Source organism: Gadus chalcogrammus, chromosome 14 (genome assembly GCF_026213295.1).
Source record: "Gadus chalcogrammus isolate NIFS_2021 chromosome 14, NIFS_Gcha_1.0, whole genome shotgun sequence".
Lineage (NCBI taxonomy): Eukaryota > Metazoa > Chordata > Actinopteri > Gadiformes > Gadidae > Gadus > Gadus chalcogrammus.
The window spans coordinates 25213621-25285709 of NC_079425.1; the positions used below are offsets into that span (position 1 = coordinate 25213621).

A 72089-nucleotide genomic window follows, 5' to 3' on the forward strand; every position below is an offset into this window, starting at 1 on the left:
AAGGCCGATTGCTCTCCCTCTCCTCTCTTGCCTTCTGGACACATCAGTTTCAGGTGAAGCCCGTTGATGGGCCACTTCTATCAACATTATCATCATCGTCAGGAGGAAGAGGAGGCAGCGGCCTGCCCTCACTCAATTTAAGCCCTCGACCTCTCGTCCCGCAGACGGACGGCGGGCCGCACGTGCCAAGCGGGTCCAGGAAGCACCCCCTCCAGGAACCTGTCTTAGAGGGGAAGACTCAGCAATTTCCCCAGCACCTCGGGCGTGGGGGATAACACAGCGCGCTCTGTGGCCATGTGTAACCAATAAGCCCCGGCTAACGAAGGCCAGGCCAGTCGGGGCAGCGCTGGGATCAGAGCGGGGGAGAAACAGGCCTCTCATGTCAGAAATTATCCAGGGGAAACCGGCCTGACACGCCGGTGCAAGCGCTCAGCGGTGGTGTTCAGCAGAGAAAACAACACTGGTTCTGTTTAGAGTTGAGCCAGGATGACAGAGCCTGCGCGCCTGCGAGCACTGGAGGGTGAAAAAAACGATGGAGCAGCAGGACATTTCCCCCTACTTAGTCTCCGGTTCTGTGGACTCTGTGGACGAGCCAGGAGGACGGAGGAGGAAGGAAGCGGAGCAGCTCCGTGTGGAGAGGCTTTCTCTAGCCGTCTCTTATCCTCCACTTCAAACCCCCCGCCGACAGAGGGTCTGTGTCGGCTGTGGTTTCCACCGGTGTGGTAGCCATCAGGCTGCTCCCACATCATGAAATGCAACCTTTGTTGTTCAGCATCCATTAGAAGGACAACTATTCACGGCACTAGATGTCAGTGTTATTCTCACTGCGTGGTTGGTTTGCTGTCGTTTTGCCCGCCACTCAAACATCTTTTTAGTGATTGAATTAATGTAAATTACAATCAAATCTGCAAATTTAAGTGTTTTGTTTATTTTATGGGAACGTAGCCTGCTGAATATAATCTATACTTTGTGTTGAGTACTCATCACTCCAACTTTACAGCATTAAAGCAAAGTATGCCCATAATCGATCATATACATACAAAGATATTAGGTATGTAACAAACATGTATGCATTATATAAAATGCTACCTGCAATTTACAGGATTAAATACAACACATATATCTTTATTATTGTATTTTTTATTTACACAATATTAATACGATATCTGCATATTTACATTTATACATATATTTGATATTAATATCGTCTCACCATCTCCTTTACCACGGTGGACAGACGGGCAGATTGCTTATTAGAATTCAAACAAAATGGCTCTTTGCAGCCAAGGCCTTTGAAATTAAAGGTGATCCCACGACCCATCATATAAATATAATTTAAAAACATCCAAAGCCATACGTCTTGAGATACATCATTATTGAGATAATGTGCTGGATGAATCACCCTGCAGAGCAGAGCTGCCTGCTGGGTGACCAGGGGAAATGGTAGAGAGCACACGGCTACTGGTGAGGAATTCATTTTCATTTCCCCCTGGCTGTCCTCATCTCCGCAGGTTTATTGTGAAGGAGGGCTCATCGATCCGGATGTTTTATTTTTCCTTTAGTTTTTTTAAAGAACACAGAGCCAATCCACGACCACTAGGGTCTGATGGGATCATGTAATGGCACTAATATGGTCACGTAGATTATCAGCCCAAGCCTGTCAGAAAGTAGGACATCAGAACACATGGTCAGCTGTAAAGAAAGGATTTTAGAGACCAATATCTACTTTTGCTTTAGTGCTATTATATAGGTGTCAAGATCAACATCCCATCAAACATTTTTTATGTGATCTGTGTGGATGAGATTAACAGGTTTTCTGCGTGGGACTTTGTGGCAAAACCATCTGTTCTGAATACGAACCGTGAGGCCCGATAATCTGCATTGATCCTCCAGCCACGGAATTTAATCAGATTTGAAGGAGAGATATCTACAATTTAATAACTAACTTATTACGTATCTAAAGAAAAATGGTTTTAACTGTGTTCAACAAACATGCTAACATAAAAACACAATTTAATAAAATATCCCATTACAATATACAGAAAATACCATGGCAAATCGACTTCAAATTGCAGATACTTATTTAAAAGGGGAGCCTTTCAAACGCCCGTTCTGCCTCCGCTCCAAAGACGGGGTGTTATGGATGCAGATGGAGACTTCAGATACGCTAAGTGATATGAATGCAGGACTGGAGAAGCTGCAGGAATCAATACAGCTTTCCATTTGCATCACTTTGATGGTGCGCGCTGTGAGAGGGAGATTAAGCAACACAGGCCCGGCCTGACAGCCCGATCATTAACACTAGTTTGCAATCTGTCTGTGCGTCCACAGGCTCTGTCTTTACACGCGGGGGCTCGCCTTGGGGAAGACAAGTGTTTCTACATAAGTGAATTTAGGAGGGCATGTGTTAGACCGCGGCTGGAGCAGGCCCAGCGGTGAGTTGAGCCCGGAGTGTGTGTGTGTACGGTGACAGTTAGCTCATCAGTTCAGGACTCTAATCACCGGTTGACCTTGACTTAAGCAATGAAACAAAGGCTGGGCTCAAACCGTTCAATTTCCGGGAAGAAAGAAATGAAAACCATCAGCGGGTCCCCGTGGCAAAAGATGGAGGAAAACTGGGTCAACAGCGGTCGTGTGGGAGGTTGACCTTTGCCCCCCTAGCTTCTCAATCCAAACAGGCCTTAATAACCAGTCAGCCACACCAGCGCTCTGTCCTCTTCTCGCCCGCCCTCCTCCCTCTCTCGTCCACGGGAGGATAGCTGTTCTTAAATGATTCAACATTCGGTCCAAGGTCACTCGATACAACTTCATAGCCCATCGGTGCTGACAGCACTCCCGCCGTGAACCCAGTGTGAGCAGGTTCTGGGGCCTCCACACACACACACACACACACACACACACACACACACACACACACACACACACACACACACACACACACACACACACACACACACACACACACACACACACACACACACACACACACACACACACACACACACACAATAAATAATGCAACCCAAAGCAGATGCCATTATCGGTGGATGGTCATTGTCCCTGATTCATTAAAAATAGAAAATAATATGATGTGGCGGATTAGGGCTTCATTTCAGCTCCAATTGACTCCTCTGTCAATGTTAAAACACCTGCCCTATCCTCAATGGGATCAGCAGATTAATCTTGGTCCAATGTAAGACACAGATGGTGGGACAGGGAAAATTGGAGAAACATGGAATATGAATACATTTGTCTTGCGTAATATGAAATACGATTCGTCTATTGCAAAGATTATAGCTCGATGCATTAGCTGAAGCTTATGGCTTAAAGAATGGGAATCAGTAAATAGGGAGAAGTTAATTTCTAAAGGCGTAAAAAACCCTGCCAGCAAATCACAGAATAATTAATTATCCTTCGGAAAATAGAATATAGATTTACCCCATGAATCAACTCATAATAAGGACGTTTTAGCTCGTCATAACAGCATTGTTGGAGCAACTTGTACCATGACCACATTTGTTGTCACATTCCTCCGCTGGAGATGATAGATCCACTTGGATCCGTTGTGTGCCAGTGTGTCTACACAGGGATACACCCCCACCGGACGACTCCACTTATTCCACCCGTCAACTCTCACAAAATGATTCCAGTAAACATTCATCCAAGGCTGTGGCGGTGTCAGCCCACATCAGACATCCTGCCAACAGGTCCTCGTGTTAACGAGGGAGGGGAAGGCGATACAATCATTCAGGGCAGCGCTGCTGCCGCCCCCAAACCGCCCGTGGGCCTCAATTCCTGGCAAAGGTCCTTTCCAATATCCTGCATACATCCCTGTTTGGAAGGTGGTGTCGGCGTGCGTGCTGTGCCGTGTGGATGTGGGCGACAGGGGGCCTGTGGGATACAGACGAACCCCCCCCGTGAGGGCCGGACGAAGATCACAGGTAGCGGCAAAGGGAGACGGCTTGGCTTCCATTTCCACAACAGTGCCTCATACATCAACACGCACACACCGGGCTGGTTTTCAGTTCCCGTGCATAACCCGTCCACACTCTGCCCCTTTGAGGTTATAAGCCGACCGCGCTGATTCCGGTAGTGTGCGATGGAGAAAAGGTGCCCCCTTAATAGGGAGAAACAAGGTAACCTACAGTACTTTCAAGGGGTTCCAGCTGATGTTTATTATTAGTAGGAGAAGGGGGGCCCGGTTTAGCTGTGAAAACAGCGTCATAATGGTGGGGTTGTGTCATTGGAGCGTGCCTGTGTATTGAGGGGTTATGTGTGCGGTAGATTTGTTCTAAAGGACGGCTCTGGGGGCTTGCTATAGGGCAACACAAACTGTAATTCTACTCTCAGGGACTAACAAGGTGACCAGAGGTCAAGGCAGGGAAAAAAGAGACAGCTTTATCGAATCATGCTACTTCACCTTCCGAGGTGACACCGAGGTTGTTACCGACAGGGAGAAGGAAATTCACTTTTGTCTGGAATTTGTGCAGGTCCGACCAAGCCATAATAATGCCCTATTGAGCTCTAAGGGTATTACTTCTTTCCAGGAAGCCGCTTCAATACGGTGAATGTCAGGATTCGTGTGAACCATTTCAGATGTGCCAAGGTTTGAATCAAAAAGAAAAAGAAAAAAGAAAAAACACCCAACTCATATTAAGCCCAGCTGTTGGAAATCGCTGTTTGATGTTAAGCACGGATCCAGAAGATACCGATCAAATCAAATTCAGGCCGTTTGTCTGTACACACGCCCGAGACAGATTAAGCGTGCTTACCTGGGCTGTATTAGGTTATTTCTGAATGAGGGTCAGCAGAGCTCGCGGGACAAGCTTCACAATCTCTCACACGTGGGGCTTACTGCACGGACCCTTAGCTATGTGAGGAGATCCCCGTAGCATGCAACAGTAAAAGAGCCATTTCATTTAATTTCTACGACTGGCAGGGAATCACAGAACTGACATTTTTGTAGAGGGAAAGGATTGGGATAAATCCCGAAAAGTCAGCACTCGTTTTCCAAGATGATTGGACCTAAACTAATCTGAATCTCATCGGTGGGTAGGATTCAGTATTTACACCAACAACGTTTGAAGTGTCTCGTCAAAACACTCCCATTAGGCTTAAGCAGCCATAAACGCTTCCTTCATCCATCCTGGAAAAAAATCAAGACGTAGAAACAGAAAGAGTGACATAGGTCTACACAAGGCCGACCTGCTCTGACTACGTAACGGCTCGTATGTGGCGGAGCTTCTTTCAGGGGTTGTCGCCTTGCGGCAGGTAGACATGGACCTCGAAAACAGCGTTTCACTCTCTTACATCATGCTCAGGGTGGAGGACAGTGTTGCCAGATTTGGCCAGGGTGCAGCTATACAGCACCACCAGATAGCTCCACCGTCAGTCCTGCCACCGCACCACCCATCATGTATTTGCCTCTCAAATGAATTCCGCGGCCATGCTGTATACCGCCACTGCAGCAAGGTAAATGAGGAAGACAGCCCTTTCAATATTTTAGCATTGCTAAGAGCAATCCAAGGTAGCTCTTCATGTTTCATCGACACGTCCTTCCTCACTTCCATCGCGTGTGCATCAACGTCCAACCCAACACAGCTTTTTAATGGCTTCATGTGTGTTAAACCGATTGATTTACTTTTGCTCTGTGATTTATGCATCCAAACAGGCGGTGGCAGACTTTGCTTTGGTAACGCGTTCTGGGAAGCGACGCTCTCTGGAAACAGAAGCACGAGGAGAGACTGGGGCTAGAAAACAAAGTGCCGGACTGACCCAGAAATGCACTAATCAACCGAGGAGAGAAAGTGAGGGAAACAGGTGAATCAAATCAGGGGGAAACAACACCACAACTGTGTTGCGAGTTGTGAACTGGTGGAGGCGTGATTATTTCCATTTGTTGTTGCCAGCCTCCGCCGTGGAGCGGAGCAGACTGTCTCGGAGTGAGGCAGGGGCCAGCCCAGCCCCGTGTCCTATAAACACACACAAATCATTTACATGCTGTACTCATCAAACGCAACTCTCCCTCGTCCCCGCCGAGATTCGCCGCTGATCTCAGCTTCCAATCGCATCTCGGTCTAACCTTTGCGACTGCCAAGAATGTGATTAATTTTTTAAATACAGCTGTTGACCTATTATTGAGACGGAGTGGGGCCACAGGAGACGCGGCTGCGCTCTGCTATAATGGAATGCATTATTGCATCAGTGTTTACACGGGCCCGCTTCGAAGAGGAGCCGCCACGCGAGTGAGAAGAATCGCTGTTGAATAAGAAGCCGCTCGCCTCGGCTGAAGTTGTGGGCCGCGTGTACTCAAATTGTCAATCAAAAACTCACAAACGTGCATCACAATTTTGTCCTGTTTTGTCTTGGCAATCGGATCGCGTGGGTACAAACGTGACACAATGCGCAACAATAATTACTGTTGGACATGTTGGCGTCATCCTTTGTCTCCCTTGTCACGCTCATAAATAAGAAATGGGCAAGATAATGGATTTATGTTCAATAATTCATCGTCGGAATGTTTGAAACAGAGCGATATAATATATTTGTCGCAGTGTTCTGTAACACACTGCTTAGCCAAATTAACTCTTCTTGAAACAGATTTATTGACGCCGTTGTTCGACGGATTTATTTTCCCGGCAAACGTCGCTTAATCATTCCATCGAAGTGCAGACGACAAACATTTCTGAGAGATTGATTCTAAACTACGTCGTGTCGAACTCAATTAGCGACATTCGCTAACTAGCTACTTGGGTATGCGCGTGTAGCCTACTCGACACCCATGTCTCCGGCACACACAGCATGTGCTGCCTCAAACACACACACCAGCAAGGAGATAGCGGAGACATGAGATGGGGACATTAGCCATTCCTGGCCCAGATAAAAGCCAGATACCTTTATTTGGTTTGATGACCCATCAGAGGGCCTCTCACTGGCCCCAGACCCTACGGCGAGCCAGAGGAGCCAGAGGACAGGGTATGAGCAGGAGGGGAGGCCGTCCAGAGCCGGGGTCTGTTCAGCTGGACTGCAGTCAACCGTGCAGGCCTGTAGATCCACTGCCAACTGGAATGACGCGCCACCACCGGCCTTTATGTTCAGAATGTCCAACTCCTTCCCAGAGGGGACGGCTGCATTGGCACGCCTAAAGATGTCACTGATGGTAATAATTCATGACATGAGTTGGTATGGCTGGCGACCAGAGCCACCATATTGCAGTGTTGCATTTAGTTGCATTAGTAGTACATATACCGTGGACTTGGAGTCATTAAAATTATATAGACAGTGGCTGTAATGATGGTAACATGCACAATTCATAATGCCTGGGTGTAAACACTGTGATACACTTTAGCTAAATGGATGTAAAACATTCCATGAAAATATGATTGTGTTTAAATAATCCATTTGCTCTCCCGAACAAACACAAAGGAAAGAGACACAGTTCGCAATCAGGGCAAGAGGAGCGACAACGTTATTGGATGACAACCATGCACTTTCTATCTCACACACACATACACACACACACACACACACACGTGCGTGTGGATACACACACACACACACACAAACAATTGTGGGTTTGGATACACACACAAACAATTGTGTGTGTGGATACACACACACACACACACACACACACAAACACAACAACTGTGCATGTGGATACACACAGGCACAAACAAACACAAAACACCCTAGTGAGTCCCACAATGAACACACTTTAATTCAAACGGAGCCCTGCCACTCAATGGAGGCAGAGCGAAGAAATCAATTTACATGCAAATCCAACTTTATCATTTCAATCTCATCGTGCCTGTTTGCTTTGCAGATTTGCATTTGTATGCATTAGAAGGGCATCAAGCACGGCCCAACTTCTGGCATCTCCACACCTTCTCTCTTCTCCTTTTTTTCTTTTATTATTTGGAGAGGCAGACCTATGTACATTTAATGGGTAGACTCAGTGACTGTGTGCATGTAGATGTGTATGACTGTGTGTGTGTGTGTGTGTGTGTGTGTGTGTGTGTGTGTGTGTGTGTGTGTGTGTGTGTGTGTGTGTGTGTGTTTGACTGTGTGTGTGTGTGTGTCTGTGTGTGTGTTTGTGTGTGTGTGTGTGTGTGTGTGTGTGTGTGTGTGTGTGTGTGTGTGTGTGTGTGTGTGTGTGTGTGTGTGTGTGACTGTGTGTATGTCTGTGTGTGTGTGTGCGTGCCTGTCAGTGTGTAGGGGTGCAGTGTGTGTGTCTGTGTGTAGGTGTGCGATGTGTGTGTCAGTGCCTTGCCTTGTGTGTGTTGGAGTGTGTGCAGTGTGTGTGTCAGTCACAAGATGGCAGCATGTACATCAGCACATAAAATAAATCCCTCTTCCTGCAGCTGACATGCTCTGGATATTGTTGGAAGTTGAGGCGTCTGCGTTCAATCTGCAACCAGCAGTCGCCCTGCAACTAATAAATTAACTTACTCAGGCTAAGAGAAGGAAATTGCTTTGCAAGATATACTACAAAATCATTTCTGTGAACTATCCATCTGTCAGATCTCCTTGCAAAAAAAATACTTTGTCTCTCTTTATTTAAAAGTCCTTTCTTAGGCGCTGCGGTAATCTATGATGGAAGTGGAAACAAAGAGATGCCAAAACGATTTAAAGTAAATCATGAGGCGTACCGTTGAACTCGGTACAAAAAAAGTAGCCTTAAAAGGCTCAAGGAAAAATACTTAGGCAATACTTAATTCAGACACCAGAGGGTAGCAATAGTAAAGGCATTCTTCTATGCCTTAACAACAGTGAATTTACATTGCAATTATTTAAACATAGAATACTGTCCGCTATATAAAATATGCATCCATGCAAATTAATTCCCCAAGAAAACATTGACATTCCTTGCGTGTAGCTCTAGCCTTCATGGTTTCTTAATAAATCTTTGAATTTGTTAAGAAATAATACTTAATAGGCTATTATCCATAATCCATCATTTTCAAAGTTACGGATAAATATTTTAGAATTGTAGTTAAATTTGTATGCTTTGTGCAAGTTAGTTAATTATTATTATTTGGATAGTAAATCATACAATAAAGGGTTATAATCATTTGGTTCTCTTCAGTGGGACAATGCTGGCAGGCGCGATGAAGACGAGTAGTAACACCTGTTTACCGCAAGATGGCAGCATTCACCTTAATATTGCTATACAAAGAGTTGCACTCATGGACGAAAGAAAGTCCACAGCCCGCTTAAACAGCTGCAATACCAGTCTTGGCCGCTGAGCACTGGTGGATTGCGCTGTTGCACTGTTCCTGGGGGCTTGGTTGCACTACTGACAGCAGCTGTTCAGGGGAATAACATAAACACGCACGTAAATACGCACAAGTCAAATGTATATTTCAATGAATACTAGACACCAGCTTCTATATATGTGACATTTAAATACATTGAGCTTATATATTAACTGAAATGCTTCAATCAAGATTAAGTGTTTTTGATAAAATTGAGATCTTGCCCTTTTTGCAGATGAAAGGTCCCCGCCCGTACGTTATCAGGAACTTAGTGGTGGGTGCTAAAGCAGTTGACGATGTAGGCTAAACTTGTAATGTAATGCTTCAACTTAATCATTCAACTACAGCAGGAATGAGACATCAATGTCTGTAATCTTTCAGCGTAATACGCCAGCAATGTCTTCTGCGTGAATCGTAAACCCGTTGTATTTGTGCAGCCAAAATGGGCTTTGCTTCAATAAATCCTAATAGCAAACCAACTTTCTTGTGCCTCGGAGCATCTGCATCGCTTGAGTGAAGCTAATGTTTGCATCGTGATGCTTGACCTAAAAACGGGGCGGAGGGGAAGACCTGCCACAAGACACTGACGGCTGCACGACTCCTACTCCCTGACCTGGAGTCTGCGCAGGATCCCGATTGCGAAATACTCCGAGGAAGTGCATGTGCAAGCAGAACTAGAAAAGTGCATGGATCTGAGGTGAAGGATGTCCCGATAGACTGGAAGAAAAATATATCTACACAAGGAGCCGGAGGCAGAAACCGCAGTGCGCATCGTTATTTAGTTTGTTTATCTACAGAAGTTCTCCTTAGTCTGCAGTCATGGCTATCCCGTCGGTATTTAGTAGGCCTACGCACTTAGTGTTATTGTTTCAATGCATTGCCCTTTACAACGTTTATGCTGCCCCGTCGCCCATTATCAGGTTTCCAGGAGACGACAGCACCCCCGTAACAGACAAAGAAGTTGCTCTGGTAAGTAGGCCTAATACATTTTTAATATATTGAATACTTTGAAGCGACGCGTGCACAACATAATGCTAAAGAGTTGCACTTGGTGGGGATTTCCATTTTGTTTTGTTTTTTGTGCAAAGAAATATATTTTTACATGCACATATTTTCTCCAGAAATACTTGAACAAGTATTACGGATGCCCTAAAGACAGATGCAACCTGATGGTGCTGAAAGACAAACTGAAGGAGATGCAGAAGTTCTACAAACTGCCCGAAACAGGAGAGATCGACTCCAACACGGTGGAGATCATGAAGAAGCCCCGCTGCGGTGTTCCAGATGTGGCCAATTATAACTTCTTCCACAGGAAGCCCCAGTGGCAGAAGAACGCCATCACGTACAGGTCAGCACTTTACTCACACTTTTCACACAATCCTGGGATAGGATTCGTTGATATGCTTGAGTTCAGAAAATAATTTTAATCAAATAATTATTTTTAACTTGAAGATTTCGCATGTAATTGCTGATGAGGGGAGATTAATGGTGTTGACCATTTTATGGCATATTCGTTTGCCAATATATACCTTTTTTTTTTAACCCAACTTCTATATATTCTTTTATCTATAACTTCTTACGTTATTGTAGTTGACTCGTCCTGCATAACAAACTCCTCCCACTTTCCCAAAGCCTTCCCAGTCTGCTGCTTGCCTTGTGAGATGGGCGCAACATCTCCTCCTCTTGCTTTCTAAAGCCATTGCATCGTGGTTCTTGCTTACACAAGGGTGCGGTGCGAGGTGTGTTTTGGCCATGCCTCTGTGATTCTAGAACGATAACGACTCAGGAATTCAGGGAGTATGTTCAGGAATGTACAGAGCAGACAGGCGTACGAAAGGGTCTGATGGCCGACCGCGGCTTCCACAGGCTGCTCTCCCCCGAGTCTGGAAGCCTGTTATTAGACCGTGCTGGCTGGGTCTGTCTGCATAAACACATGACATGACCAGAGGCGTATTAATGTCTGGGTTTGTTTAGTGTTCTTCATGACACGATCCCATAGTCAGACCTCCTGTAAACCATCTAAAATCTTCTTAAACATGTACGTAAATTCATAAGGTTTGCAACTGCATCCAATATATATAAAGAACATGCATAGATGACTTCATAAAGTCCCTCGTTTTAGAATTTTATTAGAAGGAAACATTTCGAGACTTTGAGACTATAACAGTTGATATACAAGCTATGATCAAATTATTTGAGTATTCAATAATGTTATTATTAGATCACGTTTAGCACTAAACCAACCTTATGGTTCTGTAATGAATCTGCTAAAGTCTGTTTCCCCTGGTGACGGTGCATGTCAGCCTGTGTGGTTAAGCCCTTCACCAGGTCTTTCTCCCTGCTCCCTCAGGATCCTAGGCCACAGCCCCGACCTGGACGAGGAGACCATCAACGACGCCTTCTACAGGGCCTTCAAGGTGTGGAGCGACGTGACCCCGCTGACTTTCACACGCCTAATGGACGGAGAGGCAGACATCATGATCAACTTCGGCCGCAACGGTACGCACCGCCTGCTGCTCTGCGGAGCTGAGGCTCATTCGTAACACACACTACAGATTAGCTAACGAGTCTTATTGTCCAGTAGGGTTTGTCTGGGATCCAACAGGAGATGTCTCAGAGCCTGGGTTGGAAGCCAAAAAAGGCATGCCCTGTCCTAAACTAGTTTCACAAGTGTATTTATTGAATACGGGTATTTCTATAGTAGCTAGTCTACTGGCAGAGTTTTTGTTTGGCATTTACGTGTTTATTGGCCTCCAGCAACATGATTGAAAGTTAAAGAGAAAGAAAGCGAAGCGTCCAGATTTCAGCTGGTCTGCCTTCAGAACGTAAGGCTATAACGGGCAGAAAATAATCCGATACATAAACAAACTATGCCTCAGCGGTTTTGACGCATCAATTAGCCTGTAGCCTTTATTGACCATGCGTAAACATAGTTGTTGAAATGAAAGATGGTTGTTATTATAGGGAAGCTTATGGGATTTCTTTAGACCTCCTAACCTCAAACTCCAGGGACATGTGGTCATCGATGTTGATCTAAGGGCAGGCGGTTTTTAGAAGATCACCCCCCATGTCTTGAAAATTCCTTGCTGTACCATAACTGAGAACAGCGCATTCTAGACTTACTTCAATGAGGTAACTGAAAAAAAGACAGATGACCTAGAGATGACTATGCATATGCAGGTATGCATAGTAACGTGCTGTTTCGGCATTTGGTGTCTTCCTGCATTACATCTGTAGAGCCCTGTAGTAGTGCCCCATTCAAACTAAAGGAAGCAATCTACATTGAAGTCAAAGTCCTAGCAATAACATACAAACAAACTGTAAATATATGTGTGTTTGTTGCAGCCTTTGCCTTTTGAAAGCTTTGTACTGTATGCTTATTTTGTGAATCCACAACGTTTTTCCTGACTGTGTGGCGAGCAGAGCACGGAGACGGCTATCCCTTTGACGGTAAAGACGGCCTCCTAGCTCACGCCTTCGCCCCAGGGCCGGGGATCGGCGGGGACTCCCACTTTGATGATGACGAGCAATGGACCCTAGGGGATGGCCAAGGTACTGCCTGAATGAGTGGTGTTTGTTGTTGTTTGAATGAGTGTTAGTGATTTTACTATTTGTGGTTCAAATCACACCCCTCTGGAGAAACTGACGCCGAACTGACCCGACGTTCCACCCATCCCTACCATGACCTGAGGTTCAACCCCTCCCTACCACGACCTGGTGCTCCAACCCTCCCTACTCTGACCTGACGTTCCACCCCTCCCTACTCCGACTTGACGTTCCACCCCTCCCTACCACGACCTGACGTTCCACCCCTCCCTACCATGACCTGGTGCTCCACCCCTCCCTAATCCGAGTTGACGTTCCACCCCTCCCTACACCGACCTGACGTTCCACTCCTCCCTACCACGATCTGGTGCTCCACCCCTCCCTACTCCGACCTGACGTTCCGCCCCTCCCTACTCCGACCTGACGTTCCACCCCTCCCTACTCCGACCTGACGTTCCACCCCTCCCTACTCCGACCTGACGTTCCACCCCTCCCTACTCCGACCTGACGTTCCACCCCTCCCTAATCCGACCTGACGTTCCACCCCTCCCTAATCCGACCTGACGTTCCACCCCTCCCTAATCCGACCTGACGTTCCACCCCTCCCTAATCCGACCTGACGTTCCACCCCTCCCTAATCCGACCTGACGTTCCACCCCTCCCTCCCTTCCACGTAATTCTGATTTCCTGGCAGTGGTGAAGGTCAAGTTCGGCAACGCAGACGGGGAGTTCTGCAAGTTCCCGTTCCTGTTCCAGGGTAAAGAGTACAACTCCTGCACGCCACAGGGCCGGGACGATGGCTTCCTGTGGTGCTCCACCACCTACGACTTCGACAACGACGCCAAATATGGCTTCTGTCCCCATGAGCGTGAGTTTCGGACCTTTTGTCCTGTTCCTTTTGGAAAGAACCAGCGAGTTTGGTGCATGTTGTATCACTTGTTTATTGTTGACCATGAATAGTATAACAACTGTTCTGGGGAATACTAACCTGGGGGATATTAATTATTTCATGAAGCCAAGCCACAATTTATAACCCCATAATTGGGGAGCTATCCTGACTTATTGGATTGTAAAGTAATTCAAGTTGGAGACATGAGGCTTCACTATACTCTGGCAGGAACAATGTTTTTGTTTTAACTAGAACACTAGGCATGTAAACAGTATAACCGATGCAACCCTAGAAGAAATACATTATAGAAAGTATATATATGAAGAATACCATGCCCTCCTCCGAGACCCAGCAGCCTTCTGGACTTGTTCCTGCAGTGTTGTTCACCCTGGGGGGCAATGCCGACGGCGCGCCCTGCAAGTTCCCCTTCACCTTCCAGGGGACCGTTTATGACGGCTGCACCACCGAGGGCCGCGACGATGGCTACCGCTGGTGTGGAACCACGGAGGACTACGACCGCGACACCAAGTACGGGTTCTGCCCAGAGACCGGTGAGTGATAGATCCACCATGATGTACACATGTTACTGAAGTGACCTGTATAGTACGTTACACTACCCTTTGCTTGACCTCATCTTACCGTTCCTGATAGGAAATATTTAGAACGTGAAAACATTTCTGCGTTGTGTTAAGGTTTTTGTTTTTGTCATGGATGTGTGTACATTGTTGGTCAAGAAGTGTGTTTGAATGTTAACTTGTATTTTTCATCATCGTTTCTGGATGAATCAACTGAGTTCTGGTTTCATATTCACTTGTGGTCTACTGCATGGAATGACTTTAAATATTTTCCATCTGGTCTGCTACATTTGCTTTTTGGAGTGTAATATTCTGAGGTAGAGAGGCAGATAAAAGGAGAGCTAGGAGAAAATAAGTAATTCCATTATGGCTCTCATGTTTCTCAGTTTGTAGTTCAACTGCAATGGAAAGGGCTTGATAATGCTGGGAAAGAGACCACAAAGACTGACCAAACCAACCAAGACACAAGACAAACTATTTGTTTTGGGTACCACACAATAAACAAACAAAGATGGAGAAAGCTGGAGACTTACGCAAAGACGTCTGACCAGTGTTGTCAGATTTCACTGAGTGAGCACCAATAATCAGATCGCTGAACCCGCCCAATCGTAAAATAAAGTACCCCCATTTCTTGTGTCTGTCAGTGTGCCGCATCTATGTAGCATATTTTATTTTTAAGTCTCAAGGTTGGCAAGAAGGCAACAGTAATATTTTAGAATAATAACATACCCACACACACCCACACAGGACTGAATCACTGAACAACCCCTATCAGGTGACATTGACGCGATCTACCCTCTGTGTTTCAGCAATGTCAACGGTCGGGGGGAACTCTGAGGGGAGTCCGTGCGTGTTCCCTTTCACCTTCCTGGGGGACACCTACGATGCCTGCACCGCCGCCGGCCGCAGCGACGGCAAGATGTGGTGCGCCTCCACCAAGAGCTACGACGACGACCGCAAGTGGGGCTTCTGTCCCGACCAAGGTGGGGGGAGACAGGCGTGTAGAAACAAAGACGGAGGATTAGCGATGCGTCGCTGAGTTACGGTCGAAGCTACAATGATGAGTAGAGCAACGGTGGACTGATTCAAATCACAGCAGTCTGCCGTGCACTTCTGCTTCTGCTCAAACATTTTGGATAATTCAACTTATTATTATACGTTTGAAGATGGTGGACTCTATCCACCAATAGGAGCACTTTTAGCTGTGATCAAAGAGAACACTGAGAATGTTGCTGCATGTGGAAACTCAGAGGCCAGACAGTGAATGCACATTGTGTTAACATAATTATTTTTAATCAGCAGCAGCACTGTTATGCAATGCACATGTTATTTTAAATCTTCACATTATTTGGGAATATCGACGGAAATATGCCCTTTACGTCATATTGCGATTCCAGAAAGGATTCGTTTTGCATTCTAACTTGTGACTCCTCCCCTCTCCCAGGCTACAGTCTGTTCCTGGTGGCAGCTCATGAGTTTGGTCACGCCCTAGGCTTGGAGCACTCCCAGGACCCCGGGGCGCTGATGGCCCCCGTCTACACCTACACCAAGAACTTCAAACTGCCCAACGACGACGTCAAAGGCATCCAGGACCTCTACGGTAAGAAAGCCTTCAAGCAGCTCGGACTGTGAGGAACTTCATCTGATTGAGTACGTCTCTGTTGACAGCAGAAGAGATAAGGACCACTTGCATAGATTGTTAGATTGATTTATATTTAGTCGTGTGTGTATTTATATGTATATAGCAAGCAATAGTGCAACCGTTTTCACTGAAACGCTCATTTGAGGAGTCAAAGTGGATACTGGTTTAAGTGCTTTACTTTTTTATTACTTTTTGGAAATGTTTTTAATTACTTTTTTCGGCAAGGTTCACCTTCTCTCGAAACCCAACCTAAATCACAGCCTAGTCAGGAATGCAGCCTTTTAGACCAGGCTGCAACTAAACTGTTGTATGGCTGGTATACCTGTTCTAATCCGCCTGCATTTGAGTACAGGTTGGTAGACAACAGGCCCCTGAGTGCTTTGCGGCTAAATGCTTGTGTCGCGGTGACCTCTCCGCGTCTTGTGCTATACATCAGCAGCGTATCTCTCCCCACCCCAGGAATCAGGACTGGGGGCAAGCCCCTGCCCCCCACCCAGGGTCCTGTGACCCCCATGGACATCTGCTCTGAGCCTGTGGTGTTCGACGCCGTGGCCCAGATCAGAGGAGAGACCTTCTTCTTCAAGGACAGGTAAGGCAGCCCGACAGGCCTTGACGTTCAACATGCATCTGAACAGAAGTCGTGCAGAATTCATGTCCAGATGGTATAAATGGTCAGTCGACTGGGACTTAATCAATATTCAGTAGTCTCAAAGTTTACTGTTAAGTTTAATGAATTGAGGAATACTCTTCTCATGGCTTTTCATTTCCTTACCATCAATAATAATTCCTCATGAGCAATTTAGTGCGAACGCCAGTGCTTTAAAGGGGACATATTATACCACCAGGTGTGAGTGTGAGTAGCCTTACAAGCCGTTAGCTTGTAAGGCTAAAATCTGCCCTATATGACATCACTAGGGGGGCATGTCCACCTAGAAATGTGCTGCATAGATGAGCAAGGTATACTTCAGTCCACTGGGTAGGCTGGTAGACTGATCTATCCAGCACAGATCTAGGTGGACACGCCCACTAGTGATGTCATATGGGGCAGATTTTTTTCGAAACGGCTTGTAAGGCTAATCACACTCACACCTGGTGATATAATATGTCCCCTTTAAGATATTTGTGTACTTTCTGTCTGACAGTTTAATTATACTTCCATATCCTTCTAACTGAAAATCAAATGGGTGTTCTTTATTTTCCTGGGACTTTGCACAGTGCTGTCATGTGAATACATTCTCCTTTTCATCACATTGCAGCCTCTCACAGACCTCTCGATCTGTCATTATTATTCATAAAGGAGCCATCCAAAATAAACAGGCGAGCACAATCCTTTCCCAAAAGAGTGAATGTACCCAGTTAGTAGGGATGGGAATTGATAAGAATTTCACGATTCCGATTCCGATTCTGCTTATCGATCCGATTCCTTATCGATTCTCTTATCAATTCTCATTGGGTGAGAAAATAAGTATAAATGTGTTTGTTTGCATTACATCTCTTTAATATCTGATCAGAAGTGCTTCTAGTATTGGGAAATTGTACATTTTCAAATCAATTGGTCTAGACGAAAAAATATATGTTTCGCTTTTTAAGCCCAAATGCCATCATTATGTGCCATACAACTAAAAACACAGACTGAAAACAGCCAAGTAAGAGCTTGTGCCTTTTGGAATTCTAACAGTGCTCATTTGCATTCAACTTGTAACAAAATTAAACTGACATAAACAAAATGAAGCATTGATTAGGCAGAGATTTATTACATGGGCCTACCTAATAAACCGTTGGAACACACAAGACCGGAAACCATAGCAATGCCGGTAAACAAACCCCGAGAAGCCCAATCCCTATGAGAGCTCCCCACGCTACGGCCATCCGGAGGCGACAGAGCTGTTGGCCGTGATATTATATATACAATTATAATATAGTATATAATATATTATATACTATTATATATAGAGCTCCGGGAGTCGCAAACTGCAACAATCACTTTCTCCTCCATTCCGCGGTTCACCCGGACTGCACTGCACTGAGTTTGACGGCTGAACGCTGATTGGCTGTTACGTTTCACATGTCACTCAGTTATCACGCTGTTGAACGCTGATTGGCTGTCATCACGACAAAAACTTGTCGCCGGTTTCTCCCGCGAAAAACTCGCCCTTATACGCGTCTCTACGTTCACTTTGTATGGGATCTTGTCGCCCCGTCGCGTTTGGTGTGAACGCACAATGCGATTCTTCCTCGGCGGCGACATGTTTGCTGCGTTCTGAACCAAATCAAAGCAGCGTGTGTGTGACGTCACGACGCATTTGCCGCGACCGGAACCGATAAGCGGAATCGTTAAGCAGGCTTGCTAACGATTCCAAGGAATCGGTTGACTCGGAACCGGTTCTGAACAAGAACCGGTTCTCGATTCCCATCCCTACCAGTTAGCTCCTGGCGTTGCTCCCCAAAGAGTGTTTATGAGGACCTGAAGCCACCCACACAGCTTGAGCACAAATACCCCTTAAAGATCGGATTGCCTCTCCCTGCCAAAGTTGCGCTCCAACTGCCTGAGTTAAAGAGCTTTCCGTGGACATGGAACTGGATACGGATATTAAACCAGATTGGTATGTGTCTTAAAGTAAAGCTGAAGTATAAAGCTCTTAAAGGGGACATATTATACCACCAGGTGTGAGTGTGATTAGCCTTAGAAGCCGTTTCGAAAATCTGCCCCATATGACATCACTAGTGGGCGTGTCCACCTAGATCTGTGCTGGATAGATGAGCAACGTTTACTTCAGTCCACTGGGTAGGCTGGTAGACTGATCTATCCAGCACAGATCTAGGTAGTCACGCCCGCTAGTGATGTCATATGGGGCAGATTTTCGAAACGGCTTGTAAGGTTAATCACACTCACACCTGGTGGTATAATATGTCCCCTTTAAGATCACCTACACACACCCCCCAAAGACCAAAAGGTTGTCTCATGTGGATTTCAACAGTTTAAAATCCTGCAGATGCACAACTGCTCTACTTCAAGTAAGCCATGAGCAGGCTTGGATAAAATTAACTATTAATGTATTACACTGATGTGTTTAAAGAGGTTAAGGCTACAGATGCAATTAAAAATGTCAGTGAGAGGTAGAAGACAAATGCTAGTTAATACGCAGTGATTCTAACATAGGGAATAACTCATCCTTGTGTTTGATTTTCAATCGCACATGCACAACTTTTACACCAAGGCTTAAGGCAGACGACCTAGTAACTACCAATATTGCTAACATGACATGGATAAAAAAATGGATCTTAGTGTTGAAGATGTTGGTAGTATGTTTGAACTCAATGTCCCTCCCCTGAATGCTTCAGTTTTCTTACCGACATCGTGATGGGATTGCTCCAGTCTAGTTATTCACTGCTGGATCTCAACAAACTGATATTCAGGCTATAAAAACACATCACATGCTTTTCTCTGCTCGTTTGGCAAGACAGTGTTATCAACTAGGGTAAAATAGGGAGATGAAGGTTTTGCTTGGCTACAAATAAGACAGATTTAATGTTATGAACCAGTACTTTAGTCTTTGCAAGTCTGTGTTGTACTTCCATATTATAGTTCACTTGTGCTGACGGGGGTGGGGGGGGGGGGCGGTCCTCTTTGAAGTAAAGATGGTAGGCAACGTGAGGGGTTGGAGGAAGAGTCTCTGGCAGGGTAACGCATCAGTCTGGGGCCGCTTCTGGAACTTTCCCCGAATTTCTGTTTCCTGAAGCAGATACCCCTACATCCGTTCATATTCAATACTAAAATAATATCAAAAACAGACAATGTCAAATATACCCGCGGAAACTATTGATGCCTAAAGGGTGTCACTCACAATATCCTAACGATTAGAAAGCAGAAAGCTTAGTCCAATCTGCGTCAGTCACATTAAGTCCTGATACTGAGTCCTTTGAAGCCATTTGAAAAGGGATTTTAAGACAGTATTTTTCCGTTAGTCAGAGTCGAGTAGAGGCCAAGTGCCACAACAAATACCTTTGCCAAATAGCTACAAGAAATCATACCAAGATACTGAAAATACCAATGAAGATTTAAAGATCCCATGCCATTCTATTTTATGATGCTTTAATATAGGTATTAGTGGGCCACAAACACAGTATTCAAAGACGTCCCCGAAATTCAGCCATGGTGCAGAGTTACAGTCACTCCGAAACAGTCGCACATTGAGCTTCCCCCAAACGCGCTGTTTCGGTGGGCGTGTCAAGGCAGGTCAAGGAGGGGGGTGGGGGTGTGGCCCTGAGCAGCTTGTAGCCACTACCATGCGCTCTGTATACGGTGGGCGTGTCAAGGCAGGTCAAGGAGGGGGGTGGGGGTGTGGCCCTGAGCAGCTTGTAGCCACTGACAGTACCATGCGCTCTGTTTACGGTGGATGTATCGCAATGGCTCGTAGAAACCCATATTATACATAGATATCTATATCATATAATATATAATATTATCACCTGGCCCTGAGCAGCTTGTAGCCACGGTACCATGCGCTCTGTTTACGGTGGATGTATCGCAATGGCTCTTAGAAACCCATATTATACATAGATATCTATATCATATAATATATAATATATATTATCACGGCCAAAAGCTGTGTGAGCCTCCAGACGATAGGTTATTATGAATCTCAAACGACCGCGTCTACTTCAGATTGATGTGGAAGTGGAAGAACCAGAGACGTCGGAGAACCCGACGAAGTCCTTTGTGATTCATTATATCGTCTGGACGCGCACACAGCTTTTGGCCGTGATGTATTATTTGATATAGATATCTGTGTATTATATGATATTATTTAGATGAATTTGGGGAAAGGAACTTTGGCTTTGACTCCCTGAAGTCATGAACCACGACATGGAGGAGAAAGGGATTGTTGGCCGCGAATGTATCCCGCTTGAGCCCTGCTTCCCGCCGCCTCGGCAGCGGTCAGCGCTAATCACCGCATCCTGAAGCCGAGGCGGTGGTCCATCGGCAGCGAGGCTCCGGCGGGAGACGACCGCGGTCAACAATCCCTTTCTCCTCCATGTCGTGGTTCATGACTTCAGGGAGTCAAAGCCAAAGTTCCTTTCCCCCAATTAATTCTCAACCATGGCTGAGATAACCCCCACTACGGGTCTAGTTGTAGAAATACCATAGACGAGAGTCCGACGTGTTATGCGCCATCACACCAACAGCAGAACGGTTATCCAAATAACAAGGAAGTGTACAACACTTGCGTTACAGTCCTGGAACTCTATATTTAAATAATATCATATAATACATAGATATCTATATCAAATAATACATATTATCACGGCCAAAAGCTGTGTGCACGTCCAGACGATATAATGAATCACAAAGGACTTGGTTGGGTTCTCCGACGTCTCTGGTTCTTCCACTTCCACATCAATCTGTAGTAGACAGAACCGTGCGCTGCCTGCTGCCGGCGCGAGGCACCACCGCGGCGGTGGTGCCTCGCGGCAACCGGCGGCAGGCAGCATGTCGCAGTTCATGTAGTTCGATGTCGTTCTGCCATTGCATTCAAAATTCTGTAACTAGCCTGTTACTACGAACTAAGCAACTACCGTACACGTATTAGCATTTAGCACTAGCTCAATCACGACTTATGAACCAACTAGCTCAATCACGACTTACGAACCAACCAAGTGGGCAGGGCCATGAATAATAATTTGACAACGCTACGTCACAGTGTCACCTTATCCAGATCGGCTCATTTCTTCTGCCTTTTTCCTTTCATTGCCTATTGCATTCAGCAGACAAACTGCATAGATTTCAAACTTACCACAGCTCACAAACTTATTCAGACCTTTGTTATTTAACAAACAATAGGAAAAATGTTATTTTAATGGCATGGGCTCTTTAATGAAATTTTAGCATCACACATTGCTTAATTTAGAATTTCCCAAGAGTTCTAGCAAAAAGCCAACAGATACCAACACAATTTGTACAAAAGTTCATTTGTAAAACAAGTGAGGTCAAATATGTAAACATTTTACACTGATGAGCCTTAAACTGAAATGGATTCAGGGTGGAGACCAAGGGACAGGTCTGTTTTAACGTTTAGCTAAAGCTCACAACATTGTCGTGACAATATTACGGATGGATTGTTGGTTTGTAGTTTGAATAGTTGCGCATGTTTGGGTATACGGTTGAGGGACTTGTGTGTAGGTTTAAGGTTAGTTTTGGTTTAGGTATTAATATAGAGATGTTTGACCAAAAGGCACAGCATTGTAGATGGTTAAAGAGACGGTCAAGTATTTTTAGGTTCTAGTTGGTCTAGTTTGAGATTATTATAGATGGTCACTTTTAGGCATTAGTTTAGAGATCTCCATATTAAGGCATTCGGTTGGAGATCTCCATATTCAGGCATTCAGCTAGAGATCGCCACATTTAGGAATTAGTTTAGATCTTTAACACACGCCGTGTCCCTTTAGTCTCTCCGTTCAAAGAAGGCTCCAAAATAGAGGTTTTGCAGTACAATAGCTTGGCTCAGACATGGTAAACAGGAATAAAAGTAGGCAGATCCAGCGAGGTCACTGGTCCGGTAGACTGCCGTAGATCCACTTCTGCTCTGTGATGGATTGATACAAAACAGGAGGTCAGTTTCACTACGAAATATTTGTTTTAGAAGACATTTTTATAACCAGGTAGACCTGGGGTGTTCCCAGCAAAGACCATAGGAGAAGTTTGTTGCTCAGAAGAGATGATGTAACTGTGGTTTAATACATTTAGCCTACCTTCAAGCACATATTCAATCACAGCCCTCATCTGCACCAGGGCCACTCGTCTGCGGCTCCTCCATCTCTACCTGAAGAAAAACATTTGAGCCGCAGGTCACAGAAGAATAAATTAAGTCCATTAAAAAAAAAAAGAAATTCAGCCGTGGTGCAGAATTACAGCCACTATGAGCCAGTCACACATTGAGCATTCCCCAAACGCGCCGTTTCGGTGTCTGTAGTTTTAATGCAAATGAGGAGGAGAGAGGCGGGTCAAGGAGGAGGGTGGGCGTGTGGCCCTGAGCAGCTTGCGGCCACGGTACCATGCGCTCTGTTAACAGTGGATGTATCACAATGGCGAGGCTCACACAGCCTTTGGCCGTGCTCTGTAAATATTCTAGATCTCTCCGGGTGCTCCGGCTGGAGTCCTGGAGCTCTACATCTACATAATATCATATTATACATTAGGGGTGTAACGATACACGTATTTGTAACGAACCGTCACGGTACAGGCACTTCTGGGTGGTTACAGAGGTGGACCGTTAATATTGCGAATGCAAAGGCTTGTTTTGCGATGCAGAATTTAAAACTTTTTGATAACAGACCAATCACAGCCCTTGCTGTCTCCGTTATCGCATGCTCAGGTAAGCTACGGTGAGGGTCTCTGACAGGCTCTCCGGCTACAGAGAGGACTCTCCGTGTCTACGTACAGCACTTTAACATGCACACTAGGGATGGGCACGAGTAGTAAATTCCAAACTCGAGTGATCAAAGGAATTCCTCGAGGATCAATCGAGTACTCGTTTAACCAAATCTATTTTTAGAATGCAACACATCTGCAGCAGGAATAGGCCTGATGATGAACGGCCATATTACCAACCAAACATGTAATGCTTATTCTCCATCAAAACAGTCAGAGTTATCAGAGTATTCATTATTTATTTTTGCAAACGTTCATAACACATTTTCCTTACAAAAATAAATATGCGTCTCACAATTTAAATCACGTCGAACGAAGGCCTGTAACAGTTTAAAAAAAACAAAAACGAAACAGGTAGCCTAATCATTGCAAATATTTTAAAGCTGCCAATAAAACAGCAGCAAATGGACTATGGAAATACTCAGCGTTTGTGATCTTCTCTACACGGCCGGGATTACAGCTGCGTCTTAAAAAAAAAGACAGAAAATGTATACATTTGCTTCAGAAAACTTTGTTTGTGTGTGTATGTGCAAACTCGAGTTTGCCTGTCCACCAACCGAGTTCATTTGTAACGAGGAGTACTCGAGTAATCGATTCCTCACGCCCATCCCTAATGCACACGCATTTGAAAAGTCACCATCCAGGTGTTACTATCACTGTTGCTGTGAAAAAAAAACAAGCTGTGCAAACCCAGCTCACGACACTATTTCAACAACCCCTGTCTGGGAATTCAGAGCGGGCAACTGCCATAACCAAGTCTATTGGTGTTTTTATTGCTGCTGATCTACGGCCATTCTCTGTTGTTGACAAACAAGCCGATTTTTTAAAATTTCCCCTTAACTATGAACCGTACCGTCCTGTACCGTACCGTGACTTCAAAACCGAGGTACGTACCGAACCGTGACTTTTGTGTACCGTTACACCCCTATTATACATAGATATCTATATCATATAATAAATATTATCACGGCCGAAAGCTGTGTGCGCCTCTAGATGATATTATGAATCTCAAACGACTTCGTTGGGTTCTCCGACGTCTCTGGTTCTTCCACGTCCACATCAATCTGAAGTAGACTGAACCACGACATGGAGGAGAAGGGGATTGCTACCCGCGATGGTTGACCGCGGTTGTCTCCCGCCGGAGCCTCGCTGCCGTGGGACCACCGCCTCGGCAGCGGGCAGCGCCGAGGGCGGCGGTGATCCCTTGGCAGCGAGGCTCCGGCGCTAGACAATCGCGGCTGGTCGTAGCTCGTTGGCGGGCCAAATTCTCTGGGCTGGCAAGGCAGAGAATGGGGGGGCCATCTCCCCTTATGACCTCATACGGGGAAAATTCCAAAACGGCAAGTCTGAGCTTCGTTTTTTCAAAGGCGGAGCAGAATGCCTAGTGCTCGTTTTACACCCAATGGAATTTCTAGCTACTGGGGGAGCATAGCTAGGCTAGGGAAACTCATATTAATGTTAGAAAACCTCAGAAAGGGATTTTCATGTCATGGGATCTTTAAGATGTGTACCCTTGAGGCTGCTTGTGGCAAAGGCGAGCCAAGCAAAACCTAAGAGTAATGCTCTTCAGTAACTTCCCCTTCCCCATACGTAGGGATTTCTGCTTCTTCCACCGACCTTCCTGGATTTGAAAGATAGAATTTTGAGTTACAAACTGAATATCACTCTAGACCTCAGACAACCCTGCTGGGATGTTGCCCTCGCAGTTCAATGGAGCCCTTACCTCCGAGGTGGAGAACTTCAATGGAGTGATCCTCTGGCAGGACCACCAGTTGATCCAGAGAATGCTCTGGAATCACTGGCGAAACACTAGTTACAACAGACTGAAACCAGCAGGGTCTTCGAGTCACATAAAAATAACGTTCATGCTAATAGTTACCATTTGGGGACATTTTGAAGTCTTCAGTGTGCAGGGCCAGTCTGGGAAGGTGCTTCTCCAGGAAACTTGACACAACCCAAAGCAGTAAATGGTGAAAACATGTTTGGCCATCTTAAGGGTTTTAGTTAAACTTTTATTAATTGGTAAACTACTTGCCTTTGTCGTCAATGCGTGTACAAATCTTCTAAATGGTCTTCTATGATATTGTCAAATTATGACCAAAAGAATAAATGAGTTTGATTAAAAAACAACCGCTGATTTTCCAGTGAAGATTTTTTTAGGGTTGCAAAACCAAGTTCTTAAAATAAAGCATGTACCAATATTAGACTACAAATGCAAAGTTCACATTACAAATACGTTCGATCAAACCATTTACCACACTGAATGAAAAGCTCAGATGTTGGGGTTCAACAACATTACCACAAACCAGTTGCATGTTTAGAGGATCCTGCCAGGGGCAATATTAAATACTGTAAACAATGAATCAGTCCTCAATACACACGTATTGAACGTAGAAAAATAAAAGTAAATTAGAAATGAGTTGTGTGTGCATGGGTACAGCAGCAAGTACGACAGCAAATCCATGACAAAGTTTCCAAATTCAAGCATGCCAAAAATTCTACCAAGGTTCAAAGAACGAGCAAACATGGTACAAAACCTTAACCCGTCCAGTTAGGCCCCCTCGTCAGTCTTCAGTCAGTGAAAGATTCCCTAAGGTCCAGTGTGGTAAACTGATGGATCAAGAACAGTCTGCATGTTCGTAAGTCTGTACAGTTTGGTGCTCAAATTGAACAGATCAATTGTTGAGGTTTGAGTAAGTTTGAAGATTCCCGAGAGACGTTTCGCCAACATCTTAAGAGTGTGCGGTCCAGAATGAGTGTCATCAGTTCCTCATGGTTTGATGTTGAGACCTTCAACTGTGCCATAAGAGAGTATTGGCAAGACGACACTTGTGCTGCACTACCAAACAAGCCATTGATAAGTTGTGCAGCCTAAACAAATCAAAGTTTAATTGGCTCATAGAAAATTACTTTTCCAGAGAGGGGCCTTAAGCCAATGAGGCACTGCACATATGGTCCTCTTTAATCCAGGGGATGCAAACCATCCAGGGGATGCAAACCAAACTAGTGACAAAGCAGCACACCATCGATGGCAGTCATGATACCTCGTGATGCCAATTGTCTACTTAACTGATCTTTGAATCTGAGTCATAGCCATGGAAGAAAAAGCCTTGAGGGATTTTGAGAAACATGCAATATACATTTACTGGTGGTAGTTGATGCTTGACCCTGATGAAACCTGCAATATACATTTACCAGTGGTAGTTGATGCTTGACCCTGATGAAACCTGCAATATACATTTACCAGTGGTAGTTCATGCTTGACCCTGATGAATCCCGCAATATACATTTACCAGTAGTTGATGTTCGACCCTGATAGGTTTCAGACGCAGTTGCCAGAGTCTTCACGTCATGGCCTGTTCGCCACACAACATTGTTCTGTCACCAATTTTGCAATAATCTTTCGCCAGTTACACACACACACGCACACGCACACGCACACACACACAATGAGGCCGGTCATTCAGCTCGTTAACCCCAGTGAAGTCAAAACGGCATATGCAAATGCAACAGAAACGAATGCTACAATCAGCCAAGCCCGGTTTCCGGCGGTAACAACCTATAGAAACGTTTTGGAGGAAGACCCGGGATACCAATAGAGTATCCACATCCAACAGCGCGTAAAGGAACCCAGATTAATTACTCGCTGCGGGGTTCCTGGTCGAAGCTCCACCGTTGGTGGCCACGTTGTCCGAAACACGCACACGCAACAGGTCCTGATCGAATTAGTACAGCAGCGGACGAAAAATAAATACGACGCAAACTCGTTCAGTTACTCTCAATTTCCGAAGTCCAGACGCAAATACACACTTGAGTTAAACTTAAATTTTGGTGCCTCCCCCCCAGATACTTGCATATAGGGAGTGGCGGGCCTGCGTGGAGGTGTAGCGTTCTCGCCTCCACTGCCCTCTTTATTTTTTATTTAACTTTTATTTATTCAGGGCGGCCATTGAGAGCAGGCTCTCTTTTTCAATGATGCCCTAATAACAACATACATATGGGCCTTATCAATTACAAATATACAATATAAACAGTAGGTCAAACAACCAGAAGAACATTTCAAATACAATGATAACTAGAACTGCAACAGTAGGTCAAACAACCAGAAGAACATTTCAAATACAATGATAATAATTACGCACCTATTGTATGTTACACCTGGCACTTTATGTACTCACTTATTGTATGTTGTATGTCCTTGCATTTTTAAATAGTACTTTGCATTGTGTAGCATCTTATCCTAGCTAGCTAACTTCGTTGTAGATGGGGAATAGGTTAACCTAACAATTGTTAGTGCTTGGCACTTGTTTCTATGAACATCCTTGCTTTACCAACAGCGATATATTGTTATGCCTCGTTCTTCTGACAAATGTACTGATTCTAAATTGCTTTGGATTAAAGCGTCTGCTTAATGCCCTAAATGTAAATGTACAATTACTGCAACCTCCCTGGTTAAAAAATGATCGAATGGTCCCGCCTGGCTGGATATATAGAAACGTGCCTTACTGCTAATTACTCCTCAGTTGAAAACAGTGCTTGTTCTGACTATCCGATCCCCGACCCCTGGCTCAGAAGAAGGGTGATGTCCGACACATCTAGACATGATGATGAGGTACAGTAACCCTCTGGGAACCAGCTGAGCTCAGAAAACAGAAAAACAGTGTTTATCGTCTGGAGGTTTCACCTTACACTTAAGTAGTCTGCCTCAAAGCAAACTCGGTCCAACCCACCAATTAAATAATAGCAACGTGGGTTTTGGATAATGTCATTAAAACAGCTATCGTCATTCTAAATTGCCTCCTTTTTTTAACACAGTTTTCTATCTCATAAAACTCTCTGAAGAAGACGTGCTAATGTGTTTTGTCTGCGAGATGGAGGGCCTAACTCTGTAGCCCTGTGTCTTTACGGCTCTGACACCGGTCACCAGGGCACTGGGAGTGGAGATGTCTGTTTAGTGTCCCCATCCACCCAGTATCTGTCGTAAGGATCCCTTTTTCTCATGAAGAAATTGCAGGTCAGGCAAACTGAATTTGGGGAGCCGTTGTGTTGTGCATTTGGAAATCCGGGCAAGATGACTCTTGTTCCGTTGGCGTCAGCAACCCTAACCATAACGAGAACCAGATGCTCATGAATCACAGCATTGTGGCTGGCCTGTGCTACTCCTCTCTCTCTCTCTCTCTCTCTCTCTCTCTCTCTCTCTCTCTCTCTCTCTCTCTCTCTCTCTCTCTCTCTCTCTCTCTCTCGCTCTCGCTCTCGCTCTCTCTCTCTCTGTCTCGCTCTCGCTCTCTCTCTCTCTGTCTCTGTCTCTCTCTCTCTATCTCTCTAACTCTCTCCCTCTCTCTCTCTAACTCTATACCTCATCCCCCACCTCTTGTCTAACTCTTTTATCCCCCATCTCTCTCTAACTCTCTCTCTCTCTCTCTCTCTCTCTCTCTCTCTCTCTCTCTCTAACTCTATACCTCATCCCCCACCTCTTGTCTAACTCTTTCATCCCCCATCTCTCTCTAGTTTAACTCAAACTCTCCCACTTTAACTCCCCCCTCCCACACTCACACCTACAGAGCTTGTGTAGCTCTCTGTCGTTCCCCCTCCTCTAATCTCTGTCCTCTCCCTCCCCCTCAGGTTCCTGTTCAGGTCGGTTAACTTCAGGAGCAAGCCAACAGGCCCAATGCTGGTGGCCACCTACTGGTCCGACCTGCCAGGCAAGATCGACGCGGCCTACGAAAACCCTCTGGAGGAGAAGACTGTGTTCTTTGCAGGTATGTTTTACAGGCAGCACCACGTGCAGGGATCCACTCGTTAAATTAAGATGATGTACATTGACATTTAGGGTATCTACAATCAACAATGAGTAAATTTGTCAGAAGAAAGAGAAATAACCATATATCGCTGTTGATACAGTAAGGATGTTCATCGAACCAAGTGCCAAGCACTATCAGGTTAACCCATTCCCTGTATAAAACAAAGATAGCTAGGATAAGATGCTAAATGATGTACTAAGTACTGTTTTTAAGTGCAAGGACGTAAAACATACAATAAGTGAGTAGGAGGGGCGGGGTTAGTAGAGATGGTTCCTCTGTGTCGGGGGAAGAGGAGTCTTTTGTTGGAAAGCGCCTTGCCAGAGAGTGAGATTTCGTTTTTCTTGCACGCGCATCACTTTAGTTTTAGTGCCTTGACTGGCTATGGGGGAAACAGATGCTGTTCCATTGCAGTGAAGTCATGGAAGACTATTCTGCACACTCACACCAATGGGAAGGGTCTTCCTGCAAAGATTGATTTAGTTAATAGGAACGTACCGCTGGAAAAATGTTTTTGTCTTGCCGGTGATAGTTCAGATGTGGGGTTTAGTGCCGGTCATTGTCAGCATGACCGGGACCTTCATCCGTGGTTTATAATGCAATGCATACTCTGGATTGTACACTCATACCATCTTGACTCAGGAGTAACAAAACGTATTGTCTGGCTCGCCCACGCAGGAAACAGACCGCTCCCTTCAGATATTCTTTGTCTGAGTTTCATCCCTAGTCTGTAATGTCACGTATTTGATTGTATTTAGTTTTCCCTCTCCAGCCGCCATCTTGTTACTCTTAGACAACATACTTCAATATTTGAATCATACTTTTATCTCTCAGCATGTGATCCATTATATAAAGCTTAAAAACAACTTTTACATGAGGCCAAAAACATGACTGGATCTGTGTGTCTAAGAGCTCACTGTGTCTGACGTTGTGCGTCTAACTGCCTCCCTGTGTCTGACCCTGTGTGTAGGAGACCAGATGTGGGTCTACCGGGCGGAGCAGCTGGAGAGCGGCTACCCCAAGAGTATCACCAGCCTGGACCTGCCCTCCGATGTGGCACAGATCGACGCGGCCTTCAGCTTCAGGAAGAACCAAAAGACCTACCTGTTCAGCGGAGACAAGTTCTGGAGGTACCGTACCTTAGATACATACATGCCGTTCAGGCCGCAACTTTGCGTCGGATAAGTCTGAGGAGCGTTTATACCCATATGTGGTGGAAGTCCTTCGAACTGTATCGACAACACATCTCAGAATAGAAAGGGTTTGTTTTAAGAGAACGGTAAGAAAAGGAGAGGATTAAAGAAGTCTTTGTGCAGAGAGGCCACAAAACACGACAAGCATGCAAAGGTTGGAGCGCTGTAGTGAGCTCCGTACAGAGGGAACGCTCCAGTGTTAGAGCAGAAGACGTCCTTGAGGGCCCAGCTGCAGATAGGGATGCCGCTGTTCCTCTGGCCTTCCAGGAGGAAGCTTGTGGTTTTGCTGCGTCTCGGTTCCCCTCAAGGGCGATAAGCGTGGAACAAACACTGAGATGGTTCCTTCAGATGATAACTAAGGGGTCAAGGTATCTTAGTCTCTCGTGAACAACATGTCTTATGGAAATTTTCCATTACACGTGCGACTCATGCAATGCACTGGAGTCGTTGTCTCTTGGTACAATACCAACTTGTAGAGCAATTGTAATAATACTGCGTGGTTCTGGTATGTAGAGGGGGATGCCGGACCTACCCCATATCGTGTTATGTCTTTGTGTCTTCAGATATAATGAGGAGAAAAAGAAGATGGATGCCGGCTTCCCTAAACTCATCGCTGACGCGTGGAACGGCATCCCCGACGGAATGGACGCTGCCTTCAGTCTCAACAACATCGGTAAGTCACGGAAAACAGTGTGTGGGGGAACATGAAAAGCTTTGTCTAGTGACAAAGTGTGTGAGTGTATACACACGAAACGTACACACGTACATGAAGAACGCATAGCTTTCTCTAAACAGAGTACTTATATGAATGTAGTGAAGACAATATACCTACATACTAAAACTGTACTGTAGGAAGTTAACAAGGTCAAGAACGTTTCTACATCTGACTGGCGCGTAGCAGACCCTGCATTGGAGAAAATACTATTTTCAAAACATGGTGTCTGGAAGGAACAGAGCCCTTATAGAGAACCAGAGCAAGGCTAGTGAGGGCTAGCTTCAATTAGCATATGTTGCCTCTGCCAGTTCAGCAGCAACAAACAAGACATTCCTTGCAGTCAGAATCCCCCCCCCCCCCCTTCATCAGGCCTGGCGTCTTGCCACTAGCAATAAAACTCTGTTTGAGCCCAGAGCCCTGCTAGCCTGGCTGATCCCATCTCCACAGAAACCATGTCTTAGGAAGTGTGTGCATAATCAGATGAGAAGGAATAACAGGAAAAGGGTGCGGCCGCCCCCGCTGATATCGCCATCGCACATAATTCACCCACCACGACCATTCGTTTTGTTTGTTTGTTTCTTAAAGTCATGTCAGCGTGAATTGTAAGGACTCTGGCAGGACACTTTTAGCGAGACACTGACTTGTGGTCCCGGAAAAACCCACATGATTGATTTATTTATCCATTGTTTCTACCTTCCCTTTTATCCTGCAATACATTGTGTCAGCATAAGACAGCATAACAACACCTGCACGAGCAGTTGTTTGATAGGGTTGAACGTTCCTTGTCATCTGTCTAATTCATATGTGATGCCCTTGCTGAAGTCGAAGAGTAGAAAAGGTTCCTCCTTTGCTATTAACATCAATATATACGCGTCATTAAGCAGAAGCTTTAAAGGGACTTATGCTGAATTCCGAAACTGAAATCAGATACTGAGTTTGACACTGAATCAGACACTGAATTCAGATACTGAATTCAGATACATTCAGGAGCCGGTAGGGTTTCATTGACGATTGAACCCAGTAAGTAACACGTCTTCTTGCCGTTTTTGTCTTCCCCAGATTACAGTTACTTCTTCAAGGGCGCCCACTATTTCAAGTTGGACGACAGTAGCCTGAAGATCGTGAAGCTGGGCGACATCGGGAAGGACTGGCTCGGCTGCTAAACACTCGCATTACGAACAACCGCCCCTTCCCGCCTTCCAGCCTGTGATGAACTTTGTTGTCAGGGTGACCCCGGAATGGCGCGACACACGCACACACATGCACACACGCACAACGGCCACGATATGGCCTGGTAATTGCAAGGCCACATGAGAGACATGTTACCGTCCCGTCCATATAACCCTGCCCTTTAGCTTAGTAGAACGAAGCTCTCGCCTTCTCTCATTGGCTTTCCAGGCGACTGGATATGTTGTTTTACTGTGTGATGTCGGCTCCTTGTTTGTTATGCCGGTGCATTTTTAACCCCTGTTTGTTGTTGTTTTGAATTTGTGAAATTTGTTTTTAAGAGGATAAGACATCAGGTATGTCTACGGTACATTGATGCTGGCAGTGACGTATTGTGTGTGACATTTCGCCGTTGTATTGCAAATTAGGTTTTTCTGAAGAATGTTCCAAACCATGTGTTTTTGTGATCCTAAATCTTTTGATCGTGTATGAAGATGAATTGGTTTGTTTAGAACGTGTCAGTAAGTGTTAGTTTCGTTGTTTGTGTAATGCTTTTGAAAAAAGAAAGAATTTGCACAATGTGTTTTGACCGAGAATGGTGCTTTAGGGAAATTGCTTCTTACATAGTCCTGCATATAGTTTATACTCCAGACCATGTATCTTATAAAACTTACTTTTGATCTGAAAGCCAAAAAAGTTGTATTCATAATCAATACTTTGTTTGGTTAGCAATTTGTGTAGGACTTTTAAGGAAATTGAAACATGGAGACCAAATTATTAAAATGACTATGATTTCGGTAGGCATAGATTAGAAGGCACAGGTTGCTTTTACTAAACTGTATAGGATATTACAAATGTTTTGTTGTATAATGTCTTCAGAGCACAAGAACTTAAGGAGGAATCTTTATTCCATGCATTTCCTATCTTGGGAAAACACCTAACCAGTATACATTGTTTTGGTTCTGTTTTGCTTTTGCACTTTGTCATCTATCATCATTAAAGATGAATGGTCAACATAATTTACGTTGTAACGTCATGATGTCCTTGTTGGCCAAAAGTACACCGATATATGGAGATTGACAACAGTAGTTACTCTAGAATATGTAAAATGGAAAAGAAGTTAAATCTGATACAAACATATGTCTGATGAAAGGGCGTCCTCTTCTGGACACTTTTCAGCACTGATTTGTAAGTCCTTAATCAATAGCGTAGTGAGATGTCTTTGAAGCAGATTACATTATCTTCATCATTAATCACTCACTCCTGTGGCTAGCCTTCATATTTGTACTACTATACAAATTAAAATATGCTTTGATAATAAAATACATAAGAGGGGGGGAAAAGACAAAGGAAGACAAACTGATCATTGGTTTAAATGCAACTGTCTCGTATCGATATGAATATATGAAACTATTTTTTTTTATATTCGAGTATATTTTTTAATTTCCAATTTTTAATCACCCAGCGTGTAAACTGCCCTCATTAAACTCGAAACCATATAAATGTAAAGAAAGGAGTCTCGGACCCGAGCCCAGATGGTGGGCGTGGCCTAACCCGACCGATACGCACCGAGGTCGTGCCAGTCCTGGGCCGGGCGCGACTGCATTACGCACCGAAGACCTAAAACATGAGTAAGCAGGGCTCCTATCGAGGAAGTAACCTGCAGAAAGAGCATCAAATTGCCCGTACGTGGGGTCGACTTCACGCGTTTTAATCCGTCAGCCGCCAGAATGCCGCCGCAGAGAATATTCGCTCTCCCGAGGCAGCAATCGCTGCTTCTGCCCGCCGTCATTAATCCATTCGTGCAGGAGACGAAATTGAGCAAGGCCGATATAATAAAAGTGAGTATGTTGTTCAACCGAATTAGTCGTGCAAATATGTTGCAATAACACCGCGCTTGTATTTAACCCATAAATACGCGTCATGGCTCCACATGGGGCTATCCTGTGTGCGGCTCTTTTGTTGATGTTATAACGCAGGTATGCTTCTCTGCAGCCCAGGGCCGTGCAGCCCCGCTGCTACTTTAACCGAGGTGGAATTCCGTGTTCAAACGTCTAGTAATGCGTGCAGTGCAAACAAGAGCAACCATTGTTTGGTTTCCGTAAACCTCAAGGCGATGTGGATTATCAGACGCTTGAGAGGTGTCGGTTCTAGCCAGTTCTCCTTGCGTGTGTGTGTGTGTGTGTTTGTGTCTCTGTATGTTTATGTGTTTGTGTGTATATGTTTTTGTGTGTTTGTATTTATGTATGTGTTTGTGTTCTCGTTTCAGTGTGTCCTCCTTGGTATCTTCCTGGTGCCTATCCGAGGGATCCTCCTGTCCTTGGTGCTGATGATCACCTGGCCCGTGGCCGTGATCACCACCTTCAAGCACCCCCTGAAAGGCTCGGTGGAGCCCATGACGGGCTGGAGAAGGTAAACCGGGATGTAAACACAGCCATGCAGGGGAGCCAACTGTCTCAGACATTAACATTTGCATTTATGGTGTTTACCGGCCGTTTTTATCCAAAGCTAGGTACACTAGGTACAAAACTAGGTACATTTGTTAGAAGAAAGAGAAACAACAATATATCTCTGTTTGGGCAGTAAGGATGTCCATATAACCAAGTGCCAAGCACCAAGAATTGGTAGGTTTACCCATTCCCCATATACAACAAAGATAGCTAGGGTAAGATGCTACACAATGCTATATTATCTTCCCTATAAGCGTACTTCAGTACTGTAAGGATCATAAAGCAGTAACGTATACACACGGCGCAGAAGGTCGGTCATCGACAGCACAGAAATCGGTCTCTCATGAAAAAAATATTGAATCATTCATTCCATCGTTATGGAATCATAATCATGTTTATGACCTAATCATTTCGCATAAGACACCACTATGCTAGGTTGTACAACACCATACATTTCTAACCAATGCATGTTGGTTAACACTTAACCCAGTGTTACGCTCCCTTCATAACAGAAACTCAGGGGGTATTACGGTCATGTTGCGACACTTCAGTCCTTTATTGCTTCGGTGTTTGTTAAGAGTCAAGGACTTGCTCAAGGAGGCGTTTCTGATGTTCTCAATTGTCTGATGACTTAGAGGTCTAACTCTACTTCCAATTACCAACCCCACTGTGAAACACTGTGCATGATGACCACCTCTTTTTCTACATGAATAAAAAACAAATTTTTGTAAATCAAATCAGTCTCCTCCTGTGGTCGTCCAAGCACTGCTCAATGTCATGTCCTCACCTTGGGAAGCACTGTGCTCTACAAACAATACTATTATTAGTATCATGTCGTCGTTTTTTTTGTTATGTTATGCAGATATACCTCGCCGTCAGCTCTGCCTTTTTGCATATTACATTACTTTTTACTATTAAGCAGACGTGAGAAGCTTATCCACTATATTCACATTATCGTTTACATAGGGCATTTAACAAACGCTTTTATCCAAAGCGACTTACAATAAGTACATTTGTCAGAAGAAAGAGAAACAATACATCACTGTTGGTACAGTGAGGATGTTCATAGAACCAAGTAACAAGTACCAACACTTGTTAGGTTAACCCATTCCCCGTATACAACAGAGATAGCTAGGATCAGATGCTGCACAATGCTAAGTACTACTTTTAAGTGCCAGGACGTGCAACGTACAATACGTGTGTTGGGGGAGGCTCTGCGGAGTCTAGGTGAACTCTGAAGTAGTGATTCTTGAGCCTTTAGCGTAAGCTGGTTTGCGACTACGCAGGCCTGACATCGGCAGGGAGCTCGTTCCACCACTGCGGTGTATCTATATAATATTTCTATCCAGACGTATGCCTGACATCTCTCCACCCCCGTCCCCAGGTTCATGTGCCGGCGGGTGATGGCTCCGCTGGGCCGGGCCTACTACTTCGCCATGGGCTTCCGGGTGGTGGTGAAGGGGAAGCAGGTGAGCAGCCGGGAGGCCCCCATCCTGGCCGTGGCCCCCCACTCCACCTTCTTCGACGGGATCGTCTGCATCGTGGCCGGCCTGCCCTCCACCGTGTCCCGCGTGGAGAACCTGGCCACGCCCATCTTTGGCCGTGAGACATTCTCAGCGCCTCCGCTGTTATTACATTTGGTGTTTGTGTGCGTGTGTGGTGTGTGTGTGTGTGCGTGCGTCTGTTTGTGTGTGTGTTATGTATTAATATGTCATCATTGTGAGAGCTTCTTCTTTCTTGTCGACTAATAATGTCCAAATAAGGAAATAGTATGTGTTAGAGCCCTTCAGCATGAATGAATGACCTAACCAGTCTGACTCGGTGCGTATGTGTGTGTGCGTGTATGTGTGTGTGTCTGTGTGTGTGTGTGTGTGTGTCTCTGTGTGTGTGTGCTTCCTGATGTAGGGTGTGTGCGTTGTCTCCAGCCGGTCCTGGTATCCAGAGAGCGCACTGATTCCAGGAAGAACACCATCCGAGAGATCGAGAAGAGGGCCAAGTCAGAAGGTGTCTGGCCCCAGGTCTGTCACACACACGCAGGCACACACACACATACATGCATGCACGAACGCACACACACACACACACACACACACACACACACACACACACACACACACACACACACACACACACACACACACACACACACACACACACACACACACAAAGTATATACCAGGAATATAAAGTCACCAATGTACTACTAAAGTCATCATTCAACCACAGCAAAGATCCATAATGCCTAGTTTGTGTGCTTAGGAAGCAGTGGTTTGCGGAAGATGAACATTTAAGGAAGCTCTGTGAAACACAGGATGTGGTCGGTGGCCTCTCTATCCTCTAGCAGCAGCACAAGCACCTCTTCCTTATTTGATATTGTTCATCAACACCGTTAACATTCAGTCCTTTCGTGCTTGCTTAACCTTGCCTGGGCGTGAGAACACTCAACACAGCCTACTGATTACACTGAATCATTTTCACTCTCTGAAATGTGAAAGGAAAAAAGTGGTCTATAGTATTTTAAATATTTGCTTATTACAAGGACGGCGTCACAATTTATTAATAAGTAAAGCAATGAGCACATCAGTTATCTGATCATTTGTTAGTAGGTTTTTGCATGTACGGTTAATCCATAATAGTATTTGATTGGAATACTGTTATCCTAACATGCTGTGCTTGCTTGGTTATTTAAAGAAATAATAATGTTATTCTTCCTTATCTAAAGGTTCTGATATTTCCAGAAGGAACCTGCACAAATCGCTCTTGCCTCATCACCTTTAAACTGGGTATGTTTCATTCTACTTTAATGAAAAATATGTATTTATATTCTGATCAAAGTTAGTGCAATACTATTATAGCATTTCCTTTCTTTTACATTTCTCAAGTTTCGAGTTAGCCTGGGTATACCCATGCTGCCTTGCGCGCGATTTCATTTTGCGCTGCTAGGCAGCCTGGATTCCATGGATCAAATTTTCGCCTGAGATAGGGAACCAATCACAGAACGGGGAGGGACGGCAAGACGATGACGACGTCTATGCGACACACCCATCGTCTTCTTCCTCAGATTTTTGTCACTCTAAATACGTCATCTGGTATAATTGATACGATTGGCTATGAGCTATGTACAGCCTCATGATAGACATTCGTAGCGCCCAATAAACGGCACCGGGCAATCGTAAACCACGCCTCAAATACGAGAAAATGAATGTGTGGTTCCCAGACCTCATCTCAATGTAGATTGGGATGAGGTCTGGCGCTAGCCAGGCTAGTTTTTGAGTCACACCGTACAAAGCTTTTGACTTTCATGTGACTCTATAGTTAGGTAATGAACGGCATCAGTTTCACTGTTGGTTTCGCCAGAGTTCACAAAGACAGTATAGTTCCACACAAGAAGTGACTATACAGAAAAGGCAAACAACATGCACATTAGACATGTAATCTATCTATCTCTGTGACCGTGAAACCCCTTCTCTATTTACTCTAGTACCCATAAACCTTGTATCCTATCGGAGCAGGAGTCAGCCTCATGCAAATCCGCAACACATGTAGGCAAAAGGCCACTAATGTGGTCTGGAGATACAATGGCTCTTTTATGAGCCAGCTCTTAGAACCGTGTAGCTGTGAGCCGCACACATGATTTGTTCTGTGACCCAGTGAGCTGCACATTGTTAAAGCAAACACACAGATAGAAATATCTGTGGCTTATGCGGAAATGTTTGGAAATGCATAAAGATAAAGGATGCGACTGAGCTGGGCTGGTGTGTTGATTGTGCATCATTGTGTGGTGGTGTGTATGTCTCTCTCCTCTTCCCCCCCCCCCCCCTGTAGGGGCCTTCATCCCTGGGGTCCCTGTGCAGCCTGTGATCATGAGATACCCCAATAAGCTGGTGAGTCTTGTTTAGTTTCAGCCCTCATGTTATATTGATGACCAAACCTGCAAACGCATTAGATCTCTAGCAGTAGAAGGAGTCTGAGCATGACTTGACTTAAGACCTACGTGGTAAGCTGCGTTCAACATACCTCTGACTTTATGCAGTGTGTTGTCGTAGGCTGATTATCATAGGCTGACGTACGATAATGTTTGTGTGTTCTCTCACACGTCCTCTACCGATGCCCCCCCCCTAAGTAATAAGTGACTCTTTTCCTCCCTCTGCTAGGACACAGTGACCTGGACTTGGCAAGGCTTCAGCTCGTAAGTCTCACACCGGCAAGGAGCATTTATTGTGACAAAGTCACAATAATCGTTCTCCTCACCCTGTTAGGCCTTCTCATCAGTTACATTTTAGTTCATTGAATGTTTCTCTAATGCAACTCGAGTGTTGTGTGGAAACGAAAGCCTTTACTTCCTCATGCCTGTTCTCCTTTATAGTGAGAGGGGGGAGTTACATGGAAGTAGGCAGTAGAAAGCCATGATTGTATTGTTTTGTGAATATTAACAAACTGCATGCTTGGATTGAGCATATAGTTAATCATTTAACTCTTGAAAATCCTGCATGTGTACACATATAGGTTTTCGATAGAAGTTAAATGATTAACTATTGCCTATTTTATGTTTCAGGAAGACCTTGCTTCTTCTGACGCTGTGTCAGTTGTACACCACTGTGGAGATCGAGGTACACCTACATATTTCACAGCCTCTTTTTTTCAATTCATTAACTAACCTGCATTTTTCCAGTCTGACCTTTGTTCCTGGTGTGGTGGTAGTTCCTTCCTCCCCAGATCCCCACAGAGGAAGAGAAAAAGAGTGCGCCCCTGTTTGCCAGCACAGTGCGCAGAGTGATGGCCGAGTGAGTGATTGGTTCAAATTCTTCACATGTTGGGAAATATATGCTTTAAAAAAGTATTATCTGTGTGCACATGATTGAAGTATGCTGCATGTCTCTGATAGAGGACATGGAGATGGTTCTAAAATATATTATACAGAGCGATTTAGGGGGAAAATATAATCTTTTTCTTTCTAAATTAAGTAGAAACCGGATCTAGAGTTATACATTCAAACTGTCCTCATGAGTTTAGAACCAACTGTGTAAAATGTTGTTGCTCCGTTCCTTAAATATAAATTGTTATTCCTCCAGCGTTGTTTCACTTATCAAGCACCTTGTATCGCCGTTCTGTACGAAAACATTCAATCTTCAATACACGACTCTTGATTTGTTCCGCCTACGCACATGTCATGTGACCACCCACACATGTATAACCTTCATACATATGAACTCCCCTGGACAGAATACAGAACCCACGTATGAAGGGTTCATGTCCTACCCACTCCACACCCCTCTTGCACACTTTTTGTCGGTTGTACGTTTTTTTACTTAAAAATAGAACTTAGCATGGTGTAGCATCTTATCCTAGCGATCTTTGTTGTATATTGGGAAGGGGTTGACCGTACAACGTCTTCTGACAAATGGACTTATTGGGAGTTGCTTTGGATTAAAGCTTCTGCTAAATGTAAATGTCCAGTGTTGTCGTATGTAGAGTTCATGTCCAGTGTTGTCGTATGTAGTGTTCATGTCCAGTGTTGTCGTATGTAGAGTTCATGTCCAGTGTTGTTGTATGTAGAGTTCATGTCCAGTGTTGTCGTATGTAGAGTTCATGTCCAGTGTTGCCGTATGTAGAGTTCATGTCCAGTGTTGTCGTATGTAGAGTTCATGTCCAGTGTTGTCGTATGTAGAGTTCATGTCCAGTGTTGTGTCGCAGGGCCCTGGGCGTCCCGGTCACCGACCACACGTATGAGGACTGCCGGCTGATGATCTCCGCCGGGGAGCTGACTCTGCCCATGGAGGCCGGCCTGGTGGAGTTCACCAAGATTAGCCGCAAGCTCAAGTAAAGACACCCCTCTTTTGTTACGCTTCACGTAATGTTCGTGCAGAAAGACATTATTGGACGTTGCTATTACAGGCCTGCGACAGCCACAGATAGCAGATTAGATTATTTTTATTTATCAGAACATTACATGTTTTGATTGATGTCGGGATGTAAACAGAATTTCAACAAACATGAAAATCATTTTCACCATGTACACAAAAACAGCATCTCGGCAGTAGTGGGTGCAGATGTCATATGGGTGTTTGTGTCCTATTGGTGCACGTGTTCTGTAGGTGCATGTGTCCTATGGGTGCATGCGTCCTATGGGTGCATGTGTCCTATGGGTGCACGTGTCCTATGGGTGCACGTGTCCTATGGGTGCACGTGTCCTATGGGTGCACGTGTCCTATGGGTGCACGTGTCCTATGGGTGCACGCGTCCTATGGGTGCATGCGTCGTATGGATGTGAGTATCCTATGGGTGCCTGTTTCCCATGGGTGCCTGTCTCTGAGCCTGTCCTCCTCCCCCTGCAGCCTGAAGTGGGAGAACGTGCAGAAGGAGCTGGAGGGCTTCGCCGTCATGGCCAGCTCCTGTAAAGGGGGCCGCATCTCCATCCAGGAGTTTGCCCGCTTCCTAAAGCTGCCCATCACCCCGGCGCTGGAGGAGCTGTTCGCTCTGTTCGACCGGGTGAGGAGCTGAAGAGGCTGGGAGGGGGTGTGTGTGTGTGTGTACATACTTTTTGCGTATGATTCAAGATTCAAGATGCTTTATTTATCCCGAGGGAAATTACTGTGCAACAGTTACGATACAAAGGTGGGAAAGTAATACAGGGTTAGAGTCAAAATAGATAAAATAGATGGAAATAAAATAAGTACAAACTAAATAAGTGAAAAGGAGCGATTGGATAAAAGTGGTATTAGTGGTAAAAGTGGTAAAGTGATAAATATTATAGCAGCAATTGTTGGCAGCATAAATTAAATATGAATGATGAAGATACAGACTTCAACTTTGCCATCTGCACATCCAAATATGTATCATGATATGGATGGTAGAGGCTTATTTTACTGCAGTTTGGCTTCTCCACAAAACAATTGTTGTTTTTTGGGTAACTTTGCAGTATTGCAAGCAGAATTGCTGTTAAATAAGCAAACACTTTTTTTTGTGTGATCGATGTGAGTGATCGAGCACTCCTACCCCTTGACCTTTTACAGACAGACAGTATAAACAACAGCACATCCACCCACATGCCTCAGCATGTCTCTGTATCTCTGTAAGTGTCTCTCTCCCTCTCCCTTTCCCCCTCCCCCTCCCTTTCTCTCTCTCGCTCAGCTCATAGCTTGTGTTGACCTTTGACCCTGTGCAGGACGGTGACGGCACCATCGACTTCAGGGAGTACGTCATCGGCGTGACCATGCTCTGCCGCCCGGCCAACACGGAGGACGTTCTCCGCATGGCCTTCAAGGTGAGCTGGACCCTCTTTATGGACTGAGTAGATAGACCTGTGTGTGTGTCCCTGTGTGTGTGTGTGTGTGTGTGTGTGTGTGTGTGTGTGTGTGTGTGTGTGTGTGTGTGTGTGTGTGTCTCTGTGTGTGCATGTCCATGTGTGTGTGTGTGTGTGTGTGTGTGTGTGTGTGTGTGTGTGTGTGTGTGTGTGTGTGTGTGTGTGTGTGTTTCCCTCTGCGTGTCCGGGCAAGAAATTTGCATCTCACAAACTTTACATTTACCAAGTGAAATAATGTGGTGATAAATTATTTGGTTGTTATAACTCAAGCAGGATATTCTCCCATTTTGAGAAGAAAAAACAGACAGAAAATAATTTCTTGCAGCCATTTTATTTTAATTTAGGAGTACAATGGAGAAATCCATTTCTCAATTTAAATTCTACATGGTTATAATGGCGTTGGTCTTAATATCTGACCACAGTAAAGTGTTATTTAAACACTCAAGAGACTGACTCTCAAATGAAAGTAACAGATGTGATTGTGAGTGCTGGAACAGCGCCGCGGCGTATGCTAACCCAGTCCAGAGGAACAGGGAAAGCATTCTCAGACTCCAGCTATAAGGTCACGTCAACAATGTGCTCCTGTCTTTGTTTGCATACTCTGACACCGGCCACGTCACTCTGAGCCTTTTCTTCAGTTTAGACCCAAGGAACAGTGTTGGATTCACTTGTTTGTTTGTGTTTTTTTTCATGATTCTTCCGCTGTTTGTTTTCTGGTGATGTCATTCATTTAAGTAGTCTCTACACTATTCAAAAGAAAGGCTTCTCTCTCTCTCTCTCTCTCTCTCTCTCTCTCTCTCTCTCTCTCTCTCTCTCTCTCTCTCTCTCTCTCTCTCTCTCTCTCTCTCTCTCTCTCTCTCTCTCTCTCTGTCTCTGTCTCTGTCTCTGTCTCTGTCTCCCTCTCGGTCTCTCTCTCTCCCTCTCTGTCTCTCTCTCTCTGCCCTTCTCTCTCTCTCTGCCTCTCTCTCTCTCCCCCTCTGTGTCTGTGAGCAGTGTGACATAGGACCCCCCTCCATGCTTTATAATACCAACACCCTTCCCTTCCTCCTTGTCTCATCCAATCCCAGCTGTTCGACACGGACGAGGACCAGCGAATCACGCGGCTGGAGTTCTCAGCGCTGTTGCGTTCGGCGCTGGGAGTGTCCGACCTGAACATGACCAAGCTCTTCAAAGAGATCGACGCCGACGCCTCGGGATTCATCACGTTCGGTCAGTGCAGGCCTGCTTCTGGCCGGGTGGGGTCCGCTTATCAGATCGGGTGGAGGATCCTCCATCCCGCTCCGGGCTGACGGATGCCGGCCATCGGAGATGAGATTGTGGCCATTCTGGGTTTCATTGGATGTTTGTATCACAGACTCAGTTAGTAGTTGTGTATGATTTAAAACCTTGTTTGTATGTTATACAGTACGGATGAGAGGTTTAGGGTATAGAGAGCTGGGCCGGGACTATAATTCTGTAAGCCAATAGGAGGCTATATCTGGAGTCTTGGTTGATGTAAAGTGTGGTCGTAACTAAAGTGAGAACGGTTTTTCTAATGGGTTCTTAATACAGTCTAGTCTCTCTCTCAGTTTAGTCTCTCACTAAGGCTGTTTAATTAGATTTAGAGTAAAATAAAAAAAGTACCAGACGAGCTGGCTGTCGGTTTGCATGGTTAACTGTGTTCATATGTGCACGAATGGGTGAATGTTTGCATTAGTGTAAAGCGCTTTTAGGGGTCACTGGTCAGTAAAGCGCTGTATAAATGCAGTCCATTTACCACGACATCGTGTTTGTGTCCCTGCCAGCGGAGTTCGAGGCGTTCGCCCTGACACACCCGGAGTACGCCAAGCTGTTCACCACCTACCTGGAGCTGCAGCGCTACCAGGCCCTAAAGGTCTCCGGGGACGAGGGGCCCGAGTGGCCCCTGGAGGAGGGCCTCCTCCAGGGGCCCGGCCCGGCCGACCAGGGCTCCGACAGCGCCTCGGACAAGAAAGACGACTGAGCTCGGAAACTCTGGGACTCTGGAGAACCCAACGCGTGACATCGCTCACCGACGAGTCACACGCAGACATGCACATTTACACGCACAGACGCACATACCCCCCCCCACACACACACACACACACACACAAACACGCACACACCAAACCGGTCCCTTTGCACTAATTCATTCTTGACATTTTAGCTTTTGTAAAAACGTTTCGGGACGACTGGGATGGCGTGAACACAGAGAGGCCAAGTGGACGGTCGCTCGCACATCCTGGGGGGATGTCACGCACTGCTCTTTCTTAAGTGTTTCCAGAGCGAGAGTCTCTGTATCCTCATTTGTTTTTGTAGTGCCTTTGAGAGATTAGTCCGAGCCACTGCCCAACGAGCAGCTCTCTCCAGAGGGCTCCACGTGGGCTTTTTATTTCTCCCTCACTAAGAGAACACCACTTCAATGGGGAGAGGATGGTAGAGGTGACACAATAATAATAATAATGATGATGATAGCATGTATTCATGCTATCATGATAGCATGTATTCATGCTATCATGCTACATTCAGGCTAGGGGTGTCCTGAGTGTGTGTGTGTTTGTGTGTGTGTGTGTGTGTGTGTGTGTGTGTGTGTGTGTGTGTGTGTGTGTGTGTGTGTGTGTGTGTGTGTGTGTGTGTGTGTGTGTGTGTGTGTGTGTGTGTGTGTGTGTGTGTGTGTGTGTGTGTGTGTGTGTGTGTGTTCACACAGCGATGTGTCTAGTGCACTACACCTCACGTTACGTGTCGGTCACAATGAGTCCATCTCCACATCCTCCCTGTTCAAGTCCATCTTTTCTTTTTAAACTTCACCAGCACAATATATATCTACGTATACATAATATATACTGTTCATATATTTACATATTAATATACCACTTCAGCCACTGTCGTTGGTTTGCATATATGACATTCAACGCTAAAGCTTGGTGGACGCTACAATCCTGTGTAGATAACCGAGAGAGACAAATAAAACAAAAAAAACATTGCCAAATATTTGTATGTGAGCATCCTCTTCTTTTTAAGCAGCGGATTAATTAGCATGTGCTTTATTAAGGTATAGCCAATCAGGCACAGCCCCGCTGGGTACCTTGTTAATGCTACATCTGCAGAGGGAGAGAGCGCACACGCTGTGAACTCTGCGCTTCGTTCCTCTTCCCGTGCTCAGGGAGACAGACCTTGTTAGACGGCTGTATAATTAGCTAAAGGTTTTGTTTTGCATGTGTTTCTATTTGCATTTCTACCGAGGAGTTATTCGCTGAGGCAGCAGAAGTGCGCGCTGGCTTTACAGCTACAAGCGCAGAACAGCGTCTGAAAATAGGGCAATTTGTGAGCAAAAAGGCAGAGCTGCTTGTTTTGCATGTTCCACAGGGCTCTGGTATTAGATTAACTCACAGCATTGCTATTAATTTAGCGGGTTGCAAGGCAATTATGTGATTCTTTTATTTTTTTGTTAACACAGCAAAAGTTTGCTTTCTGCAATGAAAAACAAGCAGACCATTTTTAGCTCTCTCCTCTTGTGTATGTGTCACCGCAGGGGGAAACTTGTTACAGGAGTTTGGGCGAGTTTGTAATTGGTTTTAATGAGGCTTGAAATGTATGCATAAATGAAAGCCCCCTTCATCTTCAGTTCTGTAAACCGCCACCAGGTGTCGCCAGTCATCTGTTGCTGAGTGCATATGTTTGTGCGTGGATCAGAGTTGTCGAACATTTGTATATATGAGCATTGGTTGATGCCCATGCATCCTCTCATGTCCCTGATCTATTTCTTGCCGGTAAGAAAGGATTGATCGTGGACTTTTCACACTCCTGTGTAAATTAGAGTTTAGCAGGTCATTTGTATCTGAAACACACTTAAAGAGGACTCCTAAGATAACTGTCGGGCCAATGTCGTTTTTTTTTGTAGTTTTTCTAACCGCAATAAAATGCTCTTTGTCAAAGTCCTGGTCTCTATTATTTTGTCTTGTTCGGAAAACAAATTACACTGCATACATGTTTTCGGAATGTGGTGTGATTATTCATTATCACACAAAGTCTTGCATGATATAGATATGTAATAATTAAAGTTCAACAACTAACCATCTTTCGGTAATAAAAGCATTACGTAATCATTGCTCTTAAAGGCCTTCATAAAGCCACTGATATTGTATGGGGTAAGGGTTGTTTATGTTATATTTAGAATTCTATGTTATAGCTATATGTGCATCTGGTTTTCTATCACACTGAATCATACAGAATCAAGCTTGAAACATAAAATATTAACTTTGGAATTACTTTTAGATATGTTGAACTATTTTGGACGTATATATCAATTGAGTTGGAATGTGTTCATTATCATAACTGGCATTGGAAACCCTTTGTTATGATTCAATGTCCCGATGCGAGGTGAACAGGCCTACTACTTACTCTGCATCCATCATCTTGTGTTTAGCTGGTCGTTGACCCAGCAACTGCCATGAAGTCTGAGTGCATGAGCTCGCACCAAAGTCTAAAAAGTACACACACGCGTCCCCCAACACATACACAAACACGCATACACACACGCATCTATTCATACATACACAAACACGCATACACACATACACACACATACACAAACACGCAACCACACACACACACACACACACACACACACACACACACACACACACACACACACACACACACACACACACACACACACACACACACACACACACACACATACATACACGCACACACCGCTACAGTACGGGGGCTGCCGGTCCTCCAGATGAATGATGCAGACTGGGGCGCTTCATTAAAAGCCTGCTGTTAGACAGCTATTACCAGCTGTAATGTCCACCTTCAATTTGTTTTAACCTTTAACAACGTGCGGGGCCCGCTTTAATGTTAATCACAATTGATGAGATGGCAAAGAATCAATTAGGGCCACACCGCCGCGGCAGCCCTTGTTTATCCTCGCTCACCCACCGCAGATCTGTCTCTCCTCCGCTGCCCCTACCTCTCTGTCTGTCTGTCTGTCTGTCTGTCTGTCTGTCTGTCTGTCTGTCTGTCTGTCTGTCTGTCTGTCTGTCTGTCTGTCTGTCTGTCTGTCTGTCTGTCACTCTCTCTCTTTCTCTCTCTCTCTCTCTCTCTCTCTCTCTCTCTCTCTCTCTCTCTCTCTCTCTCTCTCTCTCTCCCTCTCCCTCTCTCTCTCTCCCTCTCTCTCTCTCCCTCTCTCTCTCTCTCTCTCTCTCTCTCTCTCTCTCTCTCTCTCTCTCTCTCTCTCTCTCTCTCTCTCTCTCCCTCTCTCTCTATCTCTCTCTCTCTCTCTCTCTCTCTCTCTCTCTCTCTCACTCGCTCGCTCGCTCTCTCCCTCCCTCCCTCTCTCTACACTATCTCTCTCTCGCCTCCTCCTCTGTCTTGCTGTATCCATTGCGTCCTGCCTGGGGGTGATCCTGTCTCTGAGGATTGTGGGCGATACGATCCCTAATCACATTTTCTCTCCACAGGTCCAAAGAGCGAGAGAACCGGCGAGCAGCATCCATGGCTAAGCAGGACCATGCACGGACCTCAGACAAATGTGTGTGTGTTTGCGTGAAATTGTGTTTCATTCTATGTATGTGTGTGTGTGTGTGTGTTTGTGTGTGTGTATGTGTGTGTGTGGGTACACATTTGTGCTTGTGCAAGTCGTTGTGTGTGCGCATTTGTGTTTTATTTGTGTGTGTGAGCGTGTGTGAGCGTGTGCACATATATGCATGGGTGAGTCCTTGTGTGTGTGTGCGTGTGCATGCATACGTTTTTGTGCCTGGATGTGTGTGTGAGTGTGTATCTGTGTGAGTGTGTTAATCGGATAGCGGGACTCACGGTGGAGTCAGGAGGTAAAGGTCAGCCCCGACAGCCGGTGCTTCTAATTGATGCTCTGATCAACTGCTTCCATTTCAGAGCGAGCTGCGCTAACCCAAACATGATGAGCATGTGTTCTGAATAGCGCTCCGAAAGTGAAAGACACGCTGAACGTTCATGCTTTGACCTTTGGCTTTTCCTTTAGACATTATCTTTAATAGCTCAACACACAATACTAACTAACACAACATCTCACCGTTAAGCATGTAGTCGCAAAATACATGTTTACCCGTGGTGAAAGCCACCTTGTTCAGATAGGAGGTCTGTAACTACTGGTGGTGGGTCAGGGAGGAAAGTAAGATGCACCGTACTGAGGTCAGTAGTATTCAATGTAAACATAGCTTCTACAACACTAATAATATCACTAGGCGTATTTCTGAGTTTCTTTCGGAAAATAACAAACCCAAAGTAAATAGAGCATATCTCCACAACTGCAAGGGCTGTAATATGTAATCCTGTTACCAAAATAAAGATAACACCTGTGACATTGTTGTGCAATATTTATTGTGCAATAAATATTGAATGTTGATACGACTTAATTTGAGTGAATGAGCCTAGAACACAGCATAAGGGGAAGATTTAATTTCCACCTGAAATAAAGTTCATGTTTTAGATTGAATAACATCAGTTGGTGGCCCTGTAGTGCTTTACTGAACACCTGATGAGTAAGGCCATTAGAAGTGAGAGGCCGTGTTGTAGCTCGTAGATTAAGGACCTGAACAGAGTTCCTGAATAAACTGTTAGGGGTATGCATCACACCAGGCCAAACATGGAGCCTGCTATGGGATTTATTGCCGATACTGGACATATCTCTTTCACTCCTCAGAACCAATTAGACACACACACACACACACATACACACACACACACACACAATCCATCTCTCTATCTCTCTCTCTCTCTCTCTCTCTCTCTCTCTCTCTCTCTCTCTCTCTCTCTCTCTCTCTCTCTCTCTCTCTCTCTCTCTCTCTCTCTCTCTCTCTCTCTATCTCTCTCTCTCGCGCTCCCTCACACACACCTCCACTGGCAGGCTGTGGATGCACCCCTGGTCTCCTCCAGGGTGGAGCCCGGTGCCTAGACCGAGTTCAGGGCGGCTCCGTAATCTCAATGTTCCCGCTTCCTCGTCACACCAGAAGACACCTTGTTGATTCTCTCTGGTTTTGTGTTATTCCTGGTGGAATGTGATTGTGCTGGGTTTCCTGTGTGATGGTTTGGGGGAACAGTGAGGGTCTGGACAAGGGCACGGCTCCTCCAGCGAACTGCCTCACGTCAGCCCTCCGCCGCTACCGTTTGCACACAGACCTTTGTTTTTTCCTCATTGTTATCGCTGCTCTCACGTCTTTGGGACGTGTGTGTCTGTGTGTGTGTGTATGAGGACTTTATGTGTGTAACAGCCTTTTTGAGCCTCTTCCCCAATTCCGTTGCACTTTGTGCAATGACAATAAAGAGATTCTGATTCTGATTCTGATTCTGATACGATCATTTGATGTGTTTGTGCGGGCGTGTGGTGTGTGTATGTGTGTTTGTGTGGGGGTATTCAATACGTTTATGTGTGTTCAGGTATGTCTTTATGTGTGTACGGTGTTATATGTGTGGTGTGCATGTGTGGTTGTGTGTGTGTGTATTTGTATATGCGAAGTTGATGTATGTGTGCGGTTATGTGGTGTGTGTGTGTGTGTGCGGGTATGTGGTGGGTGTTGGTGTGTGTGCGTGCATTTATCTACATGTGTGTGTGTGTGTGCTGGTGTGTGTGTGTATGTGTGCGTGTGTGTGTGTGTGTGTGTGTGTGTGTGTGTGTGTGTGTGTGTGTGTGTGTGTGTGTGTGTGTGTGTGTGTGTGTGTGTGTGTGTGTGTGTGTGTGTGTGTGTGTGTGCATGTGTGTGTGTGTGCTTGCGTGCCCATGGATGATTCTCTTCCAGATGTCTGTTTGAGGGTTATGATTTTAAGAAGGCAAAGCGTTCCTGTGTAACAATCCACACTGGGTCATATTGAGGTCGGGGGCAAAGCCGGGGGCCTTTTTGTCCTCTCCTTTCTGTGGAGCAGAAGAGATCCATGCAGATTGGATCTGAAGGGCTTTCATATTCATATCATGTCTTCCCCTGAGAGATCCCAGCAGAGAGCTGAACTGAAGAGGGACCCGTCTGGGTCAATGCCATTTACTAAGACTGTTTGAACACGCCAATTTCTCTGACATTGTAATTCCACTTTGGGCTTAATCCGATCCATTATCAGATCAAGACACACACATTTGATTGATATGGTTTCACACCCGCCCAGGGGGACTCTGAATGACGACAGCCTGCCGCTAGTCTCATCATTTCCACATAATTCACATCTATTCGGTTGCTTTCTTTCTTTTTTTGGGGTACTTTTTCAAGCTAAATAGCGAATATGGTGTGAAAATGACACCCTTCAATTCTGTATAATTATCAGAAAGGCCCATATAACACACAGGTGCATTTAGTACAACTTGTCAAACTCTTTATCTGAAACCAGGTTGAAGTCTACATTTGAATTATGGCATTTTTTAATTAAGGATCCGTCAGCCATCATTGATAAACTGCACCACACTGTCAGAATAAAAGTAAGTTAGAAAGAATGAATGTACTCAACTATAAACCTAAACTATGTAGCTTACTTCTAGAGTCAGCCCTGTAATGGCAGACCATTACCACACCTTTTAGACAGCCTGGGAAGTAGTCTGAGAGGGTCCATCCAGACAATGATAACATATGTTAGTGTTGGACCAGCAGTCCATCTTAGCCTTGGACAGGAAGCCCTGAAAATTCTGAGCTACACCCCTGAGAGTGTCAGGATCAACAAGTTCAAAGCATGGAGCAAAAGACAGTCCCTGTTGCAGGATTAAGTGGATTCTCTCTGATTCAATTTAATTCAGATTGCATTATATATGTTTCACATTGTCTTCATTAATCATTAGAAAAATCAAAAATGTGTATCAAACAATATCATTGTTTTCATTAATTGTTTGTTTTTAAGTAGGTTAAGTATGTTAAAGGTCCCATGACATGCTATTTTATGTATTCTTTAATATAGGTATTAGTGGGCAACTAACACAGCATTCGAAAACGTTCCCAAAATTCAGCCGTGGTGCAGAGTTACAGACACTCCGAGCCAGTCGCACATTGAGCTTCCCCCAAATGCGCTGTTTTGGTGTCTGTAGCTATAATGCAAATGAGGAGGAGCGAGGCGGGTCAAGGAGGAGGGTGGGGGTGTGGCCCTGAGCAGCTTGCAGCCACGGTACCACGCGCTCTGTTTACAGTGGATGTATCGCAATGGCGAGGCGCACACAGCCATTAGCCGTGTTCTGTAAATATTCTAGAACACACGGGAGTCCTGGAGCTCTATATCTAAATATTATCATATAGCCTACATAGATATCTATATCATATAATATATATTATCACGGCCAAAAGCTGTGTGAGCCGATAATATGAATCTCAAACGACCGCGTTGGGTTCTCCGACGTTCCTGGTTCTTCAACGTCCACATCAATGTGAAGTAGACTGAACCGCGACAAGGAGGAGAAAGGGATTGTTGCCGGGCAGTGCTTAGGCACCTCCGCCTCCGGCGGTGGTCCCTCAGCGGGGCTCAAGCGGGAGACATTCGCCGCCAACAATCCCTTTCTCCTCCATGTCGTGGTTCATGTTCTTGAGGGAGTCAAAGCCAAAGTTCCTTCCCCCCCAATTCATTCTCAACCTTGGCTGAGATAACCCCCAATACGAGTCTCGTTGTAGAAATACCAGAGACGAGAGTCCGACGTGTTATGCGCCATAACACCAAAAGGAGAACGGTTATCCAAATAACAAGGAAGTGTACAACACTTCGTTACAGTCAAGGGCGTAACCACGCATTCTTTGGGGGGGTCGTGTCCCCCCCAATGTTGAGAAAATACTAACCTGTCCCCCCCAATATACAGCAGGATAAAATGTAAAATATATGTTCTCTTTTTATGAACCCTGTCAATGGATCGGTCTCTTGTTATGCAGTGATGTTGCTAGGTACGCGTCCTGCGTCCCTGACGCATTAAAATCTGAAAGGACGCACTAAACTCACTATCCATGCGTCCCGGGGACGCATTTCATTTTCCCCATGAAAAACGATACATTGTGAACATTAAACAACTCGTGTTTAATCACAGTAACTGGCCAAAGAAACCTTCTTGTGAGCAGATCGGACAAGCGCTGTTTCAACCCTCTGCGCATCTACTCGGCGCAGACGTGATCCCCTGTACAAGGTATCGCGACATGCTAATTTAGCCGCTACCAAAACAACTAGCTCGTCACCGCTGATTTAATTTCAACAATTAAAAATACGAACTTCATAGTAAATAAACCCACGTTTCCACTGCTCGATGCTGTGCTCATTCGTGTCGAATGAGCAAATCAAACAGGATTTTTTTGCAATCCTTCTGATTCAATATATGTACATTTATGACAAAATCGTGAGGACTAGGCTTGTGACACACACACACACACACACACACACACAAATGTGGCGCTCGCGCGGTAATAGCTCATTGGCGCCACCTAGTGATCATTATGTGCAAATGCACAGCCTCTCATTAAAATGACTTAGGGGTCATTTGACCCCTCTTGCGGCGCTAGGAGTAAGTAAAAATGGCCCGGCGTTTCTAGTGTTAAACATGAACGGTTGAGTACTCCAGCTCTAATCATATCATACCACCATCAAGGAGTTTAACACTATTAATTTAATTTAAGAAATAGAATAATAATAAAAAAGAAACACATTTTTTAAACTGGGGAGTCGCCGAGTCGGGACCCATTGAATTTCTCAGGGACCCACCCAACTCGCCACCTGTGGGTCCCGGGGACTCACTACATTGAAAACCTATCAACATCACTGGTTATGTCTTATTTATTTTCAATTTATTTCCGTTTGTTGAGTGTGTGAATCCCCCCTCCTAATTGTACACTTATGCGATTTAGTTTGAAACCACCTCGCGACTTTCTGCGTTGTCATGGTTACCCCACACTCTTTCTTCAGTGAGAGCCAAGAAAGTAAAGTTGAGCAATGGAGGATTTGAGGTTACCTAAAAAGCAGAAGAAACTGGACCAACAGCCAAGCATATGCAGTTTTTTTCAGACAGTAAGTAACTTGACAGGCATGCTGAAAGCAGTGGCCAGACAGGGACATGCTCTGGACATGCAGGTGATAAGGTGAGAATTTTGAATATGAGACTAGACAGCCTTACAACATTGTTTATAACCTGGGCCTACATGTCAGCAATACATAAAAGTAGCCTACTTCTAATACAAGCAGAATATATAGACCAAAATGATCACGAAGGTCATCCACTGTTCTTCTGATAACATAATGACATGTGGTCATGGGTATGTGGTATTTTTCCATTGGAAGCTATCCTTTTTGCTACAGTACTACTGGAAGAGCATAATTGTAATTGGTAGGTGTGTTTAAGGTCAGTAAGCAGCTAACCAAAACAAAGTGTGTGTGTATGTGTGTGTGTGTGTGTGTGGGGGGGGGGGGGGGGGGCGGGCAGACATTACATTATTACACTATTCCTTTAGATGTGAATTCAAATGGTCAATGTAGTCCTCGAAACTATGTTCTAAATGTCCACATTTTCATATATAAATATAGAATTGTAGGCAATGCACTTAACAAATAATAATAAAAAATTGGACCCCCCCAATGTCTAAACCATGGTTACGCCCTTGGTTACAGTCCTGGAGCTCTATATCTAAATAATATCATATAATACATAGATATCTATATCATATAATGCATATTATCATGGCCAAAAGCTGTGTGCGCCTCCAGACGACATTATGAACCACAAACGACTTTGTCGGGTTCTGCGACGTCTCTGGTTCTTCCACTTTCACATCAACCTGAAGTCGACTGAACCGCGCGCTGCCTGCTGCCGGCTGCCCGCTGCCGGGCGATGGTGCCTCGCGGCAACCGGCGGCATGTCGCAGTTCATGTACTTCAGCGAGTCAAAGCCAAAGTTCCTTTCCCCCAATTCCTTCTCAACCATGGCTCAGATAACAGTCTCGTTGTGGAAATACAAGACACGTCAAAGAACCGACAAGAAACACTTGCGTTACAGTGTGTGATTTCACACACACACACACACGTGGCGCTCGCACGGTCGAGTCTCATTGGCGGGCCAACGTCTCTGGGCGGGCCAGGCAGAGTAATGGGAGGAGCTTAGATGCTTGATGACGTCCTAAATAAAGACATTCCAAATCAGCGCGCTTGAGCCTCCGTTTTTTCAAAGGCGAGCAGAACAGCTAGTGCTCGTTTTACACCACCAAACGCAAGTTTTAGCCACTGGGGGACCATAGGCAGGCTAGGGGAACTCATATTTATGAGTTAGAAAACCTCATAAAGTGAGATTTTCATGTCATGGGACCTTTAACTTTGATCCTAATAGGCTACATATGTATCTGCCGGTCTTAAGTGTTTGCAATATTATTCATAAAATATAAACAAAATAAACTTCCAATACTTTGAAAACTCCAAACCATTTGCATTCACTTACTGCATATGCTAAATAGCTAAATAGCACTTAACATTGTTTAGCATCTTATCCTAGCTATCTTATTGTATACAGGTGAACTTAGCAATTGTAAATGCTTGGCACTTTCTATGAATATCTCTATTGTACCGACAGAGATGTATTGTTTCTCTCTTTTTTCTCTGATAAATGTACCTAGTCGCTTTGGATGAAAGAGTCTGCTAAATGCCCTACATATAAATGTAAATATGCTGATGTTCACGTTCTTTTGTATTTGTGCCGTAACATTTATGTTCGAAAATATGTGTGCGTGTGTGCGTACGTGCGTGGTTGTGTGTGTGTGTGTTTGTGTGTGTGCGCGCGTGCCTGCTTGTGTGTGTGTGTGTGCGCGTGCGTGCGTGTGTGTGTGTGTGTGTGTGTGTGTGTGTGTGTGTGTGTGTGTGTGTGTGTGTGTGTGTGTGTGTGTGATGTACTATGTGCACACCTGTGCAATCCAGGTCATTTCATCATTCCATATGTACTAGAGTCCTGCTGCATTATGTTTACCAGGTATTTCACATGCATGCATACACCTTAAACCGGCACACTTCCAAGAGGTCGTCATCTCTGAACTGCTCAATTACTGTGCAAATCGACATTCTTCAAAATATAATAGTGAGAAGGAAAAGTGTGTTGTAGGCCCAGAGTTGTACCCTAGGGGCGAACACCTATGTAGGCCATGATGTTATTCGGGCACACTTGCAGCCCTTAGCTGTAGGAGCTACCCCTGTGTCGTCTCTGCTCTGTGATAAAGGCCCACGTCTAGCCGTATCATCAGTGTCTGTATACCACTCTGCTGGCGGTGCAGCGGTGGAGCTCTTTCACAGGGACGTGCTGCGGCGGCAGTGAGACGTCTCAGCCCTCATTACGGCCGTCTCCTGAGACGGAGCTAGTGGTGGAGGAGACGGGGCTGAGACAGGGACGCCCTGCAGCCAGAAGGAATTAATACTGCGACAAACAAGGCCCACAACAAGTGGGTGGCGAGGTGGAGGGGGAAACATGGCATCCCGGCGCCTCCGGAAGGTCACTGATGGAGGATGTTGAATTTGGTACTATCGAGGGACACCAAGACCTGGTGATCCATATCATTGGAATATTCCGCACAAATCCAAGGAAATGTGAATGAATACTGAATAGTTTGGGAAAAGCAGCTGAAGATTCATGATAAAATACAGACTTTTATCAAGCACCATGCCTTCATTAATACGCAATAAATATGAGCTTTAAACAATCAACATTAATCAACAGATGGAGCAAACACAACATGGTGGTTTACATTAGATCTTAGTTTGCATTGATGAGTTATTTTCTTGTTAACATGTTTTTGTGTCAATGCTCTCTATGGGGTTTGCACCCTAGGAAGAGTAGCTGATGTTTTCCTAGTAAAATTCTCAACAAGGTTTTCAGATCTAGCCTTCTCAGTAACAAGACAAGGTCAAACATGTAACATTGGTAAGAGACAACAGTACAATATAGTAAGCTATATTTTCTTGTTCTTTGCCTTCAAGTTATTCAATCTTTACAAACAACCCACCCAAAAACAAACCTCTTAAGGTTTTATAAAGCCAACACTGGAGAGCTTTGAAATGACATTCATTGACTTTAATGGCTTGAACTGATCAACCATATCTAATAGAAATCATTGCCCCTGGCAAAAGTTGGTGTAGAATTGAATTTCCCATGGAACACAATGCTTTTACCGCTTCTTAGAAAACTGTAATTGAATCTTCTCTGATGGAGAAGAAACAGATAAACAAAGTCCCAAATGAAAACCTTTCCTGAAAAACATAAAGTTTACCAAAAACTACAGGTACATCTCGATTTACTATTATGATTCCTGCCAGGCTATTTGTGAGCTAATGCTTGGAAATTAATGTATATTCGTCAATATCGTTGTTCAATTATTTGGTAAAAATGGCTTTTTCATGAAATCGTAAAATGTCATGAATTCTCTCATGAAACAAATATAACGTCATTAAATTAAATGCAAGACCTAATGCTTCAGTAGCCAACTGTCTCTTACGTCGGAAGCATCCATTTGTCGTGCATTAGAGCAGGGGAGTCATCACATATCGTTTATCCCCGGGGCTGGAGGGACATGTTTCAAATCTGGGGTTCCACCAGCCGCAGAGCGACGTGCACTGTCCGCCTGCAGGACCGCACGGGGAGGTGGGACGCTTTGTGCCTCCATCACACACCGGCGGAGAGGAGAGCGGCTCAATATCAAACTGGACCAACAAGTTCTCAATTATAAAACATCACGTGGAAGAGAGAGAGAGAGAGAGAGAGAGAGAGAGAGAGAGAGAGAGAGAGAGAGAGAGAGAGAGAGAGGGGGGGGGGGGGGGGGAGGCAGAGAGGGGGAGAGCAGAAAGAGATAGGGTGGGGGAGAGCAGAGAGAGATGAGAAAGAGAGAGCGAGGGAGCGGGAGAGGGAGGAAGAGAGATATAGAGCGAGGGGAGGCAGAGAGAGAGAGCGTACTGGTAGAGGCAGATAAAGAGAGAGAGGGGCGAGAGGGAGAGAGAGAGGAGAGTAATTTAAAAGAGCGCATTTCATATGGGCTGCAGAGGGGAAGGCGAGCGTTGAAGTTCCTTCAGAATGGGAAGTCTTTCCTCAGACGCAACAGGACCACCGCGGCAACGGGTCATGGAGACGATCCCCTAGTCAGACAAGTATGGACCTTTTACGCTTGTAGGGACTGAAGTTGTACGGATAACAATGGCTTATGCACTTACTTATAACTTTCTGGAAATCGGCATGATTAGCGCATGACTGTTGACTATATTGATCAGAACGCGCTAGATGGTTGTTGCGTGTCTTCAGTTTTGAGTCTTTCTCCTGGTCACCTGCTGTCTCTGGCTTGCGTTGAGATATTCATGTAATTGTCTTATGACTCAGTATTATAACGTAAGTTTACAATTTAAAAATGTCAAGGGTTTGGCTTTTGTGGGGAAATAATCCAGCCACTTTCCCCTCACGGTAAACACCGTAAATGCATCACAATCCTCTTCTCGGTATTAATCTACGCATCTGTTGCTCCACTCCGGACTCTACCCCCCGCTGCTTCCCCTCCCCTCGCAGCTCATGTGTGCGCCGAGCATCAACTTCAGCTCCCGGGGAAAACAGTCGTGGAGTCGGCCCGCGCGATCTCCGTCCGCCGCGAGATCATCAGCATCAGCACCATCACCTCCTCGGGCCGCGACGGCACGAGGCAGGCGTGAGGTCGGCGTGAGAAGATGAACATCCAGGTGGTGCCAGAACACAAACTGTCCTCGGTCGCTCCGCTCAAACAGTGCAATGTGGAGAAGAAAGAGGTGGAGTTGATACTGGTGAAAGACCAAAATGGGGTGCAGTACACCAGCACCTCCATCGTCCCCTCCCCTACGAACCACGTCGGACCCCCGGGGTCATCAGGGGGGGATGAGCGGGAAACCTGGGGGAAGAAGATAGACTTTCTCCTGTCTGTGATAGGCTTCGCTGTGGACCTGGCCAATGTGTGGAGGTTCCCTTTCCTGTGCTACAAGAATGGAGGAGGTGAGTTCACATCACCAAGTTTGTAATCTATATTTTAGAAGGTGTGTTTTAAATGTAGATAATATAGTCACATTTATTTTTCCGTTTCTGATGTTAAATATATCCGTGGCATCTCAACACAATGTGAAACTGCTAAATGATGAAGCGTAGGTGTCTGTCGTAGCTTGCCTGGTGTCAATAGACTTAAGTTCAAAGTTGACCAGAAGTTGAGTGTTTAGATATTTGAAAAAATGCATGCAAACAAATCATTCATCATCGAAAGCAGATTATTAGTATAAATATAGTGTCATTTTTTCTACTAAAAAATAATGGCACAAACACTCCAGTTACGTTGTACGAGCATATGTCCGAGTTCCCCTTTGTACCGGTGACATGAACATTGTTACCGGGCAGGAAGGCTCCCGTCAAACCCAGTATTGTCCCTGATCCAAACGAGCGTTCAGGCACACAATGCCTGTTGTACCGTGTCATAACCCTCTCGCCCGACGCCATTCAAACACTTTATGGACGACGGTAAAACTCCCCAAATTCAATGTTGTATTCTTCCCCCCCAGGTGCCTTCCTGATCCCTTACATTCTGTTCCTGCTCATTGCCGGGATGCCTCTGTTCTATATGGAACTGGCTCTGGGCCAGTACAACAGAGAAGGGGCCGCCACCGTCTGGAAGATCTGCCCTGTCTTTAAAGGTGGGTACCGCACATCCTCTCCAAGATCTGCCCTGCCTCTAGAGGCCCACACTGCACCTGAGTGTACAGAGTGAGCTAAATGTGACATATTATACCACCAGGTGTGATTTGATTAGCCGTTACTAGCCGTTCTGAAAATCTGCCGCCTCTGACATCACTGGTGGGCGGGTCACCTTTAAAGGGGCCGGAGGGAGGGTTTGAGGGTTGAAGAATAAAAAACAGTGTCCATCTCCGCTACCACCCTCCCTACAGAGAAAGATGCTCTGATTGGACAGGAATGAGCTGGGAGCGGTCTGAAACCTGAATGTCTCGTAAAGAGGTGGCCGTCCACAACTAGAAACACCAGTCACACAGACCATTTCACTCACGCATAATGTCTGTATATATATAATCATATTACGTGTTGAATTGGGAACTTTGCCAGACACAAACACATTCTGCTATAGCGGGAGTGAAGTTGATGAGACAAAGTACAATATTGTTGGTTGGTAAAACTTGAAATGCCATTTAAAAAGAGGTGAATTCAGAACATATAAATTCAGATGACCTTGTATTCAAACTATAATATTTCAATGTGATAGGATAAATTTACCAGCTTTTTTAAAAATCCTTAACATTAGGGCAGAGATTTTCTCCCATAAAGGAGAGAGAACTAAAACACAACAATGTCTGGGTGCAGGCGTGGGCTACACGGTGATCCTGATAGCCTTCTACGTGGGCTTCTACTACAACGTGATCATCGCCTGGTCAATCCACTACCTGTTCGCCTCCATGACCAATGAGCTGCCCTGGCTGCACTGCGGGAACCCCTGGAACACCCCCAACTGCACCGTGCCCCAGCCCATGAACGGCTCCTTCCTGGACAACAGGACGTCCTACGCCAAGAACAAGAACACGCCTGCCGCAGAGTACTATGAGTGAGTAGTGCGTCAGGATCTGTGTTTGTGTGCGTGGGTGTGTCTGTTTGAGTTTGTGTGTCTGGGGGGGATGTATGTGGGAGTGTGTGTGTCGGTGTATCTGTGTACGTTTGTGCATCTGTGGGGTGTCTGTGTAGGAGTGTGTGCGTGGGTGTGTCTGTGTAGGGGTGTGTGTGTGAGTGTGTGTGTGTGTGTGTGTGTGTGTGTGTGTGTGTGTGTGTGTGTGTGTGTGTGTGTGTGTGTGTGTGTGTGTGTGTGTGTGTGTGTGTGTGTGTGTGTTTGTGTGTGTGTGCGTTTGTGTGTGTTTGTCTCTGGGGGTGAGTGTGTTCTCTGCTGCAAACAAAAGCAGAGGAGCAGCTAAACACACAGGGGAATGAAAACACACACAGAACTGATTGAGTGAGTTAGAGGTATTTGAACGTGAGAGAATTGAAGGTTATGAAGCAATGTTTTTGATTCATTTGTTATGATGCTTGGCTGTATTACATTTCTAGCTAGAGCTCTGCAAGCCTTGAAGAAAGAACACAGAGCATAACCCTATGCGTCTAGCTGAATCAAAAAGGTTAAGCTAGTTCAGGAAAGCAATGAAGACCACACAAAGTCATCTGTTTGCTTCATAAATCCAAACTTTAATACATTTCAAGTTTGTGAATATACCATTTATTTTACAACAACTGAAGAGCAATAGGACAGTAGTAGTGAGTGAGTCACAGGGTTCTTGCAGACTAGCATAACATCCTACCATGCATGAGCAGGATCACAATGTTTTGGACCACTTCAAAGTGCTCCTACTATTACCAAACAAATCTTGATGGATAAAATCACATTCCAGCTACATTCTCCCGTCATGATATCCTGTTTTGCTTGGATGTGTGTCATAATACGGAAGTAAGAATCACATTTCACCCTGTCCTTAAGCACATCAGAAAATTAAAGATGGATAAGATAGGGTTACATAAATAAACATTTTGCGGTAGCAGGAACCTACCCAAGTTCTTTATGTACACTTATTTTCGGCTCACCCTTTGCTTTAGCTTCCCTTTAAGTTTGATCGGTTTGAAAAATAACAAAACCTACCTTCCTGGAAGCACGGAGAAGCTACGTAAATGTGCAGTTCCAAGGTTGTGCACTTGGGTTCTTCAGTTTACATTTAGTTTGTAACGCAAAAAGAGACGTAGGCTGATCCCTATGACGCACCTGGCTTTGGCTCCGACCATGTTTAATCTTTTAGATGTCGTTGTTTATGGGAAATTTGGAAAACTGGTGTTTTTTAAGTGCATAAAAAATAAACATTGGCAGGGGATTCCTGCTCTTACTCCCAACGTGTATGTTAGACATCTGTCTCTTTGCTGGCTTCAGTAATTCCCCTAAAATAATGGTGTTTCTGTGGAACACATTGTCAATGTTTTTCCTCTACAGTTTTAAAGAGCTATCTTGGAGTTTGGGTATGGTATCTTATCCCTCCATGTCATCATACTTTTATACAATAAGAATCACCGCTTATGTGGGTTGATGCAGGCCGGCTCAAGCTGTGCGTCTGGCCCTGCCTCGTGTCTGGAGTTGTCAACTCGTCTGAACTGGTCTCAACTGATTTACTGTATGATCCTCAAGATTTTAAGTAACCCGAGCAATATCAAGGGCTATGACCACTTTTTCTGAGTGAAAGTATGTTTTCATTTATGTGAAAGTACGCTACTCTATGTGTGAATTGGCTGGAAGGTGATGCTTTGGCAATCGAATGTTCTCGGCGATATTTCTTAGTAATAGAGTCAGAGGTCGTATTATGCAAGCAGAGGTCTCCATGTACAAACTTAATCTGTTGACCACATATGGCGAAGGGCCTTCTAGTTCACGACAGGGCATTGAGTTCTATGCCTAGTGGACACGAGTCACACAACATATCTTAACAATTTTAGGTGCGAATTCAAAAATATAAATAACAAAAGTCTCACAGCAAATTATTTTCGCAATTTAACATCTGGTTGTCTGTTGTTTACTGTTTACAATAGTATAGCCATCTTGGGAAGGTTGACTTGGTTGTCGACTTTAAGGTAAATAAAACCTACAATAATCAAATTTCATAAAAAACAGACTATTTTCTGACTTAAGTGAACATCCACTCCCAAGTTGGAGGTCTATCAACCAAAGATGGAATGGATATCCTCATGTGAGTCCTTAACAGATGGCCGACTGTTTAAGGAACTCCAGAACTACTTTTCGGCTCTTATAATTCAATGTCTGCATGGTCCTGGCTGGCATTAGGCTCTTGGAAGTCAATAGAACCACCCATGTTTGAAAGCATTATTTGTTGGCTACTTTGCTTTACCACACACTTTGAGTTCTCGCGGCCTACCAAACGTCTCAGGATTTGTAGAAGCAAGTTAACGAAGTTTGAACGATGACGAGAACATCTGCTAACGGACCTACGGTTGTCATCTTTGACTGGAAATTTCCTGGATGCTGTGTCATCCATGAATAATCCTCCTAATGGGAACGATATAGTGAATATTTTATGATAAAGTGAATCACTTTGTTACAAAGCGAGAGCTTTAGTCCTGAGCAAAGTAAAATTATTTTACTCCATTCGATGAAATGTGTGAACAGTCCACAAGATCGGCGAAATGAAGGATTTCCTATGACACTGTGCAAATATTGTGAACCTAGGACAATATAGACGTGTTGGTGTATTCTTCATGTCACCACTCCAATATTGGAAACGTAAAATGGTCCAATTTCTGCTTTTATTGTTGTAGGACCTCTAACATACTCACACATCATTCCTTGGAATGGTATTCTAGACATACACAAGCCCAGAACATGTTGAACATGTTTATTTTGGCAAAAGTTGTGTGATGAGACCAAAGCAATCCACCAAATCTGCAGGAGTGGCACTTTCTTTTTAAAACAAGGGCAGAACGTCCAGTTCCTTATCAGTGTCGTCCATCTTGCTCTCCCATTAGCCGGCACCTCCTCTAATGCATCACCCATGATGCAGACGGTGTTTCCCCAGCACGCCCTTTCATGTCACTAGTATGTTTTCCTCACACCCCAACTCTGGGTCTCCTTCTGCGTCTCGGTTCAGCTGTCCGAAGACCCACTCAAGCCCTCATTTCCTTTGCCGTTGGACCCCTATTATGGGTTTTAATAATATCGCCCTGCATTTATTTTGGCCTCGGAGCCCAGTCCCAATGGCGTTGAAGTATAGTAATTAGTTGTCAGGTCTGGTCTTGGGAGGCGGGTCAACAGCTGTCACTCCACTGCCCCTCGATCACATACAAAGGAGCTAATGACACGCTTTGAATCAAAATGACTAAGCCGGTCGAGCAGGAATCTGGAAAGTCAAGAGGCCCATATTTCCCGTTAGGGATACTACCATCTTATCTTTTCTTATTTTGTTTTATGGAACCTATAATCCTTTGATCCAAATTAAAATTGATTCAAATTTTGAATACAATTATGGAAGACAAAGCAATTCACAGGCCGGACTGGCCACAATATACAGCACTCAAAACCCAAATAATAATAAGACATCTTAAAGGTAGGATTGAGTTGTATCCGACCACCGTCTCCTCCGCAGAATCAAAGGGGTTGCCAGATTGAGGCCATTGAATGAACAGGGATGCAAGCTTCTTGAGTGAAATATTTTAAAAGCAGCTCATGTGGCATCGGTCCTGACATCCTTCTGGGCTCTAAGCTGTCTCCATGTTTCAAAATGTCACTCTGAAATGTACCCGTGTTTTAGCACAGCTTTATCCAAGGAGCTCTTTAGAAAGAGGACGAGGCTTAGGTAGGTCGAACCATCGCAGTTTATCCAGTTTGTTTGTTTGGTTCCATGGCTGCAGCAAGCTGTCTCTGTGTGACAATTATTTCCATATCTGGCAACCGTGGTACCCTGAGAATAGTAAATCACATCACACAGGCCAAAACAAAAGCAAGCCGGCGACACGGAACGGATACTTCAAAGGAGAACTCACTGGCTGTAGCATTGTTATCGGAGAAGCCAGCGTTCCAACTTATTTCCTTAATCCGTGATGACATATCATGGTTGATTTATGATAGAGTAGAGTAAATGTGTTACATATTGTACCTTTAAGTCTCAGCATATAACAAGTAAACCAAGAGCGAATCAAACCAAAGCTTTTGAATTCGGTGTTAGAGGATTTTAAGACCTTCACCTTCTCTGTTATGACAGCATGTGTTCTATTTACTGCAAATCACTACATTCCCATACATTAGGATATAGAAATGTTCTGCTGATCCGTACAGCTTGGCCGAGCCCCACTGCAAACCTCTGCTCCGGTGTTTATGGAAGAAATATTTCAACGTCATAAAGGATTGCAGATCCTCCTGTTTCCTTTACAAGCTTTTTCCTAGAGAGGCGCTAACAAGGGGGCCATAGTGAAGGATATTGTGGTGAACTTCACCTTCTACACACGTCATCATCTCGGGGGGATTCAACACTCGTTCAGTCCAGACCCCCAGTGAGACTGGGAGTGATATTTACCATGGAAAGTTAAAACAAAAGCAGTGATGCTGGGGGGTTGTTTTGGAGACACAGAAAATGTTTGGAAAAGAGGTTTGAGGACCTGCCAGGCGCTGTCGTCTGCAGTAGTCCTACCTTCTTCTCCTGGGGGGGGAAAACAATCCTCCCAGATGTTTCAGATGGTTATTATGGGGACAGCCACTCTTTGTAGTGCAGGTTATCGTCCATTAATGCTGAGGCATTTGGCGAGAAAAAAGACAAAGAGTGGTCAATTTAAACCGTTGAGATGGGCTTGTCTCTTCTGGGGGTAAGGTCAGGTAGAACGTTTACAGAACCAGCCCATCTTTTGTAGGACATTGAGAAAAATGTTTTTTTCATTTTTGCTGTCTACAATGTCATGCATGATTAATGAGGTAATGATGTATTATCAATCGTGCCACATCTAATCATTATTTACATACTAATTATCACTACATTTCTGATTATTATTTGTAGTTTTATTGTTGAGAGGAATTTTATGTATTTATTTTAAGAATTCATTACCCATTACAATATTGCCTTTTCATTAACAGAACCAGGATTGTATATTCTTCGACATCAGATAACAAACTAAAATATCAAACTTTGCACAATGGCAACACGGCGGGCTTCTAATTGTGCTTCCTGATTATGTATACATATTACCAGTGTTTATTCCTCTCAAAAAGGGGGCCGGTGCAGCTGGCACTGGGGGGACAACCTGGAGTACACAGCTAGCCGCCAGGCAGAAGAACTAGGCTTCAGTAGGACCGGGGGAGATAAGAGGGAATGTTTAGAGGAACTTGGCCGTGGATTCATAAGCAGCCGTTACTGCTATCACTTTATCGGATTGACCAGCATGCCTCAAGGCCTTCAGAACTACATCAATAAATACATGTGAGGACTTGAAACAACCAAGCCTCCTGATACTTTACCAATCCCCAGAAGACCGGTTAGAAAAAATAAATGTAAAGAAATGTTGCATCCATGTTCGCGTCCCTCTGGACTTCCTAGCTTTGAATTTATGATCAGTTAGAGATAAAAACATACAGCGCTGGTCTCCCAGAGCCCCCGGGGAGGGTAAAAACACAGTGTGTGTGTTTCTGAAGTTCCCTCACACCAGCCTGTTGTGGAAGCAGCCTGGATATCAGATCCCATTCAGGGCCAACGATTGGTCCTCTGTGTCGTATCGTTTACTGCCATCGTACACCTTTGGCATATTGCCTTTCGCCGTTTCCAATAATGTTAATAATATCACGAAAATTAAAATGTTTGTTTTTAATCTTGGACAGTGGAACATGGCCGCCTGGCCCTGAGTATCGGTATAATGATAATGTTTGTTGTCGGCGTCAACAGAGACGTTCTCAGGGTGCAGCAAGACCTGAGTCTCCACCAAGCTACGTCACAGTAAGGACGAGGCTGGAGCTTGCTGAGAGGTTAACCAATCAGGGGTTTGCTGTATTTCACCAGTTATTACCCCTCCATATTGTTAATGGTTATCATAGCTTAGCCACTAACAATGCTAACCAGACCGACAATTCATGGCATAGCCTACTGCTTTGAGTAGGGTGAGAATCCTCGTTGCATGTGTTGGATCCAAATTAGCTCCATCGTGGTAGCAGGCAGTACCAACCAGAGATTCTAACAGAACCCTGGTTCTTTAACAGCAAAAAACGGTCCCAAGACAAGACACATTTCCCCTGTCCTTGGAGAGCAGCAGGCTACCAAAAGTGGGTTTAACAGGGCCATGTCATAAACTCATAACTCACCCTCTGTCTTTTCCTCTAGTCTAAACTGACTGGTTCTAAGAGCGGACGACCAGACACTCTTAGGGCTGAGCCGGAAAAGTACAATATTTAGACAAAGATGGAAGGCTTAGCGTCTGTCCCCGCTCAGTTATTTATGTGCTGATTAAACACTTGAACCTTTAAACGCCCGCCCCTCCCTGGAGGTGGGTCAGGGTAATGGCTTTTGGGATCTTTAATTCATTCTCAAGCCTGACAAAGTGTGTTTGTGTGAGTGTGTTCTAGAGAGTGAAACAAGGGGAGAGATGTTAATTTGGGCCTCATTCCAAGAAAATGCATTTGATTTAAGTGCACAACCAACTTCTTGGCACCTGCCCAAGTTTCAAAGAGACAAAGCTATTGTCTTTCAGGTAAATATGTGCAGCCATTCAAGTTAGAGAGGGGTTAATTAAAACATGTGCGATTATTAAAAATGGTTCTCAAAGTGACGTGTGTGGGGGTGTGTCTGTGCAGAGAGTGGAGTGAGAGAGGGAGAGTGAATGTATGTTTAATGTTGTGTTACTGGCCATCGCCTGTTCATGTCCTACGCCTGAGGTCTACGGTCTGAAACACAGCCCCGGTGGTCTGTGGGGTGTCCGTCTTCTCGTCTGTCTATGTGGTTTGTGTCTTTGTGTGTGTATTTGTTTGTGTGTTAATGTATGCATGTGTGTGTGTGTGTGTGTGTGTGTGTGTGTGTGTGTGTGTGTGTGTGTGTGTGTGTGTGTGTGTGTGTGTGTGTGTGTGTGTGTGTGTGTGTGTGTGTGTGTGTGTGTGTGTGTGTGTGTGTGTGCGTGCGTGCGTGCGTGCGTGTGTGTGTGTGTGTGTCTGCTTCCAGGCGTGGTGTGCTACACCTCCATGAGAGTCGGGGTATAGGGGACCTGGGTCCCCCACGGTGGGAGCTGTCCCTGTGTCTGGTCGCTGTCGTCTTCATCCTCTACTTCAGCCTGTGGAAGGGAGTGAAGTCCTCTGGAAAGGTGAAGTACTACAGCATAGCAACCCATTGCAACACAACCTTTCACCATAACACCCATAGCAACACAACCTTACACCAAAGCAACACAACCTTACACCATAGCAACCCATACCAACACAACCTTACACATAACAACCCAAATTCCTAATGACATAAATAACAATAATCATGTCTGCCTGTGTGTTTATGTATGCATGCATGTGTGCGTGTGTGTGCGCGTGTGTGTGTCTGTGTCCATGACCCTGTGTGTGTCTAGGTGGTGTACATCACAGCCACTATGCCCTACATAGTGCTGTTTGTGCTGCTGATCCGAGGCATCACGCTCCCAGGGGCCATGGACGGCATCCGGGCTTACCTCCACATCGACCTCAAGATGCTGAACAACCCCAAGGTCAGACGGGGTCCCTGGGGGCCTCTGGCTACAGGCCTAATGAACCTGGGGTCAACCACTTCTGCTGCTATGAGAAACACTTAGAGAGGTCGCACAGTGGCTCCGTCAACCAGTTATTTCAGGGGCCAATTCTTCCAAAGATTGTTTTGTGAGAGTGAGCAGCTTTTCAATTCTGTTAAACCTGACGAAGGGATCGTCTTTGCATGATGAGAAAAGTACACTCAAATATACTTCACATCAAGTGATTTTTTCTCACTGTCTCAGGGAAGTGATGCATCTAGGATAATAGGGTGCGTCAGGAAAACATTGATAAATAATGACACAACTTGGGAATCGTCTCCTGTGCCAAAGACGTTCACGGTGGAGCACAGATTGAAGTAGGCTACTGGGAGGCTTCTTCTACGGCCGTCCTCAGGAGCATCCACTCCCCCGTGGCTTCTTAGGAAATAAGCACAAGCTCAAGTCTGTCGTGTGCCAAAACCCTGTAAAGAAGCCGTTACTTTGTGTAACTGAAACCGTCCCTCTGTGCTTTGCATTCCAGGTCTGGATCGATGCAGCCACCCAAATCTTCTACTCCCTCGGAGCGGGTTTTGGTGTCCTCATAGCCTTCGCCAGCTATAACAAGTTTGACAACAACTGTTACCGGTGAGTCCTGACACGCGTCATCGCATCCGACAGGGTTACCATAGCCACATCGATAAGGCTGTGACTGGCCCCGTCAGAAACCCGTCCTTATGCCCGGTTTCGTTATTTTCTGGGTGTGTGTCATTGCTTACCCTATGTCGAGCTGAATCAAACAGAAACAAACAGGAAGACGTCGATACGCCCAGTGGCCCCTGCGGCCAGGTGTAAACGTGATTGATGTAGTCCAGGCCAGGCAGGGCTGCTCGATAGCAGCCACAGGCCCTGATGTCTGGTGTGGAAGCGAGCCGACCGTCCTCTAAATAAGCAGCTTAGCCTCCGCTATCTGCTCTCCACACCAGCCTATGGCGATGGCCGTATCCACGCCACTCTCCATTTCTATTATTTTAAGATTGTACATTTGATGTACTTTTGCTTTTTGGTCATTTTATTATGTTTCACCTTTTATCAACCCCCATCTATTCCAGACACCCTTTCCGGGTTGACTTGTCTTCAGCCTCTGTCCTTTCATTCCCTTTAGTTCTTTTTTCCCTCTCTTTTTTTTATTATTTTCTACAAAATATCTCAAACGCGAAAGTTTGCCAAAGTTGAATGTATTCGTGAGAATGTGACATTGTTATGCTCTTAGGCCATCTTCATGCTTTACTGGAGGTTAGTGATTGCTCTACTCATCCCTTGTGGGAATTCTCATCCTTGTGTCTGTGGCTGTGTGTGTCAAATGGGTGTTAATCGTTATTGTTAGTGTACACACAGACATATGTATGACGTGTCCCTGTGCGTGTGTGTGTGTGTGTGTGTGTGTGTGTGTGTGTGTGTGTGTGTGTGTGTGTGTGTGTGTGTGTGTGTGTGTGTGTGTGTGTGTGTGTGTGTGTGTGTGTGTGTGTGTGTGTGTGTGTATGTGTGTGTGTGTGCGTGTGTGTGCGTAAAATGCAATGAGGAAATTTCCCCATTCCTCTTGCCTTTCAGGGAATTCGTGTTTCACAGGCTGAAATAACATTTGACAAACACAAGGGTGGTCTGAGGACTGTAATGCTATCCAGTGACGCAAACAGTTTGGTTTTGTTGTCCTAAACTTTCCGGAAAGATTGGTATCTTCCTGATATGGTCCGGTATTGCACTGCACAGGGAGTGTACATTGTACACACTTGTTTTGCAATTAAAAAAATGTTTACGGGCATCATAAATATCTGTAATCGTTAGATGAAGTGTTTCTGTAATGACTTAGGAACAATGCTTTAATTAAAGATGAAACCACAAACAAAGAGGAGAGAACACAACTTCCTCATTGATCTGGATCAATGAGGAAGACCCACACACACCCAGACACACACATAAATGCACACACATTCACACACATGCACACCCACACATACACAATCACACATTTACATGCACGCACACCGACATACACATACTCGCGAAAACACACACACACACACACACACACACACACACACACACACACACACACACACACACACACACACACACACACACACACACACACACACACACACACACACACACATCACACGTCTCTGGAAATAATACAACTCTATGGTTTTTAAGGGATCAACTAACACTGAGCTCCTGTTGAAACGTACATTTGATCTCCTGACCTTTCTGTGATCATTGTTGCTGTGGTTTCTGCCAAGGTCACTCCTCCATGTGGGTCAGAAGCCTGATTATGTTGTAATCCTATCTGTCTCCAGAGACGCTCTTCTGACCAGCACCATAAACTGCGTCACCAGTTTCGTCTCTGGTTTTGCCATTTTCTCTGTGTTGGGCTACATGGCTCAGAAACATGGAGTCAGGATAGAGGATGTGGCAACTGAGGGTAAGCTTTGGAAACATGCACACACACACACACACACACACACACACACACACACACACACACACACACACACACACACACACACACACACACACACACACACACACACACACACACACACACACACACACACACACACACACACACACACACAGACACACACATACGATCACACACACACTAGGGCCATAGAAACACAACCTGGTTCTGACATTAGGGTCAAGAGACCTTAATGAAAGAGACTATTTGGGTTGTTTTACTGTGCAGTCAGCCCTGTGAAATTATACTGAACCGCTATACATCTGCCAACTAGATTATATTATGTTCAGGAAAAAAGGGGTTGTACATTTACAAAATATACATTTGTTTTTGTGTGTGTGTGTCTGCCTCTATGTGGGCATATTTGTGTGTGTGTTTGTGTGTGAATGTGTGCATGTGGTTGTGGGTGTGTGTGTTTGCGTACAGGGCCCGGACTGGTGTTCATCATATACCCGGAGGCCATTTCTACACTACCAGGTTCAACATTCTGGGCGATTGTGTTCTTCATCATGTTGCTGACTCTGGGAATTGACAGTTCGGTAAGTCTGATCAGTAATCTCTAACACAGCAGCGGATTATGACCTTAATTAATCATCATTTCCACTGCACATTTCATCTTTTCCAAGAAGTAAACAGAAAACCTAAGAAAATAAGTTGAGAGTTTTAAGTTGGCTTTGATCGCATTTCAGGGCAGACATTGTGAGGTCGTACATGTAGAGCTAACCGCACAAACGTGGATGTCGATTATTTGTGTCCATCAACATAAAGCATAGCTTCACACCAGAAAAAAATCGAATCATAATGGCGGCTCCGGTCTTACCCAGACAGATGTTCTCAGACATCTCGAGTGTACATGCCCTTCTGAAACTAGATTGTATCTTTATTAAAAATCTCATGTGTTTATATAAAACGCACAATGCACTCCCAACTGTCTCAGCCTGTTTAGATGAAGAGGCTTTTTACGAGAGATCCCTAATTTATAAACGCACACACATGCAAGCATCAGAGGTTTCCACAAGCTCAGAGAACGGGCGGAGCTGGTCGATTTCGCTGGAGACATGCATCATGATTATTTGGGTCAGGATGGAGAAGTTAAGATTTTCATCTTATTTTTGGTACATAATGCTTTAATATCTCTGCAACAAGTAAGCCAAAAAAAAATCGTTCTGTGTTGGTTTCCTGGTATTCATGATCTAGGGATACCGAGAGAAACGTGATGAATCCACCATCTGGATGTAGCGACCATAGTGTGCAGGTTCACACTGCTTTGCATAATGTTGTTCATTAGCTTAAACATAGAACTACAAGGTCTAGGATTCGCAGAATCGTTCAAACAACTGACTGGAGATGAATGACCACCTCCTAATTCATTTACATTTTGTTGTGCACTCTAAAGAAAACAATTTTGTTATAGTAACCAATTATGAAGATGTGGATCCTTATTATGATCTCTTCTACTTTGTTGTACTTGTAATACTGTATGTTATGTTACAGAGCAGACATCTAATCACAAACATCGAATCACAAAAAGTAACATACGCTCAAAAAAAAGCAACACAGATTAGATGTGTCCTCCCAGGACATCAAAGCAGGGTTTGTAGAAAGGTCTTAAAGCTCTCAGTCTTGAACTTGGCTGTCCTATCTCAAGTGAAAGTCGCCCCTGTCCACATTGGCTGAATCATTGTAAGCAGAATACGGCTAGCATGGGGCTATAAATCCACTTGTTTGCAAAGCAAACACTTGTTTGCTTTGATTCATGTTCAATGGTCTGTGATGGGTGTTCAAACACAAACACACCAAGGGCCCTATTTTAACGGTCTGAAACGCAAGTGGGAAGCGCAAAGCGCAAGTAGCTTTGTGGGCGGTTCTACGGCGCGATCGCTATCTTTTTAATACTCACTCGCGGTAAAACAATGTTTTTCACGATCAAATACTCATCAATCCTAAAAGTTATGGGCATGTAGGCCTACCTACACGATGTCTGTGTCAAGAAAATATGTTTTTGCTGTACGGTGTTTGCAGATGCATTGATTTAAAAGTACAACTTATTACCGCTGCATCAGCTGTTCTTTCCCAAATAATTTACCAAGAATGTGCGGCTAGGTAGATGAGAGAAGCAAAGTGTATGCGCGAGGTGCACAAGCAATCCGTATGCATCGCATGCGCATGTATGCATCCGCCCTTAAAATAGCATCTGAACAACGCGCCACTGACTTTAAACCAGGTATTTCGATGTCAGTAGCGCAATGGTATTCAGCAACGGCAAAATAGCGTTTGCGCCAGAACACGCCTCCTCCTTCCGCCGAACCGCCCCTTGGGGCGCATGATCAATCCCTAATTTACCGGCGAGTGGCGCTGGTGGGAAAAGAACGCTCTGCGCCAGTTGTAAACTAGCAACGACACATG

At 44.9% G+C, this 72089-nt stretch overlaps 3 protein-coding genes across 3 annotated transcripts in view; all 3 read left to right on the forward strand.

Moving 5' to 3' along the window:
• The first annotated feature begins 9831 nt into the window (after nucleotides 1–9831).
• Nucleotides 9832–33247, forward strand: mmp2 (matrix metallopeptidase 2). Its single transcript, XM_056607576.1, has 13 exons — nucleotides 9832–10226; nucleotides 10379–10605; nucleotides 11608–11756; nucleotides 12681–12809; nucleotides 13498–13671; nucleotides 14070–14243; nucleotides 15077–15250; nucleotides 15712–15867; nucleotides 16369–16498; nucleotides 28961–29097; nucleotides 30107–30266; nucleotides 30893–31002; nucleotides 32104–33247. Exons 1-13 carry the CDS (start codon nucleotides 10077–10079, stop codon nucleotides 32205–32207), a joined length of 1974 nt encoding a protein of 657 aa, XP_056463551.1. The 5' UTR covers nucleotides 9832–10076; the 3' UTR covers nucleotides 32208–33247.
• Nucleotides 33248–33763: 516 nt separating this feature from the next.
• lpcat2 (lysophosphatidylcholine acyltransferase 2) lies at nucleotides 33764–44599 on the forward strand. Its single transcript, XM_056607920.1, has 14 exons — nucleotides 33764–34052; nucleotides 34481–34623; nucleotides 36046–36263; nucleotides 36567–36679; nucleotides 37384–37444; nucleotides 38487–38545; nucleotides 38816–38850; nucleotides 39217–39271; nucleotides 39363–39445; nucleotides 40356–40481; nucleotides 40997–41150; nucleotides 41827–41925; nucleotides 43032–43173; nucleotides 43749–44599. The coding sequence occupies exons 1-14, from the start codon at nucleotides 33942–33944 to the stop codon at nucleotides 43943–43945; spliced, it is 1596 nt and encodes a 531-aa protein (XP_056463895.1). The 5' UTR covers nucleotides 33764–33941; the 3' UTR covers nucleotides 43946–44599.
• A 12308-nt stretch (nucleotides 44600–56907) lies between these two features.
• slc6a2 (solute carrier family 6 member 2) overlaps nucleotides 56908–72089 on the forward strand; it is a 22370-nt gene continuing 7188 nt past the window's right edge. Inside the window, exons 1-9 of the mRNA XM_056607913.1 lie at nucleotides 56908–57051; nucleotides 57461–57913; nucleotides 58468–58599; nucleotides 59279–59516; nucleotides 66637–66775; nucleotides 67031–67165; nucleotides 67707–67810; nucleotides 69520–69644; nucleotides 70110–70222. Of these exons, the coding sequence (XP_056463888.1) occupies nucleotides 57616–57913; nucleotides 58468–58599; nucleotides 59279–59516; nucleotides 66637–66775; nucleotides 67031–67165; nucleotides 67707–67810; nucleotides 69520–69644; nucleotides 70110–70222 (1284 nt within the window). The 5' untranslated portion in view covers nucleotides 56908–57051; nucleotides 57461–57615. The remainder of the gene's footprint in view (nucleotides 57052–57460; nucleotides 57914–58467; nucleotides 58600–59278; nucleotides 59517–66636; nucleotides 66776–67030; nucleotides 67166–67706; nucleotides 67811–69519; nucleotides 69645–70109; nucleotides 70223–72089) is intronic.

Bases quoted from the DNA above. Each gene is read 5' to 3' on its own strand.
- mmp2 (XM_056607576.1), top strand. From the start codon at position 10,077: ATGGCTATCCCGTCGGTATTTAGTAGGCCTACGCACTTAGTGTTATTG. The intron at 15,251-15,711 runs GTGGGGGGAGAC...CCCCTCTCCCAG, and splicing joins GGGCTTCTGTCCCGACCAAG to GCTACAGTCTGTTCCTGGTG. The intron at 31,003-32,103 runs GTAAGTCACGGA...TGTCTTCCCCAG, and splicing joins CTTCAGTCTCAACAACATCG to ATTACAGTTACTTCTTCAAG.
- lpcat2 (XM_056607920.1), top strand. From the start codon at position 33,942: ATGCCGCCGCAGAGAATATTCGCTCTCCCGAGGCAGCAATCGCTGCTT. The intron at 40,482-40,996 runs GTAAAGACACCC...CTCCCCCTGCAG, and splicing joins AAGATTAGCCGCAAGCTCAA to CCTGAAGTGGGAGAACGTGC. The intron at 41,151-41,826 runs GTGAGGAGCTGA...GACCCTGTGCAG, and splicing joins TGTTCGCTCTGTTCGACCGG to GACGGTGACGGCACCATCGA.